The 53,902-nt window shown below is 37.8% G+C and overlaps 1 protein-coding gene across 1 annotated transcript; it reads right to left on the bottom strand.

Annotated features, from left to right (window-relative positions):
- Positions 1-19,241: 19,241 nt before the first annotated feature.
- SLC15A2 (solute carrier family 15 member 2) lies at positions 19,242-53,680 on the bottom strand. The gene is made up of 22 exons (XM_058555883.1): positions 53,381-53,680; positions 51,438-51,525; positions 50,690-50,831; positions 43,061-43,153; positions 41,788-41,887; positions 39,841-39,931; positions 39,491-39,568; positions 36,210-36,292; positions 35,700-35,786; positions 35,437-35,526; positions 35,301-35,345; positions 34,220-34,252; positions 33,385-33,473; positions 32,058-32,139; positions 31,333-31,467; positions 30,217-30,381; positions 30,016-30,062; positions 28,328-28,438; positions 27,487-27,583; positions 22,125-22,271; positions 21,424-21,528; positions 19,242-21,081 (listed from the first exon to the last, which is right to left on the bottom strand). Exons 1-22 carry the CDS (start codon positions 53,516-53,518, stop codon positions 20,905-20,907), a joined length of 2,223 nt encoding a protein of 740 aa, XP_058411866.1. The 5' UTR covers positions 53,519-53,680; the 3' UTR covers positions 19,242-20,904.
- Between the last annotated feature and the right edge of the window lie 222 nt (positions 53,681-53,902).

Genomic DNA, 53,902 nt, shown 5'->3' with positions numbered 1-53,902 from the left:
TCCTCTTGTTGTTCTTTTTTGCCTACATCTAATTTATATTTTCTTATATATTATGTATCCATTAAAATCACTTTAAATCCTTCTTGGGAATGACACAGTATATAAATAAAAAGGAAAGAAATAAAACGTACTGGCCTGAGGATTCTGCCCCAAATAAATATCTACTTTGGTGCACTTGACTGGGTTAAGCTTTCTTCCCTACTAAAGCTCAGAGAAGAGCCAGGAAACTTGGGTAGTTCTGTAGCCATCTCTCTCCTGGCACTGCTCAGCCTTGCAGAGTTAGATTTCCCAAGCAGAAGCATCCAGGCAGGTTTTGGCACTCGGAGAACCCCAGGAGGAGGGGGCTATGCCCTTCCTGTAATCTGCTCTGCTACTCCCTCCCATTTTCCCCAGCCCCTTGGTGGCTTCGTGAATCCATTTGTGCTTGATGTAGAGACCCTCCTTGAGCAGATTGGAAGGAGATGGCCTGAAAGGAGGTGTGTATGTGTTTGTGTTCCTCAACAGTACCTTTATGTGTATGGCCTTAAGTTTAATTTAGATCCTGTTGTGTTGACATAGCCGTTTTTTTCCAAGTCTCATTAATTACATGTGGAGAAAATAGGTTAAATATCTGCATTGGACAAAGGTTTCTTGGGATTTTTGATATCCATAATGTAACTGGGTCTAAATTAGCAAAACAAAAAAAATAAAAAATAAAAATTGTAACAGTTAATGAAGACATAGAATTCAGTAGGTGAGAGACTTGTGGTCTGGACAAGATAGCATGGACCTTTTTTCCTTGCTCTTCCCCACTAAGCACAACTTTATAAACCCTGGAAATGGCACAAGAAATAAGCAAAGAAGAACTCTGAAGGGTGCTAAGAAGAAGGTGAGCTGGTTTTGGAACCCAGGACCAGAGGAACAACACAGAGGCAGGGCATCCTCCAACCAAAAGAAGGTGGCCACTCAGATCTGGCATTTTCCATCTTCTGATCTGGCAACAAAAGTTAGCCCAGTAGCTCATACTTCCCCCTGGATCTAGTGGGAGTCCCTCTGACAACTTCAGGCAAGGGGGACCGACTAGGAGCCCAGCCAAATATAAGTGACCAAAGGAAGCACTCTCCTTCCCTGCTGGGTCAGAGACTCTCTCATGGAGAGATATTGCAGTGGGTGGGAGGAACTATTAAGAGAGACCCAGGTAAAGCAGGTGGCCCAGCTGGGGGAACCTCTTTGTCCCAAATCCAGAAGGCCAGAGACACTAGAGCTGACTGGTATGCCTGGGAAAAAGGACCTGTCACAGCTAGCAGCCCTATAGCCAGCAGCCTAGTCCTGAAAGGCACTTTGTTTCCATGGAACTGAGACTCCTCCCTGGCCCAGAGAAACTTGGGTAGCTGGGGGGGCATCAATAGAAGGATTTCTCCACACCCCTCCCTCACCAAGAGATAGCTGGCAACCCAGCCAGAGGAAATTCCTTCCACTCCCCTCAGGCAGCACCAACAGAGACCAGTGCAAGCCCCAGCAGCACTGAATACATCAAGCAAACCAAAATAACACCACAAAGGCTCTGAAAATTAACCTGCTGTTGGAATTGCAGCCCACAAAAGTAGGCTAAGACACATATGTTAAACCTATAGAGTAACTCCATGTAAAATAAATATTTAAATAGGACCTAGAGTGTCCTAACATGATAGACAAAATGTCTAGGATACAAACCAAAAACCAAGAAAATCACAACTTGAATGAAAAAACAAAATCAATTGGTGCCAACACTGAGATGAATCAGATGTTGGAATTATCAGATGAGAATTTTAAGGCAGAATTTATAAAAATGCTAAGACAATCAATTACAAATTCTTTTAAAACAAATGAAAAAGTAGAAAATCTCAGAAAAGAAAGTATGCAAAAAAGAAACAAAGGGAAATTATAGAACTGAAAAATAAAACAAAAATTCACCAGATGGGCTCAACAGTAGAGTGGAGATGATGGAGAATAGAATCAGTGAACTTGAGGACAGAACAGTAGAATTCACCCAGTTTGAACAATAGAGAGAAAATAGACTGGAAAAAAAATGAACAGAGCCTCAGGGACCTGTGGGACAAAAAAAAAAAAAGTATATCCATTATTCATGTATTTGGAGTCCCAGAAAGTAGAAGAGAAAGAGTGGGGATGAATGAGTATTTGAAGAAATAATGGCTGAAAACTCCCCAAATTTGATGAAGGATACCAACCTAGAGACTGACTGAACCTAGGAGCTGAATGAACCCCATACAGGATAAACCCAAAGAATCCATGCCAAGACACATCTTAATTAAACTTTTCAAAACTAAAGACAAAAAAAAAAAAAAAAAAAAATCCTGAAAGCAGCCAGAAAGAAACAATGCATTCCTTGTCAGGGAACACCAGTTTGAATGGATTTCTCATGTGAAACCATGAAGAAAGAAATGGCAAAATATTATTTTTTAAGTGCTGAAAGAAAAGAACTGTTGACCCATTATTCTGTATCTGGCAAAACTATCTTTCAAGAATAAAAGAAAAATAAAAACATTCATAATAGATGAATGAAAATGAAAAGATTTTGTGACTAGCAGACATACCCTTAAAAGACTGGCTAAAGAAGTTCTTCAAGCAGAAGGAAATGATAAAAGAAGGAAACTTAGAGCATCAGGAATTAAGAAGAAACAACAGAAAGAGCAGAAATATGAGTCCACACAATAGACAATTCTTTTCCTTATGAGTTTTATAAATAATATTTTATGATCGAAACAAAAATTATAATATCATCTAATACTCAAAACAATGATATTTAAAGGTGGGGAAAGTAAAGGAACCTAAATGGAAATGAGGTTTCTATACTTCGTTTGAAGTGGTAAATGTTGATAGCAGTACATGGTTATGAGTAGCACCCAGAGCAACCACTATGAAAACTATATAAAGAGACAAACTCAAAAGTGCTATAAATAAATCAAGACAGAATCCTAAAACATGTTCAAGTAACCTGTAGAAAGGCAAGAAAGAGAAAAAAGAGCAATAAGAAGCAGAGGAAACAAATAGAAAATAAATAGTAAAATAGCATACTCAAGTGCTAACATATCAATACTTACCTTAAATGTAACTAGTCTAAATACACCAATCAAAAGACAGATTGGCAGAGTGGATTTAAAAAAAAAAAACTATATGCTGCATATAAGAAATTCACTTGGAACACCAATTTCAAATTCATACACAGGTAGGTTGAAAGTAAAAGCGTGGAAAAAGATATACCATGTGCACATTAATAATAAAAAAGAAGAGCAGGAGTGGCAACGTTAATATCTCATAAAGTAGGTTTCAAAGCAAAAAAAATTACCAGAGACAAAAGACATCATGTAATGATAAAAGGATCAATCTGCTAGGAAGACACAATATACTAAATGGACACAAACTAAGCCATGGAACCTCAAATATATGAAGCAAAAACTGATAAAGCTGCAAGGAAAAAGAGAAAGATCTATGATTATAGTTGGGAACTTAAACAGCGCTCCTCTCCAGCAACTGATAGAACTATTAGACAAAAAGTCTTAGGGATATCAAAGATCTGAACAACACAATCAAACAGGATCTAATTAACATATATAAAACAGACCACCTAACAACAGCAGAATAAATTGCCCATGGAACATTCACCAAATAGAAAAAAACAAACAAACATAAAACATACTATAAAAGAAACCTTGACGTATGTAAAAGAATTGAAATCATACCAAGTGGGTGCTCTGACTATAAGGGAATCAAACTGAAAAGCTATAACAAAGACAACAGGAAACTCTTGAAACACTTGGAAACTAAGCAAACACACTTCTAAATAATTATAGGTCAAAGTGGAAGTCTCAAAAGAAATAAAGTACACAGAACTAAAAAAAAAAAATGAAAACACAACATATTAAAATATATAAGATGCAACTAAAGCAGTACTGAGAGGAAAATTTATAGCACTAAATGCTTATATTAAAAATGAGGAAAGGTGTCATTTCAATAGTTGAAGTTCTTACTGCAAGAAATTAGAAAGGAGAAAAACCCACAGCAAACAGAAGGAATGAAATAAAGATAAGAACAGAAAATAAAATTAGAAATAGGAAAACATTACAAAAAAACCCCAGGAAACAAGAAGCTGGTTCTTCAAAAACACCAATAAAATTCATAAACCTCCAAACAAGACTGACAAAAATAGAACACAAATTACCAATATCAGGAATGAAATAGGAGACATCATTCCAGATACTGCAGCCATTAAAAATATAACAAGGGAGTACTACACACAACTTTATGCTCATAAATAGCTTAGAAGAAATGGAACAATTCCTTGAGAACCACAAACTGCCAAAATTCAAGTGAATTAGATGAAATAGATAATCTGAAATGCCTTATAACCATTAAGGAAATTGAATTTTTAATTGAAAAGCTCTCTAAAATGAAATCTTCAGGCCCAGATAGTCTCAGTGGAGAATTCTATCAAGGCTTAAAAAGATAATTAACACTAACTTTATACAATTTCTTCCAGAAAATAGAAGAGGAAGAAACACGTCCCAGCTCATTTAGGAGGCCAGTGCAAAGCTGTTACAAAAGACATTAAAAAAAATAAAACTACCAACATCCCTCCTTAACTGAGATGCAAAAATCATTAACAGACTATTACCAAATATTTTAATACATAAAAATAATTATACACCATGAACAAGTGGAATTTATTCCAAGTATGCAAGGCTGATTCCCAGAATAGTCAAAACAATCTTGAAAAATAAAATTGGAGAACTTCAATTTTAAAATATACTATAAAAGCTACAACAAGTAAGACTATAATACTGACATGAGGATAGACATATTTGATCAATGGAATAGAATTGAGAGTCCAGAAATAAATTCTTATATTTACAGTAAATTGATTTTTGATGAAGCTGTTAAGGCAATTCAATAGGGGAAAAGATAGTCTTTTCTACAAATGGTGCTGGGTCATTTGGATAAACAGATACAAAAAGATGGATTTAGATCCTTCATACCATACATGAACAATTAATTCAAAATGGATAATAGACCTAAATACAAGAGTTAAAACTGTAAAACATTTAGGAAGAAAGATAGAAGAAAACCTTTGTGTCCTTGGATTAGGTAAAGAGTTCTTAGATATGATACCAATAGCATAATCCTTAAAAGAAAAAAGTATAAAGTGGACTTCATCAAAATTTAAAACTCTTGCACTTCAAAAGACACCATTAAGGAAATGGAAATACAAGCCACAAACTTGGAGAACATATTCACAAATCATATTTCTGATAAAATACTTCTAACCAGAATATATAAAGAAATCTTACAATTCAGTAAGAAGATAAACAACCCAATTTTTAAGAATAGGGAAGATTTGAATAGAGATTTCACCAAAGAAAACCTAAAGATGGCTAATAAGCACATGAAAAGATGCTCTATATCATATCATTAGCATTAGGAAAATACAAATTAAAACCACAATAAGATACCACTTCACACCCACTAGAATGACAATAATAAAAGAGACAGACAATAATAAGTGGTGGCATAGATGTGGAGAAATGGGAATCCTCATAATTGCTGACAGAAATGTAAAATGATGTGAACACTTTGAAAAGCTTTTTGGGGGGGAAAAAAAAAAACCTTAAGGGGCTGGCCTGGTGGCACAGTGGTTGAGTGCGTGCACTCCACTTCAGTGGCCCGGGGTTTGCAGGTTTGGATCCTGGGTGCCCACTGACACACTGCTTGTCAAGCCATGCTGTGGCAGCGTCTCATATAAAATAGGGGAAGATGGGCACGGATGTTAGCCCAGTGCCAATATTCCTCAGCAAAGAAGAGGAGAATTGGCATCAGATGTTAGCTCAGGGCTGGTCTTCCTCACATACACACAAAAAAACCCTTAAACATAAATTTACCACATAACCCAGCAATTCCACTCCTTGGTATATACTGTAGAGGAGGAAGAACTGTTTCCTCTACCCTCTAGGTCCTTCTGGCTGGTCTAAGAATTACATTGACATGAGAAAGAATAATAGGAGACAATCAAACAAAGTTTAATAACATGTATACATGAGAGAAACTCAGGAAAACTGAGTAACTTGTCAAAATGGCCGAAGCTACCACCTTTTTCAGCTAAAGAGAGGAGGATGTTGGGGGTAGTGGTTTGGGACTTCAGAGGGGAGGAAGGCAGTTTACATGGGGATGGAAAAGCAAATATTTGATAAACAAATGTTTGCTGGGCCATCTATAGACAATGGGACCCAAAAGAGATCTTTTAATAAAATGGCCCTTATTAAATGCCTTCTTGTCTACCACACCTAGAATTACCTATGGTGATAGCTCCTTCCTGGGACAGGCCCTTCTATCTTAAATTCTTTTAGGCAATTAGGGGGAAGGTCAAATATTCCTTCAGAGGTTTTTGTCCTTAAAAATAATCAAGCCAAAGAGACGCATTTTGGGGTGGCCAATTTTGATACCCTACACCACTCAAGAGAAAGAATATATCTACATAAAGACTTGTACATGAATGTTCATAGAACCCTTATTCATAATAACTAAAAAAGTAGAAAAAAATCCAAATTTCCATCAACTGGTGAATGGATGAACAAAATGTGGTATAGCTATACAGTGGAATTCTATTTAGTAATAAAAAAAATTATTGACACACTACAACGTGGATGAACTTCAAAAACATTATGCTAAGTGAAAGAAGCCAGATGCAAAAGACTGCATGTTGTATGATTCCATTTATATGAAATGTCTAGAAAAGGGAAATCTATAGAGACAGAAAATAGATTAGTGGCTGCCTGGGACTGGTGTTGGAGAAGAATTGACTGCAAATGACAAGAAGTTTCTTTTTGGGGTGATGTAAATGTTCTAAAACTGGATTATGGTGATGGTCACACAACTTTGTAAATTTCTAAAAATCATTAAATTGTACACTTATAATGAGTGAATTCTATGATATGTCTCCTGTACCTTATATACATATAAATCTTAATTTTGGTAGATGAACATCATTCCAAAATGTGTTCTTTGCATATATAATGAGGGATAGAAATCCTTTTATAATGTGTTCATATGGATGCTAGTTTTAATTAAAATTTTTTCTACTCTCACAGAAGAAAAGGAAATCGAAGTGAAACTGAAAGAATTGTTAAACTTCAAATCTTTCATTTGAAGAGATTTTATTTTTGAAAAAAGCCCTCCCAGATTATGAAAAAATACAAAGGAAAATGTTGAGCAGTTGGAGTCATTGTGCTTTAAAATCCCAGGTTTCAAATGGACTTCCTGGTATAAAAAGGAGAATGCTAGCCACTCGCATATTTCCTCTAATCTCTCTTTTCCTCATCTCCCACCTTAGTTCTGTTGTCAAAGTAAACAGAGTTCCCAGTTATATTTATTTTAGAAAATCTGAAAAAGACATAATTTTTATTCAAGGTTATTTTCCAACTTCTGCAGAAGGGATACAAAAAATTCTGATGGCCATCTTAAAAATAAAAATCTTCTGGTCTTTTATAATTCTGTAGAATGACACGTTGTGCTTTTGGGGGTGGTAATTCATGGAGGACAGAGTTCATAGAGTTCATTTTAAGTTCAGGACAAGACATGAACTAGCCAGGCCTTCGGACTTCTTTTCATTATCTCAAGCATATTTCACAATTCTTGACAAACATAAAGATTTACATTTCAGATGAGTCATTAGACAGTCTGACGCACAAGAGTCTTAATTTCTTTACCTGGAATAGCAGGAAAATAAAGCAGAGAAATTGTAGGTAAAATAAAGCTTAGTCAAATTTTGTATTACTGGAGACCTCATCTGAACCTGAATTAGTAAATATAACCTTTCTTTAGACACTCAGGTCATAAATATACTGTACCCTCTAGATCCTATTATCAGAAAAAAAGTGATTTACAACATATTGTCTGAATAAAAAAAGTACGTTTAGGACCTGTTATTTTATTCAGTTTCCTTCTAAGTTAAAGTTGATGCCCGGGCCGGCCCAGTGGCTTAGCGGTTAAGTGCGCACGCTGCACTACTGGCGGCCCAGGTTCGGATCCCGGGTGCACACCATCGCACCGCTTCTCCAGCCATACTGAGGCCACGTCCCACATACAACTAGAATGATGTGCAACTATGACATACAACTATCTACTGGGGCTTTGGGGGGAAAAAAAAAAGGAGGAGGATTGGCAATAGATGTTAGCTCAGAGCCGGTCTTCTTCAGCAAAAAGAGGAGGATTAGCATGGATGTTAGCTCAGGATTGATCTTCCTGACGAGAAAAAAAAAAAAGTTGATGCCCTTCTTAAAGGGAGGCTCAAATTTTGGTTTACATATTTTATTCCTTATAGATGAGATATATTATTCTGTTTACATATATATGAGTATATTTTATCAAAGTTTATAATATTTATTATATATTTTACAATCATAATTCTCATAATTCGTCCATATTAATTTTATATTTAATGCAGCTTCTCCATTCCCAAGTTCTTTATTCATCTTTTCTTATCTAGATTTTATCATCACATAGCTTTTGCAAGAGCGGCAATCGTGAGTTTGTTCATGTTTATGAAAGCTGTCAGTTCCCCCAAAATTTCAACCACATCTTGGTATAATTTTTTTCTTTAGAATATTGTAGTAATTGCTCCATTATCTTTTGATATTGAATGTTGATGTGGAAAAGACTGAGGACAGTCTGTGGGGAGTTTTTTTTCTCTTCTCTGTAAATCAGTGGTTCTTAAAGTTTGGTCCCTGGATCAGCAGCAACATCACCTGGGAATTTGTTAAAATGAAAGGTCTCAGGACCCATTTTACAGCTACTGAATTAGGAACTTCAGGTATAGAATCCAGTATCTGTTTTAACAAACCACCCATGTGCTTCTCATGCACATTTAAGTTTGAGAACTGATTAAATATTTACTTTTTCTGCCTGAATACTTGAAGATTTCTTACATTGAAATTTAGTAACTTAATCCAGGATATTTTAGATTTGAGAGCTCTCTATCAAAATTTCCTGGATTCATTCAGTGTGTACTCTGGCTGGTCAAGGATGCATAGCAAACAAATTAGTCACTTGGCTTTTATGACTGGATGACCATACATCTCAGGGTAGTTTTAATTTATGCCTCTTGTCCCAGCATGTTTATTACTAGTGCCTTCTTTCAATCTCAACACTGTCCTAGTTTGGATGATAGATTATATAGTCACTCAATTTATGACCACTGAGTCCAATGGTTTGTAAAATATCTATGACTGATCAAGATACTATATGGACTCTGTGGAAGCCCTGAAAGGAGATTCAGAGTAGAGGCCTATTGGGTTTTGGAGCAAAATCATGCCTGTTTTGAAAAGTAATTACCCTCATTTTGAGAGAGCTCTTCGCTTGCTACTGGGCTGTGGTTAGAGACTGAACACACACTTGTCTGTGGAACACCAGCTGGGGTTTTAGAAAGTAAACTCACAGGAATCACCCTATTTAAAAAAAGTGTACTGCAGTAGAATGACCAAGAAAAACTGAGATTTATAGATTTTATCATTCACATTTAAGAATAGCTTAGAGTTTCTGGTTCTGGCCAAGAGGGAGTGGCCCCATTTTTTCCTAGTCCTCCTTCTCTCTACTAAAAAATCTTGGATTAGCACAACAAACATAAGAAGACTCTGAAAGGTGAGAAGAAAAAGGTGGACTACCTAGGGATCTCGGGATTTGAGGAATGACATGGTGGTGAATTCCCTAGGTTTCCTTTTTTTTCCTTTGGTGAGGAAGATTAGCCCTGAGATAATATCTGTTGCCAATCCTCCTCATTTTGCTGAGGAAGATTGGCCCTGGGCTAACATCCATGCCCATCTGCCTCTACTTTATATGTAGGATGCCTGCCACAGCATGGCTTGATAAGCAGTGCATAGGTCCGCACCCAGGATCTGAACCTGCAAACCCCAGGCCATCGAAGCAGAGTGTGCAAACTTAACCAGTACACCACTGGCTGGCCCCACCTTGGGTTTCCTTTTGTTTCCTATACATTTTGTGTTTTTTATATATTTTGTTTTGTTTTTCCTGTATTTTGTTTCCTGTCCTTTCAGACAGGGTGTTGGAGAAGCCTACAACCTAGAACCACCAAGAGGTGCAGCCAAAAAGGCCTCCATAATGGCTGCTCCCTCTAGCCACAGAACTGGGAAAAGAGTAGTTTAGCAGAACAGAAAACATTTTTGACAATATCCATCCTACTGCAACCAAACAGCAATGGAAAAACTGTCTCCTCCACCATAGTGTCTGTAGGACAGATCAGGGAGCTGAACTTTCATCCCTCTACCAATGATAGCATTCTGATTCCCCTACCAGGGTGGTGGCTGCAAGATCAGACAGTGATAGCAGGCAGAACTGCAATTCCACCACTGGGGTAGTGTCAGCATGACCAAGCAAGGGGCTGACTCAGCTGCTAGAAGGGAAAAGGGAGTGGGCTAATTAGCATTCTTCTTCCTTCCTGACCTGTGTCAGCAGGGCCCAGGGGGGAGCTGAACTTCTGCCTCTACGAGGCAGCAATGAGATGGCATGAGGTGATGCAAATTGGCCCTCCACTTCCTCCACTCTCCCCAACTCCCCATTCCCAATTTAAGTGGAGCTCAGCAGAGAGTTGAACTTCCACACCCACCTAGTAGCAACAAAGTGAAAGAAGGAAGTATGAGGTGGTGCTAGTTGGCACTCTTATCTCCCCTCTGGTATCAGTGGGGTCCAGTAGGGAGCTCAACTTCCACCTAAACCCAGAAGCAATGAGTTGGTGCCAGTTGGTGTCACAGGACCTAGTGTGGTGTCACAAGACCTAGTGGAGAGCTGAACATTCACCCCCACCTGACCTGAGCAGTATATCTAAACAGGGTGACTTCTTGCCAAAAAAAAAAAAGGTTAAATAGCATCCAGAGTCTAACAACATAATACCCAAAAGGTACAAGATACAACTGAAAATAACTCATCATACTAAGAACCAGGACAACCACAACTTGAATGAGAAAAGAAATAGCCGATGCCAACAATGAGATGACTCAGATATTGGAATTATCTGACAGGATTGTAAAGCAGCAATCATAAAAATGTTTCAACTAGCAATTACAAACATTCTTGAAACAAATAAAAAAAGAGAAAGTCTCAGCAAAGAAATAAAGCTATGAAAAAAAGAGAAATTATAAAACTGAAAATTACAATAAATGAAATAAAAGTCACTAGATGTGCTCAGTAGTACATTAGAAATGACAGAGGAAAGAATCAGTAAACTCAAAAACAGATTAATAAAAGCTATCCAATCTGAACAACAACAAATGAACAGAGCCTCAGGGGCATGTGGGACAATAACAAAAGATCTAACAGAGCCTCAGGGGCATGTGGGACAATAACAAAAGATCTAACAGTCATACCATCAGAGTTTCAGGAGCAAAGGAGAAGTAGGGTGGGGCTGAAAAAATACTCAAAGAAATATTCCAAGGCTGAAAAATTTCCAAATTTGATGAGAGGCATAAACTTACAGATTCAAGAAGATTAATGAACCACAAAAAGGATAAACAAAAGGAAAAAAAATCTAAGCCATGACACATCACAAGCAAACTTCGAAAAATCAGAAACAAAAAAAAATCTTCAAAGTAGTGACAGAGAAATGATGCATTGTCTATAACAGAAAAATGGTTCAAATGACAGCAATTTTTTTTAATGTGTTAACTAATTTATTGATTTACAAAGTGATTCTGCCCAGGATGCACAGCTCAAACCCTGCAGCAGTGGCAGCCCCAGCACCCTGGATAGCAAATTTTCATCTGAAACCCTGGAGGCCAGAAGGAAGTGGCACCACATTTTCCAAGTGTTGAAAGAAAAGAACTGTTAACCTTATTTCTATACCCAGGGAAAATCTACTTCAGTAACAAAGGGAAAATGAAGGCATTCTCAGACGAGAGAATGAGAGTTGTGAATGAAAATAACTGCTAATCTAGAAATATGGACCTTCAAAATACACAAAGCAAAAATATCCTTCAAAAATAGAGGAGAAATATTGTGTCAGACTAACAAAAACTAAGAATACATCCCCAGAAGAATTGCACTCAAAGAGCAACTAAAGGGAGTTCTTCAGGAAGAAGGAAAATGATCCCAGATAAAAGCATGGAAATGCAGAAAAGAAGGAAAACAGAAAGAGTAAATATATGAATAAATCTAAATGAATATTGAGGGTATGAAACAATAATAATATCATCTTGTGGGGTCCCAAATATATGTAGAATTAAAATGCATAAAAACAATAACACAAAAAGTAGAAGAGAGTAAATGGAATTACAGTGCTCTAAAGTTCAAGTATTGCCAGAGAAGTGGTTAAATTAATCATATATATTTACTATAGGAACCCCAGAGTATATGTAATAATCCCAAAGACAATCACTAAAGAAAGAAATAAAAGAATATATAACCAGAAAAAGCTAATAATAGAGAAAATGGAACCAAAAATATTTGATTAATAAAAAGAAGCAGAAAAGGAAAGCAAAAGGGATATAAAACAGGCTAGTTGAGGGGCTGGCCCTGTGGCATAGTGGTTAAGTGTGTGCGCTCTGCTGCTGGTGGCCCGGGTTCGGATCCCGGGCATGCACCAATGCACCTTGTCAGGCCATGTTGTGGCAGCGTCCCACATAAAGTGGAGGAAGATAGGCACGGATGTTAGCTCAGGGCCTCAGCAAAAAGAGGTGGATTGGCATGGATGTTAGCTCAGGGCTGATCTTCCTCACCAAAGGAAAAAAAAAACAGGCTAGTTGAATACAAAATAAATAAGATGGTAGATAAAACTTAAATATATCAATAATTGTATTAAATATAAATAGACTAAATATTCTGATTGGAAGATTTACACTGGATATTTTTTTAAAGTATATGGTGCCTATAAGAGACACAACTTAAATATAAAACTAAAGAAAGATGGAAAGTAAAAGGATGGAAAAAAGTACCCCATGCAAAGATTTACCAGAAGAAAACTGATTTAGCTATATTAATATTAGATAAAGTTAATTTTAAGGCAAGAAGCTTTAGTAGAGATAAAGAGGGATATGATACAATAATAAAAGAATCAATTCACCATAGATGATATAACAATTTTAAATCTATATGTACCAAACAACATAGTTTCAAAATACATAAAGCAAAATTAGACAGAAGTAGACAATTCTACAGTCATAACAAGAGCCATTTGTTCTGACTTATATAGAACATGGCATCTGACAATGACAGAATGTATATTTTTTCAAGTTCACATGCACTATTTACCAAAATTGACCTGGATCATATGCTAGTTTATAAAACAAGCTTCAACAAATTTCATAGGATTTTATTCCATTCAGAATATATTCTCTGACTACAGTGGAATTAAGGTGACATCAATAACAAAAGGATAATTTAGACTAACTCCAAATGTTTGAAAATTAAGCAATACATTTCTAAATCACCCATAGGTCAAAGAAGAAATCACAAATGAAATTAGAAAGTATTTTAATCTGGATTATAATGAAAATGCAACATATCAAAACTAATAGGATCCTCAATTGAGCAAAGGAAATGAGACAACATAACATACCTATGCTAAAAGATAGAAAATGATGAATGTCTTTCACCAAATAACAAATAGACCATTACTGAACTTGAGAGGTTGGAGTGATCAGGTGTATCTCATTGGTGGATCAGAAAAGGCCTAATAAAAGTGGTAACATTTGAACAAGATTTTAAAGGATAAATATGATGAAAACAGATAGCTGTAGGATAGAGGTAAAACAAACAAAATAAAATTAATGGTTTGCAGCTCAAGTTGTAATTAGAGGAAATTAATAAAGTTAAAAAACATTACTATCCTAAATACATATATTATAAAAAGAAGAACGAATGAAAAATAATTGATCTAAATATCCAACTCAAGAAATTAGAAAGAGAAAAGCAAATTAAACCCAAAGAAAGTAGAAGGAAGGACATTAAAAAAAAGAGAGATTTGAGGTTTGGAAGACTCATTATGGTAAATATGCCAACTCTCCCCAAACAGATCTATAAATGCAATGAAATCCTGATTAAGATCTCAATAATCTCTTTGTGTGTGGGTGTGTGTAACTTGACAAGGGCTGGTGGCCAGGATGAGCCCAGATAGGTATAATAGACAGAAGGAGACAAATCAACAATCGTAGCAGCAGCCACTTGCTATTATAATAAACTGTATAATAGATGCCAGGTCAGATGGCCTTGTTGAGGAATTGGAAGTTTATCTTTAGAGTGAATAGGGAGCAATGAAGTGTTTTTAAGCATAAAGCAATATGAGTTGCATTGTAAGAAAGATTATATTGTCAGTAATGTGGGGGAAAAAAATGGAGTCATGGAGTGAACTTAAAAAGCTATTGTAATAATCTAGAGACATGATGATGACTTTAACTGGAGTAGTGGCAGTGGGAAAGGAGAGATGTGGGCAGATTTGAAACCTATTAAGTAAGTAGAATCTATAAGACTTGTTGATAGATTGAATCGACAGACTTGTGAACTGGCAGAGGGAGGAGTCATGGATAATGTCTAAGTTCCTAACTTGGAAAATGAGTAGATGGTGTTGAATTTTGAACATTATAATCATAGTCTTGTGACTTTCTCCTGCAGTGCCAGGCAGCCCAGAAACAGGAAAAGAAATAATGGTTAGATTTGCCTACTAGTAGAGATTGGTAGAAATGTTGGAAGGTGAAGAAAGCCAAAAATTCTGAGGTGGTAGCAAATTTATCACTAAAATGCATAGCTAAAATAATTGATCATGAGGCCTAGGCTAGTTTCAAGGCCAGACTAGCCTGTAGTCTGAGAGAACTGAAATGTGTCAATTGGAGGTTACAATGAAGATAAACAATGAGTTCAATGGGAGGAGAAGTTGTAAAAGGACAGATTATATCAGAGAAGATTTCAATATTAGAGATTTTACAGGTAGTATTTTTCAAGATATATTTAAGTTTGAGATATAGTTTAGTCTAAGAATGACTGAGTTAACCTAAAAGGCCATTGGAATTAAAAAGTGATCAAAAACAAAGGAGCTAAGAACATAGAATGGAGAAAGGAAAGTCTGTTCAATAAATGGTGCTGGGAAAACTGGACAGCCACATGCAAAAGAATGAAAGTAGACCGTTATCTTTCACCATACACAAAAATTAACTCAAAATGGATCAACGACTTGAAGGTAAGACCTGAAATTATAAAACTCCTAGAAGAAAATATAAGCGGAACACTCTTTGACATCAGTCTTAGAGGGATCTTTTTGAATTCCATGTCTACTCAAATAAGGGAAACAAAAGAAAAAATAAACAAGTGGGACTTCATCAGACTAAAGAGCTTCCACAAGGCAAAAGAAACCAGGATCAAAATGAAAAGACAACCCACCAGCTGGGAGAAGATATTTGCAAATCATATATCCAACAAGGGCTTAATCTCCATAATATATAAAGAACTCACACAACTGAACAAGAAAAAAACAAATAACTCGATCAAAAAATGGGCAGAAGATATGAACAGACATTTTTCCAAGGAAGATATACAGATGGCCAATGGGCATATGAAAAGATGTTCAACATCACTAATCATCAGGGAAATGCAAATCAAAACTACACTAAGATATTACCTTACACCTGTGAGAATGGCTATAATCACCAAGACAAAAAATAACAAATGTTGGAAAGGATGTGGAGAAAAAGGAATCCTCATTCACTGCTGATGGGAATGCAAACTGGTGCAGCCTCTATGGAAAACAGTAGGGAGATTCCTCAAAAAATTAAAAATAGAAATATCTTATGATCTAGCTGTCCCACTTCTAGGTATTTATCCAAAGAACTTGAAATCAACAGTCCAAAGAAGTGTATGCACCTCTATGTTCATTGCAGCATTATTCACGGTAGCGAAGAAGTGGAAGCAACCCAAGTGTCCCTCGACTGATGATTGGATAAAGAAGATGTGGTATATATATACAATGGAATACTACTCAGCCATAAAAAAGACAAAATCATCCCATTTGCAACAACATGGATGGACCTGGAGGGTATTTTGTTAAGTGAAATAAGCCAGACAGAGAAAGACAAACACTGTATGACTTCACTCATATGTGGAATATAAACTAACACACGGACAGAGAGAACAATTTGGTGGTTACCAGGGAGAAGAGAGTTGGGGGATGGGCACAAGGGGTGAAGGGGTGCATTTATATGGTGACTGACAAATAATACTATACAACTGGAATCTCACAATGATATGAACTATTATGACATCAATAAAAAAAAGAAAAAAGAAGGGGTCCAAAAATTGTGAGCCCTGGGTATTAATGGTTTATATCTATGGATGTGAAAGACTCCAAAATTGATTGCAAAAGATAAGGCAGAATAAGATTGAGAGTGAAATACTACAATTAAGGGCTGGCCCAGTGGTGTAGTGGTTAAGTTCGCGCACTCTGCTCCAATGGCCCAGGGTTCACAGGTTCAGATCCCAGGTGCAGACCGACACACTGCTCATCAAGCCATGCTCTGGTGGTGTCCCACATATGAAATAGAGGAAGATTGGCACAGGCGTTAGCTCAGGGCCAATCTTCCTCACTCACACACACACACACACACACACACACACGAAATACTACAATTAGGAAGACACAAGATTTTTGAAAAAATTTTGAAAACTGAAAAAGTTATGAGTTTACTCATGACAAAAACTGTGTTTCATTCATTTTTGTGTCTTTCGTGTATATAGCACATCTGGAACATAGAAAGTACTCAATAAATATTTGCTGATTGAACTGACTCTGTTGCCCCTTTGTCCTCAGAAATTCATATTTATACATATTATGCTAGATGACTGTTTCAAATTGAGAGGTCAGCTGATGAAGAGGTGATAAATTAACCTAAGAACTGAGTGACAAGAAAAGCCAACCAAGATCATGGGGAAGAGCATTCCAGGCAGCGCAAAGATCTTAAGACAGGAACAAGCCTGACATGTTTGAGAATCAGAGAAAGCTTGAGTAATTGTAGTGTAGTAGTCAAAGGAGCAGAGAATGATAAAGACGAGGTTAGGCAAAGGCCAAACCATGTAGGGCCTTATAGATCAGGGTAAGGAGCTTGGATTTATTCTGATTGGGATGAGAAACCATGGAGGGAGGAAATTACAAATGGGTCAAAATTAGATCCATTTACTCTGATTCATTGCACTAACATATTATTATGTACCTTCTCTAGTCTTCTTTCTCACTACTACTTTGCAAACACTCTTTACTCCAAGCAATTCAAGCTACTCATCATTTCCCCAATGTTTTGTTTTCCTGCCTCTTCACCTTTGCTTGTGATGGACTATCTACCTGGAATGCTCTCTTGTCCCTTGCCTCCATTTCCAAATTCTAGTCATCTTCAAGGTCAAGCCTAAAATGCTATCTATTCCATGCTTACATGAATCCTTCCCTAATTCCCATGGCCGGAAGTAATCTCTCCTTTCTACGAACTTCCATAACTTCCTGTTTCCTAACAGGAATGTGTGCTTCCTTTAGGTCAGCAGAGATATTTTTTAATTTAACTTTTATCTAATTATAATAAAGAGTGAATCATCTGTATTAAATCACATTCCCCTGATTTTTCTCTTACTTCATAAGTCACCCATTCTCATCACCTCTGCTGGATCCTCCTCTTCTAGACCTCCAAGGCTGGAAAACCCAAGGACTAGTCCTTGAACTTCTTCTCTATATACATTCACTTCCTAGGATATCTCACCCAGTCTTGTGGCTTTAAAGACCATTTATATGATGATGACTCTCAAATTTATATTTCAAGCCCCAGCCTCTTAACTGAACTTCAGACTCATGAAACTGCCAGCTCAACATCTCCAGTTGGATACCTAATTGGCATCTGATGCTCAACATGCACAAAAGAAAACTTTTAGTTACTTTACACCCCAAACCTAGTCTTACCCTAGTCTTCTCTACTCCCAGAAAATTGCACCATCATTCATCCTCATTACTCAAGACCCCAAATCTAAAAGAGTCAGCATCGATTTTTTTCTTACAAACCATACTTAAATCATGTCAGTCCTACCTTAAAGTTAAATTCCAGGTCAAACCATTTCTTCCCACCTCCATTGCTACCACCTTGTCCAAATAACAATCATCTTTTGCCTATACTTTTATAAAAGTCTCCTAACTGGACTCCATGCTTCCATTCCTTCCTTCCTACAGACAACTCTCTACTCAATAGCCAGATTGATCTTAAATAGAGAATCAGATTATGTCACTTCCATGTTCTAAACCTGCAACAGTTTCACATCTCACTTAGAGTAACATCAAAATGTCTTACTAAGGTCACAAGGCCCCACACAATCTGGTTCCTAGCTGCCTCTGACTGAATCCTCTACCTCTTTTCACCTTACTTACTCCAGGTCTGTCATACTGACTTTCTTGCTCTTCTTCAATATACCATTACTTCCTCAAGGCCTTTGCATTTTCTAGGATCTTGACAATCAGTAAAGATAAGTGAGGCAACCTTGCACACAGGTATAGTAGACTATTCATCTTTGTTTTTCCAACATCTAAGTTAGTGAGTGGCATATAGTAGAACTCAAAGATGTATTTGGATAAACAATAGCTCTCTTAAAAAAATTGGAGATTTTAGCTAACCATATTGTTAGAATATAAGTCTACATTGTGACGTAGTTGCCAAAAACATCTAACGTTACCCAAGGCTGCATTAACAGAAGAGTATTGTTTTGAGAAAGGCAGGTTCTAGTTCGTCTAGTCAGACCACTTCTGGAAGGTTGTATTTAGCTCCAGGTATCACATATTAAGAGGGATTCTGATCCACTGCTGTAAGAGGAAAAACAAAGTGGTAAAAGGACTGGACTATGTTCTGTGAGTAAACATCAAAGGAACTGAGAATCTTTACCTTGATGAATACTTACTTGATGATTGGGGAGGAGACATGAAAGCTCTCCCCAGATAGCAAAGAGTTGGCCACAGGAAAGAGAGAATTATGTTTATTCTTGTTAGCTATAAAGGAAAGAACCAATGGTAGGAGGTTTCAGAGAGGAAGCTTTCAGTTCAGCTTAAGAAAGAATTGCCTACCACAGTTTTCCAGTGCTCTGCATGTTAGGCTAGCAAAAGTGTCTTGTGTCTTTACTGCAGGATTTCTCAGAACCTTCAATATGCAAATGTTAAGAAGAAGATATAATACCCTCATTTCCAAAATTTATTTGTCCATAGAAACTTTTATTCAAAGAGCACTGTTAACATCTCTTGAAACAATATTTCATAGAACAGATTGAGTTAAAGCTGCTCAAAAATGAACAGAATATCTTCTGAAGGAGTAGGGTCAGGTTCACATCAAGATATCTGAGGAAACTGGGTGGTACTGCTGTCACTTCAGTACTTCTGAAACTTTGGTCACTAAAATATATAATGCTTGGGAAACTGGAGCAACTTCTCTTACTTGTTACGTTTACAATGTGAGACTCAACACAGTTCTAGATGAGAATAATGGAGCAAAACTGATGGAAATGAGGCTCTCTAGTATGGTGGTTCTGAACTTTTTTCCCTAGCAATAAACCATAATGACATTCCCATGTCTGTCCACTGCTTCATTCATTGTGTGCAAGGGAATGTTTCTCACCTTTTCATTAACACAGAAACAAACAAAAAGCCCTTATGTTCTACCACTCTTCCCTCCCCCACAGATTTTGATAGGATCCTCATATGGGTCCATGCCCCTCAACTGAGCATTGCTATTGTAGAAGCTCAAATTTAGAGTATTAATATAACTTTTTTTGAATAAACAGGAAATTCCCAGACCTAAATGAAGAAATGGCATTTAAAGATTATGGAAAAAGTAAAACAAGAAAAATTATCAAAACGAGCAACTACTTTGAGGCTGAAGGGAGTAGTAATAAAAAAAGAAAACTGGATTCATAAAAATATTGTTATTAAAAATTTGCAGCAATAAGCAAGACATGACATAACAATAAGAAAACGGTGGCCCAACACTATTGAAAAGGCAGGGCCAGAAAATTATAATTAGTCCCTATACAACTGTCCACAGGAAGGCATAATCCAAAGCTGAAACATTGTTTCCTAAGAAGAACATGCATTGCTGAGGAAAGGTTCATCAAGATTTCTACAATTTCTACCTGTTCCTGTTTTCCAGAACCATGTTTACCAATGTTTATTATCTTTAATTTGATTTCCAAAGAGCTATCAGTACCGAGAAAGGGGTGTTTGGGTTAGTAGATAAAATATTGTAATTATCAGAAAGATATATCTTCTCCTGTGTGTTAATAAAATGTCATTTTGTCTCCTACCATCTGTACCGAAAAACTTACTCAGGTCTTATCAAACCTGGATATCTTAAAGCCAGCCCCTAGACCAGATCACGCCAGATGTACCAATTCTTGAGGTCCCTGTGACTAGTACAATTACATTGCTTATGAAGAAACTTGAAATACTACTTCTCTGTCATTCTGCAATTTTGCCCCTAAATCAGCACCTCAAAAAGTGGGGTCATCAGTTCTAAACAGCAGGTAAAAGAATTCCCACATAACTTTGCATACCCACAGAGACCAATCTCAACTATACATTTGTGTTTTTCATGGCCATTTGCAGACACTAGGCTAGCTTCTGCAACGCTACACGAGGTTTACTGAGTTCATTGATAGATGGGAAGACATACAGTCTTAGGGGTCTTGCTCTTTAACGTATTGGAAAACCTTGTCCTAGAACTGCCTCTAGCATGGGAGAAAAGTGGAGGAGATCAGCTCAAGATATGATGCTACCTCTCTCTCCTAACCAAATAGGAGAAAAAAATGCTTGAAGATGGGTGATGGCCGAGATCAGAGCCAGGAATTAGAGTCTGGGAAGAGTCCAGGGAGCCATTAGAACCTTGTCTTCTTGGTCTCCAGGTTGATCATGTTCCCTTGGATACGGGGAATCTGCTTATCTGCTGGCTCCTGAATATCCTCTGGCTTTAGAGGAACATAGTAGTAGCCCATGATGGAGAAGATCAGGCAGACCACCAGCAGGAGGCAGGAAAACAAAATGAATTCGGCCCACTGCAGGAAGAAATAAACAGAAGAATATGGAGAAACCTGAAACTAAAGGGATCTTCATATGATGAGGACTGGGGAGCAGATTGATCCAGGGTCACCAGTTTAGGAAGAGGTTTGCTAGAAGAAGACTGGGTTCACTGGCCTCTCCTCACATGGGCCTATGGTGGCCATTATTGCCACTTTGTATGTCTATTTTCCTGGCAAAGTCTATATGTATCTAACTCATCTCATGTGACACATTCAGTGGGGAATGTGGGAGGCAGAGAGATGGGGGAAGAGGGAGAAGAGGAAGTTGGAGGGGAAAGCTTGGATAGACACAAGCTGCTGCTTCCCTCAGATCCATACCTGCACCAGGCCACTGAACTGCGCCACGATAAGCACGATGATATTCCCAAATGCAACTGTCAACAACCAGGCTGCCTGGAGTACAGATTTCATGCTAGAAGGAGCCTAGAGAGGACACAAATTTGTGAGTAGACAAACTCCCTACACCCTCATGCCCCATGCATCTATCCAGAAAACTTATCCCACAAAAGCTTCCAAATTCAAACTTCCCCGACTAAGTTCAGCTACCATGCTGATTCAGGGGGTGGTAATAATGTTAACAGTAATAATAAGATGGAGCTCTTAACTGAATGTTTTAATTCTTATATCATATAATCTTTATTACAACCCTAAGAGATAAGTTCTAATAGTATTCTTATTTTATACATAAAGAAAAATAGCATTAGAGAGATGATAATGCACTTGCTCAAGGTTACAAGTTGTGCAGCCAAAATTTGAACATGGGCAGTTTGACTCCATAGCCCTTACTCTTAATCTGTAAGTATAATTTCCTAGATCCCAAACAGCAGTGTAGGCTACTATGCTGCACTGCCATGATCCTGGGAGTCAAGATGACTCTCTGTTCAGGGTTATATATAAGAAATCTAAGGCCAAAAAATATGGAGGTCTTGGTCAGGGTTAATTTAAGGCAGTGCCAGGATTAAAACTCACCATCCTCTAAGCAATATCTCCACCTTCACTTTCCATTTGCAAAAACCTACCTGAGAATAAGAAAACTCAAGTCCTGTGACAGAGAACATGACTTCTGCAGCTGTAACCAGGGCATATTGTGGTAGCTGCCATGCAATGGACATTTTGTTGGCTGGAATGTCTTCCATCTTCCAGGCCTGAAGACCCTGATTGGTGCGCTTAGTGAGAGAAAGAAGAAAAGGGCTCGTTAGCAGTCTCAAGTATTTCCGACCTATAGCATTTTATGATCTTATATTCATCTGCTCTTTGTATTTTCATTCTTTTTACCTTTAAGAGATTGAGCAATGTCTACACAATTTCAATTTTTTAAATTCCTTTTGGTAACACTTGCTCTCATTTGCCTGGATTCAGCCAATCAGATACCATTACTGACAGAGTCCTTGAAGGGCAGAATATTTTGATAATTAGTTTGGATTCCCATCATTTTGACCTATTGGGTATTTTGACCCTGGCCAACATTTTAAATATGAAATCACATCTGAATTATACAAACACAATGTATTTTCAGAAAGCATGTTCTTGAGAAAAGTTTAACTCCCAGTCCAATTTTCTATGTAAGTGTAATTAAACTGTTTTTAATATTTTCCATTTAAATTTTTATTTTACTAAAATTACTTTTATCAGAAGGAATTATTTTCTTGGTAACTCTTACATTGAAGATTTTGTTGATCAATTTGTTAAAATCCATATCAAATACCCCCTGCTACTTTGAATTCTTTTTACTGGCCATTATTTTTGAACTCAAATCTTACACATTCAAATTTTGTCAAAAATTTGAAATTTTTCTGTAAAATTTTTGTCAAAAAGAATTTTTCCAGAGTCAACTTTTTGTTATTAATGTTACCAAATATACGTGATTCTACAATCTTTTTTTTTTTTTTGTCTAAAATTACTTTTACTGTATGCAGGTTTTTAACTATGGTTGGTTTTATACAGTTTATGTCTACTAATATTCGTTATCATAAATGGAATGAAACTTTTTAAATTGTATATATTTATTATAGTAAAACGATTATTAGTAGGGGTAATATCTGGATATACAGTGAGGTAAAAATGGCAGAGTTAAAACATCAAGGTCGAAAGTCCTTGAAATCAAAAGTCTTTGATGTCTCAATGTTCTTGATTCTCTGAGTCAAAGAACCAGTAGGTTCAAAATAGTAAAGTAAATTTTGCTTTAGTTGATATTGTCAATAATATCTGGGCGTATGTCTGGGTTTTCTCAGCCTAAGAGTAGACCAAGACCTGAGCTGCTAAATCAAGGTCACATACTTAAATATCCACAGGCAGGTAATTAAGTAAACAAAGCAGGCTGAATGGGAATGATGAGGACTGCAGTGAACTGGACAGCACAGGCCACATCTAAAGGGTATAGCCACTATAGCACCAGCCAACTGACATGGTAATACCTGTTACAAAATCTTCCGCTTTTGTTTTAAGACATGCTAGGAATGCAGCTTCTTATATGAAATCTCTTGAATTTTAAATATTGTTAATTAATAATAATAATTACTGTTTTTGTCAACACTGTGCAGGCCAAACAAAACAGGGCTATGGAAGGAACTGGGCCTCCAGGCTTCCAATTTATGATCTTTAATCTAGGTGCTTATTAGATCCTGGCATTCAGAAACAATATGTGTGGCATCTATCTTGAGCAGCATATGAGAGACAGAACAAACAAATAACACCAGGAATACAAGTGTTATAGGTTGAATTGCGTCCCCTACAACTCATATGTTGAAGTCCAAGCCCTCAGTATCTGAGAATGTGATCTTATTTGGAAATAAGGTTGTTCCAGAGATAATTAGTCAAGTTAAATGAGGTCATTCGGGTGGGCCCTAATCCAATATGACTGGTATCCTCATAAAATAGGAGAAATGTGGACATAGACAAGCATACAGGGAGGACTCCATGTGAAGATGAAGGCAGAGATTGGGGTAATTCTTCGACACACCAAGGAACACAAAATATTGCCAGAAACCACTAGAAGCTAGAAGAAAGGCATGGAACAGATTCTTCCTCACAGCCCTCAGAAGGAACCAGCTCCACCAACACCTTGATCTTGGATCTAGTCTTCATGACTGTAAGACAATAAATTTCTGTTGTTTAAGCTACTCAGCTTGTGGTACTTTGTTACAACAGCCCTAGAAATGAATATAGCTGGGTTGGTTTAATATCTGAAAATCAATTTATACCATATCAATAGAATAAAGGACAAGAAGCACATAATTATCTCAATAGGCACAGAAAAATCATTTGACAAAATACAATCCCCCTTCATGGTAAAAAACAAAACAAAACAAACTCAACAAACTAGGAATAAAAGGGAACTTAACCTGATAAATGATATCTATGAATCCTAAAAGAATGCTCTCACCACTTCTATTCAACATTAAATGGGAGGTTCAAGCCACGCAATCAGTCAAGAAAAAGAAATGAAAGGTATCCATATTGAAAAGGAAGAAGTAAAGCTATCTCTATGTAGATGACATGATCTTGTATGTAGAAAGTCCTAAGGGATCGACTTAAAAACTATTAGAACTAATAAATGAGTTCAGTAAGGTTGCAGGATACAAGATCAATATACAAAATCAATTGTCTTTCTGCACACTTGCAATGACCAATCTGAAAATGAAAGTAGAAAAATGATTTCATTAACAATAGCATCATAAAGAATAAAATACTTAGGAATAAATTTAACAAAATACAGGTAAAACCTATACTCTAAAAACCACAAAACATTGTTGAAAAAAATTTAGATCTTAAACAAGACCTGAATAAATGGAAAGACATCTCATTTTGACTGATCAAAAGACTTAATATTGTTAAGATAGCAATACTCCTCAAAATCACCTGCAGATTCAATGCAAGCCCTATCAAAATTCCAGTTGGCTTCTGAGCCTGAGCAGATATGAAAATTCATGGGACCCAGAACAGCCAAACCAATTTTGAAAAGGAATAACAAAGTTGAACGACTCATACTTCCTGATTTTGAAATTTACTACAAACTAACAGTAATCAAGACAGTGTGGTACTGGCACAAGGACAGTCATATGGATCAATGGACTAGAATTGAGAATCCAGAAATAAGCCCTCACATGTATGGTCAATTGATTTTTGATAAGAGTGTCAACACTGTTTAATGGGGAAAGAACAGTCTTTTCTACAAATCGTGCTGGGAAGACTGGATATTCACATACAAAAGAATGAAGTTAATCGCCTATCTCAAACCATATACAAAAATCAATTCAAAATGGATCAAAGACCTAAATATTAGGGCTAAAACTATAAAACTCTTAGAAGAAAACATAGCCAAAAATCCTCATGACCTTATATTAGACAATGGTTTCTTAGATATGACACCAGAAGAATAAGTAACCAAAGAAAAAATAGATAAATTGAACATCATAAAAATTAAAACTTCTGTGCTTCAGTGGACACAATCAAGGAAGTTAAAAAGAAAACCTATTGAATGGGACAAAATATTTGCAAATCACATATTTGATAATGGACTTATATCCAAAATATAGAAAGAATGCTTACAACTCAAAAATAAAACAATAACCCAATTAGAAATTGGGCAAAGGATCTGAATAGACATTTCTCCAAAGAAGATATATAAATAGCCAGTAAGTACATGAAAAGATGCTTAATATCATTAGCCATCAGGAAAATACAAATCAAAAGCACAATAAGATACTATTTAACACCTACTAGGATGACTATAATTAAAAAGACAGAAAAACAAGTGTGCGCGAGGATGTGGAGAAATTGCAACCATTACACACTATTGGTGAGAAGGTAAAATGGTGCATTCATTTTGGAAAAGTCTAGCAGTTCCTCAAATGGTTAAACACAGAGTTACCATGTGACCCAACAATTCTACTCCTAGGTATATACCCAAGAGAAGTGAAAACATATGTCGACACAAAAACTTGTACATAAATGTTCAGAACATTATTTATAATAGTCAAAAGGTGAAAACAACCCAAATGTCCATCAATTGAAGAACAGACAAATAAAATGTGTTATATCCATACAATAGAATATTATTTGGCAATAAAAAGAAATGAAGTACTGATACATGCTACAACATGAATGAATCTTGAAAAATATGCTAAATGAAACAATCCAGACACAAAAGGCCACATATTGTATCATTCCATTTATATGAAATGTCCAGAATAGGCAAATTTATAAAGACAGGAAGTAGACAAGTAGTTGCCTAGGGCTAGAGGGTTTGGAAGCAAATGGGGAGTAATGGCTAAAGGGTATGGAGCTTCTTTTTGGAATGATGAAAATGTTCTAAAATTGCACAACTCTGTGAATATATTAAAAACCATTGAATATATATTATTGAAAATATATTCTATATATAGTGAATATATATCAATATATCTTCAATGTTAATATATTTAAAACAATTACACACTTTAAATGGGTGAATTATTTGGTATAAGGATTGTATCTCAATTAAGCTGTAATAAAAAATGGTGTACCAAAGATATCAGGTTATTAAATTAATTAATTAAAATAAGTGAAACTTTACAGATTATTCTCATCATACCTCTAGAAATGTTCCATCTTTTTCTTATTCACTAGTTTTTATATTTAATACAATGTCAAAAGTAATGAAATAAAATTAGAATCAAGATTGACATCAAAATTAAAATTCAGAGTTACCCTGCCCTAATTGCTGCGACAATTGTTTTTTTTTTTTTTTCCCGAGGAAGATTCACCCTGAGCTTACACCTGTGCCAATCTTCCTCTATTTTGTACGTGGGTCGCTGCCACAGCATGGCCGCCAACATGTGGTGTAGGTCTGCCCCCAGGAACTGAACCTGGAGCTCGCCGAACTTAACCACTAGACCACGAGGCTGGCCCCTGAGACAATTGCTTTTAACGGACCACAGTTAACTGATTCCACAAACTTTACATAGAGATTGACATTTGCTACCAGTCTTGGTATTTCAGACTGTGATATGCTAGAAGACCAATTTCCAGGGAGCTAGGAGACTCGCATGTGGAGTCAATCAAGAAGATATCAATAATCTTTGTTTTCTTGGGGCCATAATGAGACTAGAGCAGACCATGTCACCTCATAGCAATGGCTTAAGATAAATTATGTCTCCCATTCCCCAAGATCCTGTGCCTGCTGCCAATGTTATCTCTTTTAATGTCCCCTATGGAGACCTTAGCAGGCTTTCTAAAGTCACTACAGAATCTATTACCTTACACTAGAAATAAGTATGTGATCCAGTCTTGCCACAGTCTTCTTTGGATCCCAGGATAGGTACAAATACAGATACAGACACTGATATAGATACAGATAGAGACATATGGAAGGAGAGAGTAGGGGTGCCATGAGCTACTTACGTTAGTAATAACAAACAAATAAGCTGCACCAAAGTCTAGTAGACCCAAATTCAATGAAAAGTCCTTATCTTCTGTTCTACAATGCACCACAGAGTATCTGGAATAGGAGGAGTTTAGGTTAGAATAAACATCACAGCTTAGAAAAGCACTCCCATCTCCAGGGGAAAGAGTGATCTCATCTCTCTACTGATGGTAGAGAGAAACAATCCAGACACAAAAAGTCACGTATTGTATCATTCCATTTATATAAAATGTCCAGAATAGGCAAAGCCACCATTTCTCTTTGAAATGTCGAGCAGCAAAGCCACCATTTCTCTTTGAAGAGAGGAGTCTCTAGGAGTGAATTATTTTCATGCCAATTTTTTCTGCCCCTGGTCTGAGCTCTTCATTGCCTGTTGGGTATTTTTTTTAACCTTAAATCTGAATAAAGAAGGCACACATCACCTTCTTTTGTGGACTTCAAGCCTAAGTCTTCTCATCTTAATCTTATGAATTAATGGAAGAGCATAAAACAGTAACCTGAAAGGATAAGCTCAAAGTAATGAGGTGCCAATAGGAGGTACCAAAGGGTAGGAGTGGAAGCCAATAATAGACTTTGCAAACCTCCCAGAGATGGGCCTTGTTAGCTACACAGTATGCCTTCACAGCAATCATGATCTCAATATATCTGTGTGGAAAAAGGTGAGACTGAGGGAAGGAGGCAAGGGTTAAAAACCGCAGGAGTCTATGCACACTCAAAATTAGCTGAGATATACCTAATCCCCCGATCTCTATGCAAAAAAAGGCATTTAAAAAATGATTGTTGAGAAAAGTAAAATGTTCACAAGGGCGATGCTCTTACTCTCCTCTTTGCACAGTTCTGTAAGCAGACACACCATAGTCTTCACCAACATCGAGGGAGATATCTGCACCCAGGGAGATGTTGACCTTTTTATGCAAAGTGTTAACAAACCTAAGGGTAGAGACAGTGTTACAGATCAGATAAACTCTCCCAAACAGGGACATCTGATAAAACAGTAGAGGCCTCTTCTGTTTTGTTCCACTATATCCCCAGTGCCTAGAACAGTGGCTGGCTCATAAAAGGTACGTGATGTACATTGTTGACTGGATGAATGAATGAACTCACATGTAAGACGTAATCAGTAGTCTTAACTGTTCCTAACTTTCTCCTTCCTGAAGTATTAGCTTTCTATCTGCCATACCCTCACCTGATCTCTAGCTGAAATGGACACTATCACGATCACTCATGGCAGTCTGAGTTTCCTCACTAACTCAGCTTAGATGCACCCAATTTCTTTCCCTCTTATAATTGTAAGATTCAGCAACTGAGACTCCATTGAGACAAATGATTATGTATATATAAATATATACCAGTATTTACACAAAACTGACACTTGATCCTCCTATAAATGAAATCTGATTTGACTTATGCAAAACCCAGACTCCTAGCCCACAGTAGGTTGAGTTATCATTGTTTTGGAGTCTGCAGACAATCCTGGACCCTTCCAGAACAATCTTTCTAGTCTTCTGAAACTGGTCCCCTAAATTGTCCCCTCACTATGGGTTTTTGGTACATTTCTATTTGGATAGCTTTTGCCTTGGTCTCTGGCTCATGGGATAAGAAGGGCAGTTCCCTCTAGAATCTTTAATGTTGATTCCTGGACTTTAGATAATCCTGTACAGATTTAGAAATTTCTCCTTTCACCCCTTCTGGAGGTTTCTATGGTTTTCTCTGACCCAAGGAAATCCTATTTCTCACTGTTGTCTTACTTATTTTGAGCTGTTTACTTCTTCCGAAGCATATTCAAAAGGAAATTATTATGACTGTTCCACCCTTCAGCAAAATTCAGACTTTTCATTAAAAATTCTTCTCTAAAGTACAATTCTCAACAGCAACCACCTAATCCTGTTGGTCACAGGCACATGCATCTGTCTATTTTCATGTTAGATTCCTGACACAGAGAGCAGGTGACCTCTTCAATGCTCCACCTCTGTAACTGTCCCAGGCTGTCTGACAAGACCTTCAGCCCATCTGGATTCAAAACCAAGTCTTTTGACTCCAAATGTGTTACCTTTACTATACCATGATGCCTCTATAGATTTAAAATAAAAAGTATACTTTAAAAACACAGTTACAGTAAGAGACATTCAACTAGCAACAATGAAGGGAAGATTATTTGCTCACTTCTAAATTTCTCTCCGGTGATCACAGAGAGGAATGTACTCAGTTACTTTCCTGAGAGCAAGATAAGTGGATAAAATTCAGCAGAAGGGATGTATGCATCAGAGCATAAGGGAGCATACACAGAGACAGGGTCATCTTTGAATACCACATGGGAAAGCAAGCCTATCGGCTTCTCACTGTCCTGGAAAATGCCTTCTGACACCCATGCCCCTGATATTCTAGGAGAGAGAATCTTTGTACAAGATAAGCAGAATGTGAGGCCTCTTCATCTGAAGCCCCACAGACCAGAAGAGACCCAAAATTCAACACAACAGAGTGGCCTGAGGTCTCCTTGACATCCAGACCTCACAGCTGTCATCCCATTGGTTGTTTTGTTGTTTGCATCCTTCACCTACAGTAGAGAAAAGTAAAAATCAGTTACAGCTGACAACAGGGAACTAATAATTAGAAAATTTGATAAGGCATATCCTTGGTAAAATATTGTTATAAGCCAGTCATCATATTCTAAGAAAACAACTTGGAACCTACGCCATTCCTCAACTTACCATCATGCTGGAAACACTTTTCCCATCTTCTCGAATGATCAGACTGTACCAGTTTCTCTCCTCCATAGAATGCTTAGTGTAGACAGAGAAATTGCGAAACTCGAGGTTGAAGCGGAAATCCTGGCTTTTTGTCTTCAGGTGGAGTTTAGAATAGTCAGGCGTTTTCTGTAGAATGAAAAACCTATCACACACCTTCTACCCCATCTTGGACATCATAATCTCACAGCATCCTAGGGCAAACAACCTCATCAGATACTTTCAGCATTATCCTTTAACCTAGTAATTCCATTTCTAGGAATATACTAGGAGTAATCAGAGGCATGCATAAAGATTATGAATAAGGATGTTCATTATAGGATTATATACAATAACAAAAAACCTTAAAAACCTATAATGAAATATTTAAATAAACTATGATATATCCATAGAATGGAATATTATATGTCCATTAAAATCATGTTCTCAAACATTATCTCAAAGCTTAAGGACATGGGAAAATGCTTACAATGCAATAAATGCTAAGAAAAAAGCAAGGTCAATAGAGCATATAGAGTTTGAGCTCTTTCAAAAAAATTAGGTTGTTTATTCATTTATACAAAAATGCTCACTGTGATTATCTCTAGGCGATGGAATTATAGGTGGTTTTTATGTCTTTCTACATACTCTCCAATTTTCAACAATAACTGTATATTACTTTTATTATTAAAAATAATATTTTAAAATATTATTTCAGAATATGTGCAGTAATAGCAGTGAAAATACACAAGACAACCTCTTTCAGAGAATGTGTGATTTGGAGGTAGTTTGAAATAATAATACAAATTATAATCTATTGAGAGCTTACAATGTCCCAGACACTATGGTAAGCATTTTACGTATAACACTTATCCTTACAACAGCTTATGACGTAAAAATTATTACCATTTTACAGATGCTGAAACTGAGGTTTAGAGACAAAACAACTTGTTCAGGGTCTTATAGCAAGGGAGTGGCAGAAGCAGGAATTGGATTGGGGCGGTTTGACTCCACGAATGCATGTTCTTAACCACTACGTTATGCTGCTGCCTTGGTGCATAATCTGAATGTGTTTCTAATTCATTCCAGTCCATACCTCACCTGAAAGGATTTGATGGACTCTGCCAACAGAGAATTGTTTTCATCTCCCAGCACTGTCACCTTCACCTCATCATCTGCCAGATTCAAGACTTGTAGGAAAATCTCTTGGGGACCTGGCTGGGGTGGGGCCATTTCCTTAGGACAGAGAACACATGTGATAATGACCAAAAAATAACCCTTTGGAGACAATGAGAACGCATCTCAGTCCTATGTCTGACAGCCCAGCCCAACTAGTTAGGAGGACACAGTTTGCCCCCTCTGAAGAGCAGTTGGCTTAGAAAATGCGAAAGGAAGGTTGGAGGGGGAAACACTAACTCCGCATAGCAAGCACTGATGCCAAGGAACAAACTCCATGCTTTTTGACTCGGCTGTGGCCTCATACTACATTCCCCAAGAGAAGCTATTCAATCTGCCGAAAAGTATTTATCTTGTATCTGGTAATGTATCGTATAAGCCTGTGTTCCCAAAGAGATGGCTAGACACCTTGGTTATTAGTGTTTGGGAATGCCTTGACAATATACTCTGAATCACTCAGGTAGGAGGTAGGCCTCATTTTACATTGCCACTCTACCCCTGTATCTACTCATTTACCACAAATACTAATTATGCACTTTCTTTAAAAAAGGTACTGTGCTAGGTCCCAGGGAATCAAGATTGAACAAGTCAGAAGAGTGAACAATAGATACAATCCTGCCCTGATGGAACTTAAGATTTATTGAACTCACATTAATTTTTATTTCTACAGCTGCTGCAACTGCAAATGCCAGGCACGCTAGGATCATACCAACAGCCATTTTCCTAAGCGATCTGCAGAGGAAAGGGAGACAATTATATCTAAACTTCAGACTTTAAAGGATAAAAGCTAACCCCCCTAGGTGAAGGCTCTTGCAGGAATTGCAAAGTAATTTTGACTCCTTTTAAGGTGATGACAACTTATTAAGTAAAAACTTGATAAGCCCTCCCCCCGCAAAAAAAAACCTAACCCCCCAAACCTACTATTAAAGACCTTTCCTGATTTGGTCCCAATTACTTTTCAAAGTGTTTCCCAGAACTCCCCTTCACATATCCTTTCTCCCTTTACTTGAGTCATTGAACTGTTCTCTGTAATGCACCACATTTTCCAACCTCTACTTTTGTTTATGATAGTTTTTCTATCCATTATCATAATAACAAAAGAAATTGTAATACAGCCAGATTTATTGAACATTTACCATATGCCAGGCACTATATATTATGACTTCATTTTCCACTTCAGAAGTCTTTCTTGACTCTGGTGGCAGGAAGGACTCACTTCCTTCTTTACAACTCCCTGGCACTTTGCTTCCCTTCTTAGAGCACTTAACATATTTCATCTTGTGTGTGTTCTAGCTCCCTTACTAAACAGTAAACTCCTTGAGGGCAGGATCTGTGCTGTTACATTTGCATGGTACTTGGTGTTAAGCTCAATAATATCTGCTCAATGAATGAGTAAATGACAAAAGGCAATTTGAATATGATAAAGTGTTCATCAAAAGGAAATTGCTAATAAAGCAGGAATTAGAGGAGGCTTGAAACTCTTCTCTGTCAAACTTTACAAAGAATAACACTTCTATTTAGAATGGGGGAAAAGCAGTAATTAGGGACAATTCTATCCCCAGTCTTACCAGGTCCCCCATTTGTTTCATATGAACAATCAGAGATTTAAAGGGATTAGTTGTCATCAAAGGCTTTAGACTTCTTCAAAGAGGCAACATTCAAGAAGAATGCAACAAGTTGATTTAGGAGCCTATTCTCACATACTTTTGACTTTCCATGAAGCTTACACCTACCCTTTCAATATCACACAGTTAAGTCTGCAGGAATGGTTTGGACTCTCTGCAATAAGAATTAATTGGATCTAATTCCCAACCTCCAGTATCAAGAAGTATTTAGTCTAACACAGATAAACAGTAGCAGAAAAATGATAAATCAAAACAAATCATCACTAAGTAGAAAAGTGCTGACACGGAATCTTTACCAAACTGGGCAAAGATGGAGCCAGTTTGGAGCAACACACGCATAGTAAGCACTTACGAGAAGTTAATTCCACACTTGGAGACCAGACGATAAATGACAAGGTCAAACAATGGGATGAAGATAAGAACCAGAAAGGGATTTAGTACCTGAAACACCATGGTAAAAAGGATTAGTTACAAGAGTTCTTCTATCATGAGTGTGAGCATGCGCTCTCATTTGCTTGTGTGCACTCACTCTCACATCGAAACACTTCCATCATAATAAGTACAGAATGATTCCACGCCTCTCGGTCCCTTTACACCCAAGACTCTATTTCCCTTGCATAGCACCTTAGCTTCCAAATATCCCAAGGAACCAGTGTTACTTGAAACCTGTTTTTCTGTCACTCTGAACCTGTTTTTCTGTCAATCAGTTGGGAGCTCTTCCCTCCCATTTTCACTTATCTTCTCCAGTTCCACAGCCCAAGGAAAAATGTCATGGCCAGGAGAAAGAAAGGAGAGAAGGAAGAATTGGGGATTGTTGAACAAGGGGTTAAAAAAACTGGGAGTCACCAATAAACAGAGATTCTGACTTCGCTGTTCACACAACAAAGCCTTACACTTTCTTTGACAATATTTCCATGGTACTACCTTGACATGGAAAAAAATCCAGTGCTCATATTTTTCATGTGAGCTCAAAACTCATTCTCCCTGGAGATGGGCAAGAGCTATGTACTTAACATAGAATGTAAAAGAGAAGTGTGGGGCTTAAGGAGAATATTTTCATCCCTATCCTTTGCCCTCCTCAGCATACAAGGAAAAAAGCATCAAATTATGTTTGGTAACCCTAATACTATAGGTAGAGGTATAGACGAGGAAAGAAATAAATCCCCATGATTATAGAGGTCTCCTACCTGCATCTGGTCAGGCTGAAGCACAAAAAATCCCTGAAATATTATAACAAATTACATTTAGATGGTGGCTAAAGACAAGAAAAGCCTAGATCAACAATCTTGCTAATTAGCAGGTAAGAAGCATAAGATAAAATCCATCAGGTCTTTAGTTCAGGGTACCTATCGTGCATGTAAGGGTATGTGGTGGAACAGACTGGGAATGGCTTCAGGCTATGTTTGCTGAAGGCAAGTGAGCCTAAGGGAGAATATGCTTTTCTGTGTACTATGCTTTCCTTAACTTGAGAGAGAATGGAGTCAGTGTGTTTTTATTAATATCAGTAACTGTAGTCGTAGGTGGTAATAATGTGAAGGCCAAGACATCATGGTTGGGGTGAAGATTCCCACTGACACACAGTGTGTCCAAAGTTGTTCTCCAGGGAGTCAACAAGACTCAACTATGGTAAGTCTTGGACAATCAGAGGAAGGGAAAAGGTAAAATGATATTTGGCAGGCTCCAAACAGACTGGCTAACAAGACCTTGGCATCAATCTACCCTGCCCTCTTCACAACTGAGACAGTAGAAAAACAGTACAATAATCTAGGAAGTGGAACAACTGAGGGCAGAGGTGGAACTTTATTTGAGTTCGCCAAAGAATGGAGCTTGGAAAAAGAGAAAATAATATTTACAACTTTCTCATTTTTTCCATATCCATTTACAAAATATTGCACTTCCAGGTCCTCTGCTGTGATCCCTGCCTGAGAGATGGGGCCAATTGTGTAGCAGCACCAATCAAATCTGTCCTTGCTGTGCCCCAGGCAGGCTTAGATGGCAGAAAACAATCAATATCCTAGGTCTATATCACTTCCTTTGCCATCCTCTCAGTACTTCCTTGTATACATTTAAACCTTTCCCACCTTATGTTCTTAGGTTCTGTTTTTTATTTCTAGACCAGCTTTCTTTGCTTTGCCTACTCAGTACCTTCATGCTAAAGACACCTCTCATGATCTTAAGTCAGTTTTCAGGCAAAAATACAAAGAAATGAGTTTTTCTATGGATTATAAAGAAAATAATAGATTTCTCTGGAAAATCTCTTCTACTCACCAAATTCCCATTCATCCTGGTGGCTTGCAAGGTCCATCGTGAGCCCTAGGGCAGACAGATGCTATTATGATAAATCCGTTTCTGCGAGAGGGAAGGGGCTGGAAGAAGGGGTAGCTTTCAAAAGAACTATTCTTACCTGCTGATCCAAAAGAGCCCAGAACATGGGCAATGGGATATAAAGGAATAGCACTCTGGTTAGTGCCTTCACATCCATAATGAGCTGCTTCTGCAAGAAGGGGGAAGAAGGAATAGGCTGAATTGCTAGACATGGTTTCCTTGCTTAAAGTAGAAGTACCCCAGAACAGTAAGAGAAGAGGTCAAATGCAACAGGAGGGAATCAGTTTGCACATTAGGAAAGATGCCATGGAGGCATAAGATGTTTCCGCAGTTCCAACTTACTGGGTACTTCTCAGCTGCCCAGTCCAGCCAGTGCTGTCGCTTTGGAATGTCCCCAGAACGGTTCTTGAAACGGTTGGAAATAGCAAACTAGGGCAGAGCATAGATATCAGAGGAGAGACAAGAAGAAACTATCCCCTGTCTTTTCCAATTCATTATCCCTTCCCTTAAAAACACATACTTGAAGCAACTTACCCTTTGATTTCATCAAACATTGAATTTCAGAATATTTCAGATATAATTTTATCTATCCTTATTTTCTGCTGGCAACATATATAACTACATTTCAAAATATGTTTGCCAATTTTAAAAAGTGGTTACATTACTTTTTTTTTACCTAATGGTTAAGTAGAGGCACAGAGGAAGACCAATTAATCTCAGTTTGCCAAAAGACACAAAAGTAGAACAGAGGTCATTGAGAAAAATGTATACCCATGTTTGAAGGCTTATATGCTCAGCATAGCACCTCCTTCCCTTTGATACAAAAGGCAGGTAAACAATTCATGGACTTACCCAGATGCATTTGACAACTTGAGTCACTATGTTTCCTTCAGGAGGTGGTTTTCTGTATATTCTGCTTCCCATTGCAAACACAACTGCAGTTGATACACAAAGTTCTTAACTTCTCATTTAGCACATTCAGTATGTCAATGCTAACGACAGACTGCTGAAGTGTAGGAGTGTCTGGTAAATCTCATAAATGAAGGGAACTGACTTCACTTCCTGACTTCAGAGTTATAAAAATTATGGGAGCCAAGAGAAGAATGAAATGGTCATAAGAGAGATAGCTGCTGAGACTTTCCTGTAATCACAGAAATGGAAGTCGTCTCTGAATTCTTACTCTTCTTTCTCCATCTCTACATCTGATATATTACCAACTCTCATTGATCCTTTCTTCAACGTGTTTCCTATCTGCCCCCTCTTTTGTATTGCCACTGCTATGGCTCTTGTTCAGGTACTCACAACTCCTACCCTGGAATATTAAAATGGCCACCAACTAGTTCCTCAATCCCCGGTCTCTTCCTTTGTTTATCTGATGCCAAACTAAAACCTTCTTTCCAGGACCTACCTAATAGTCCAAACTCTTGACATGAAACACCTTCCCAAATTCATTATTACCCTGATGGTTATTATTATCACTAACCATCTATTAAAGGTTTATTATTATATATGAAGTGTTAAGCATTTTATGTACATGAACTGATTAAACCTGACAAAATATGTACTACTCTCTCCATTTTACAAAGGAAGAAATTGAAGATTAAAGAAATTAAGCAATTTGTACAAGGTTACATAGCTAGAAAGTGCCAGAAACTGCATTTTTGACCTGAAGCCTGTCTGACTCAAAAATCTATGCTCTACCAGGGCCAGGACTGGGGTGAGCTGAGTGAGGCACTCCCCTTGAGCACAAACTTTAAGGGAGTGCCAAAAATTCAGTAACCAGGATAAATAGTATCCTTGCCTCACTTTTAAGCTATCCCTTCTCCACCTTACAATCAGAGACACCACTGAAAAATAAAAATCTAACAATCATTCTTCTGTTCAAAATCCTTTTTTTTTTTTTGTGAGGAAGATCAGCCCTGAGCTAACATCCATGCTAATCCTCCTCTTTTTGCTGAGGAAGACAGACTCTGAGCTAACATCTATTGCCAATCCTCCTCCTTTTTTCCCCCCAAAGCCCCAGTATGTAATTGTATGCCATAGTTGCACGTCCTGCTAGTGGCTGTATGTGGGACGTGGCCTCAGCATGGCAGGACAAGCGGTGCCTCGGTACGTGCCCGGGATCTGAACCCGGGCCGCCAGTAGCGGAGCGCGTGCGCTTAACCGCTAAGCCATGGGGGCCGACCCTCAAAATCCTTTTGTAGTTCCCCACTGTCCGCCTGATAAAATTCTAATTCCTTAGTGACTTAAAAGGCCCTTCATTATCTGGTTTCTGTCAATTTCTCCTTTTTATCTTTCTCATTTATGCTCCAGGCAATCTGGATTCCTTTAAGGCCTTTGGATATGTGATACTCTTTCACCTTCTTGTCTTACAGATACCATGTCCTATAGCTGTTTCACTTCCAATCTCTTCCTTGATTAAGTGCAGTTAATCCTTTAGGTCTCACCTTAGATATCATTTCTTTAGGCATACCTTTTCTGAGGTCTCAAAGTCTTAGTCAGACATCCCTCCTATGTGTTCCTATAGCTTTCTCTGTACTTCCCTAGTTGTGATACTGATCATCTTGTATCATAAATTTCTGTTTACTTGTTTGGACTATATAAGTTTTTGAAAGCATGAATTCTGTGGCTGTCTAATTCAGCCCAATCCCTAGCACAGAATTCCCAATTCAACGTGACCCCAAATCCTAGCACAGTATTTGACACATATTACGTTCATTAAATAAATGTTTGTTGAATGAATGAATGAAAAAAAATAAATGAATAAATTAAATTACAGTGAAAGGCCAGAGGATTGAGTTATTTATTAGTATCCAGAAAACTGAAGCAGCTGACTAATAATGACAGCTAACACTTGTTTAGCATTTTGTAATTTATAAACCATTTCACTTACAGCATCTCTTTTGATCTTCATAACTACTCTGATAGGTAAATATTATTATTGTGTAATGATTCAGAGAAGGAGACATAATACTAATCAGTGGAAAACCAGGAAAATATTTGGGGAAATGTTTGGCTTCGAAGGGAGAAGAAAGCAGGGAATGTATTATCACAGCTCTCCTGGAACACATACATTTCCTTGGAATTGGCATTGGAATCTAAGTATTACTATTAGCAACCCCGGGAGAGAATAATCAGACTGAATATTGTGTCTCTGGGCTCTTTTTCCTCAATTGAGCTCTTTATGTGTTTGGACTGGATATCTTCCAGGGGGGTGTCACCCAAAGGCTCAGAGTGAGAACAGGTTTCCAGGTCAATGATTAGAAACAATCATGTCCAAGTTTCCCCTTAGACTGTGCAAACTAAGTAAGATACACATCCCCCTTCCTCTTCCATTACTGGGTTCCTGGTGGTAAAGAGAATGCCACTTGATCAAAGTTGCATCAGTTTCCACCTACTTATCCACCTCCTCCTATTCTCTTTTCTCAAGAACAAAGCTACTTTAAAAGGCTCAAAGGATTAAAAATGTCTTCCAATGGCCAGATAAATAATTATCAGATGAAATAAGCTAGCTTAAGAGAAAGGATTATTTTCTGTGCTTCCTTACATATTGTAGTGTAGAGCAGTGGATTTCAACCTTGACTACACATTAGAATCACCTAGACATTTAAAAAATTATAGGGCCTGGCTCCATGGCTGAGTGGTTAAAGTTCCGTGTGCTCTGCTTCGGTGGCCCAGGTTCACGGGTTCGGATCCCAGGCGCAGACCTACTCCACTCACCAGCCATGCTGTGGCAGTGTCCCACATACAAAAAAATAGAGGAAGACTGGCACGGATGTTAGCTCAGGGCAAATCTTCCTCAGTGGAAAAAAAAAATTATAGATGCTTAGGCCCTATCCTGCAGATATCCTGAGTTAATTGGTCCTACACAGGGCCCTGGGATCAGTCATTTTTAAAGCTCTCCAGGAAACTTCTTATTAGTTATGTAACCATGGGCATTTTTTTTTTTAAGGTTTCTGACTTCATTCAGTTACTTTATCGCCAATGTCTAGGGAAAACCCCTACAATAACACTTACCTAATAGGGTTAGTGTGAGAGGATTGAATGAAACAGTTTGTGTGATGCACTTACACGATGCTTTACATGTAGCAGGCATCAGTGGTTACTAGTTTCCTCTGCCCCACTGCACTTACCAAGAGCTATCACCATAAGCAATCCTGGAACTCCAAAAGCCAATGCGTAGCAGTCTTCCCCAAAACACTTCACATCTCCTAAAGAAAAAAAAAAGTAATCCTGAATCTTGAGTCTTTGATGTTCTATTCCACAAACTCAGGTTTTTGAGGTTGTAGACACAGCCATCCTCTTTCCTCCCATCACCTAATCCATAATCCTTCTTTTGGGCAAGACAAATCAAGATTAAAAGACATTCTCTCAGACTTTCAAGCCTTTATAAAAGGAGAGGATGGATAGCAGGAAGCCTTGAACAGATTTTTGGCTGGCCAGAGTAAAGCCTTAAAAAGGGCCCCTCAGAAAAGATCCTAACCTCTCAGCATGGGTGTGACAAAAGTAGAAATCAAGCTCCCCGCATTGATGGAGAGGTAGAAGACTGAGAAGTATCTAGTCCGTTCTTCTGCCTGAAACAAACAGGACAAATCATCAGTGCAATGTGCCTCATAGCTCCATCCCCACCCTATATTCAGTCTAAGCTGGAGGTACATACACAGAGACAGATTCAGATACTGCCTCCAGGGCATCTGAATATCCTACTAGATATTTTAACACATACCTGGCTGACCCCAAACAACACTTACCCATCTTTCAATACATCTCCAATACAAGCATCTTTAACATTCTTTACCCCTTTACCTGGGCAAAAATGATCATCCTATATACTACACCACTACTGTGTCCTATACATATCTATTCTAATATTAATTTCTTTGCATTAAATGTCTGTTTCTTTCAATAGGTTGAGAGTTCCTTTAGGGCAGAAATCATATCTTATTCATTGCTATAATTCCCACTACCTAGCATAGCATCTGACATATATTACAGACTCAATAAATGTTTATTGATTGAATTAATTAAGTGATTGACTGAGTTAAATAACAGACATTGTGGAACATATGGTAGGAATAGGACTAGAACATAGGACAGTGGAGTAAACTGTTGATCAGGCAGGATAGTTCCCCTAGTGCTTACAGGAAGTCTGCCAGAGAGTATAAAAGGAAGCCTGTGGGCTTAGAAGTGGTTGGTTGAAACTTGGAGGTGGGTTTGTCCCATTACTGAAATATCTTTATGGGGCAGTTACCAAGTAAAGTAATTTTCAAATAAAGTTGCTGATGCTTCATTCATTGAAAACTACTGTGCTTCATTCTGGCACCCCAGATCTTTTCCTAACACATTACAGTCTGTCCTTCCCCATTTTCTATTTATAGTATTTTGCTTCCTCTTCTTAGCGCTATTTAAACCTTATTCCACTCATCTATTTGTATAGTTCATTGTGCACAGAATCACACTTGCCTAAGTTTGCTTATTTCTCCAAAGTCAGCAAGCAGTTATTATTTATGGACTGCCACACAGTTAAAGAATATAAAATGATAACTCAAAAGGTCTGAAGGGTAAGAGAAACACAGGAAGCCAGAACAGAGAGAGAAAAACCAGAAACATGATAAATAGCTATAGAAGAGGGAATAGATACATGAAGACAGACAAAAAAGAAAACTGAGAGCAAAAAGGAAACCAGGAATGCTGGCTGATCTCACAATAGACTATTTCCCTTGCCTATTTGTCACTGCATCCTCATATGAGCCCATTTTTACCTTATTCATACTGGTTTTTGTTGTTGTTGTTGCTTTTCCCCATTCACAGTGGAAAATGTTTAGGAAAAGAGGGAACGAATATCCAGACAAGTTTATCTATCGAAACTCATTCTGTTTTATTTCAAATGGTCATTTTCCACTTTCACAGAATCTCAAAGCTAGAGATGCTTAAATCATCTCTACACTACTCATCACCTCCCATTCCCAAAGTGCTTACCACATTTCTTCTTAAATACCTCAAGTGAGAATAAACCCACTACCCTCAAACTCTGATTATTTGAAGTGTTTCCTTCCATCAAGCAGAAAGCTAATTTCCTGTAGCTTTTACTCATGGTCTCCAGTTTAATTACTGATGTCCTTCCAATATCTATAGACAGCTATAATACTCTGTTTAATTCTTATCTCATCTAAGCTAAACATCTCCATCTCCTTCAACCTTTCATCATAAGATGTGTCTTTTAGTCCATTCACCACCCTGGTCACTTTCCTTTGAACATGTTTCAGTTTTTCTCTTTTTTATCAATGACCAGTACCCAGCATTGAACACAACTCCTCAGACATGGTCTGACCAGTGGATTACTTCAATCTTGGCAAATGGTTACCTGCCAGATACCTCTTTTAATGCCTGCTCTACATTTTTGAAAATACAGAAATAACAGGACTCTTACATGTTTTTCTTCAAACTGGTCTCCACCAAAAGCTGCCACGCAAGGTTTGATACCTCCTGTCCCCAAAGCTATTAGACTCAGGCCGACCAATGACAGAACTCTGAAATGGAGAGGTGAGGATACTAAACATTTTCATACTAAGAACAACTGTAGAAACTAAATACAGAGCTACAGGAGAAAAAAAAATGTGTAAGAGGGCACCCCCCACACCCTTGTCCCCCCCACTCCACCCCGCCCCCTCCCGCTGGCCCCAGCCCTCTCGCATTTCTACCCTGCAGGCACTTTCCACCTGCCTTCATTCCTAGGAGAGACTCAGGAACACTTACAATCTTTATGACCCTTGAGCCTGTGCCAGAAAGTATGCATTGCATGGAAGATTTTGTGCCTGATGGTTCTATTCACCCCTTGTACGCAACAGATACAAACAGAAACTGAAGGAACTTCAAAGTTAAAGCACTAATTCTCAATCTTATCTTAGTCAAAGGGACACTTCAATAGAAAGACCTTATGAACTCTTTTCCTATATATCCTTACTAACCACAAAACAAAATTTTAAAATTCATCTTCATTAATAGGAGAAGTGTCACTGATTTTTGGTTGGACACCAATAAGGAGGTATCTTATGTTTATTAAATTTCAAACAAAATTCTTAACTCAAAGGATAAATATATGTATAGGCACATTATAAACATGAATATGTATGACCTGCTTCTTGAACAACTGTAATCCTCTCTACTGACTGAACAGACAGACATCAGAATCTATCAAATGTCTCCGGCCCCATAAACATCAATAGCCTAAGTAAAGAGAGATAGAGCAATTGGAATACATGGAACTACACATAAATGGAAATAATCCAAGCTTTGAGTATAACTTCTACAATGTATTTATAAGGAAATATTATAGATGGTTTTTTAACCCCAGTAAAGTACAGATGCATGGATGGGTGAATAGATGAGGGAATGTGGGGGGCATATAAGTTTTAATGATTGTTTTCAAGCATATGAAGAGTTTTTATGAAGAGGATACTAACTAGCCTTTCTATAAGTCCCTAAATGTTTAATAAAAACAAGTAAGCTCAGATAAAGTAGGAAAGAGTTCAACTGGTCATAAAAAATTTTTGTTCTTAACCAATTTGGTAATAAAACAGTAGGTTGGAAAATAAAGGGACATCTTTGGTAAGAAAATAGAAAATCATCTGTACTGAAAGCATGAGACGTTTACCTGTCTAATAGAAGAAAAATCATTCAGTTTATTCCATGATTTTACTCACGTGTGTACCATGTGTCCCCCCAGTATTGGTAAGGCACCCAAGGACTTGATCACATGGCCAAGCACATACACCAAGGAGAGATAGATGATTGTCCTGTTGAGAGAGTTAAATCGGTCAGTCTACAAACAGAATTCAGAAACTTGAGTAATACAGACTCAGAGTTCCTACTGTTCTCAGTGCCAGGATAAATGGAGTATGAGGAAGAAGGGGTGGAGGAGGAAAGCATTACCTGAGAAATGCAAATAGAAATAATAATGGTGAACGAAGTAGACAGACTAGATAAAAAGAAAGCAACTCTTTACCCTGTAGTGTCAGAGGTAATGGACATTCCCTTCAAGATCCTTTCTCATATCTGACCTCTCCTTTACCCCCATTTACCCTACACATACACAGAGCATCCCGGCTCTTGTAGAGATATGACAAGACCAGGATGGATTTGTAGTGACTGGTGATGTTTTAAATTAGGAGAAACAGAAGAACAGGATGCTTTGACTTGAGGTGTTTTTCTCAAGGAATGTCTTTGGCTCTAGAAATTGATAGGGGTCAAAGAACAACTCTAAGTAAACAGGAAAAAAGAATGGTTAACACAAAGAACTTTCTCTAAACCCAACCATTGGGATATATAGAGAGGCAAAGGGCTCTCAGTTCAGCATGGTCACTTGAACACTTGGGTTAACTGTAATCTCCACCACAGTTTCCTCATGGACAAGTTACCCAAGGGTAAGAAAGGAGCCAAGGACTTTGAATAGACTGTCCAGTAATAAAGATCGTGCAGTTGGTCAGAACTTCCTGTTGTGTTGTTTTTTTCCAAGAAATATGAATGGCAAATAGGTAGTAGGAAAGTGAAGAAATCCAATAAGAACATATGTAGTGATATACATTATGACTGAAGGTTATCAGAGAAAGGATGGAGATGCAAGAAATCTCAGGATGTAGATTTCTAATTCTAAATGCCTAATCTTCCTAGCTTGGCTCTCCAGGGGAGGAATCTTAGATGGTTTATAATGGCAAGTAGGGGATTAGAAGTTGGGCAACTATGGGCCAGCCCTGGTGGCCTAGGGGTTAAGTTTGGTGCACTCTGCTTTGGCAGCCCAGGTTTGGTTCCCGGGTGTGGACCTACACCACTTGTTTGTCAGTGGCTATGCTGTGGCAGCAGCTCACATACAAAATAGAGGAAGAGTGGGAACAGATGTTAACTCAGGGTGAATCTTCCTCAGCAAAAAAAAAAAGTTGGGTGACTAATCCAGGGCTAATTAACATCAGGGGGAGGGGGCAGGCTTTCCCAAAAGGCCTTGTAGTGTCTTCTAGAGAAAAGTTCTCTTTGTTGGAATAAAAAGAACACAGAAAGAAGAGAACAAAAAGGGACTGAAAAAAATCAAGCTATCATGAACCCACAAGAGACGATCTATGCTAGATCACCAGAGAGAAAAAACAAAAGGAGTCTGAGATGGAGTGATAGAGTCTAAGTAGAGATCAGAGCAATATCAGATTGTTGTACTAAATGAATGAGAGAGTCTAAGTGGCTTAGAAGGAAAATAGGCAACCTTCTAGGTGAAAGACTCAGGGAATTAGTCTAGGATATAAAGAATATAACAGAGGATGCTAATGGCAGGAAACTTTAACAGAAGGAGAAAGAAGTCAAGAGAGACTTCGAAATTCTGCATTTGAAATAGGGTCATTGGGGTCATTGTAATCCCAAGGATAGGACACAGAACTGTTTTAGATAGACTTGATCAATCTTCCATTTGCAAATGAGGAAAGTGAAATCCAGAGAGGTGAAAGGTAATTCCTAAAGTGACATTCTAATTAGTATTAGAGTTAGGTCTAGAACTTCTACTTTCTAACTCATAGCCCAGTGTTCCTTCAGTTTTATCATGAACAAGTTAATGTGGAAAAAGGAAAGGGAAGGGTAAGAAGCTTTAAATTTTATTTCACCACCAGAGCCACTTTTAATTAGAGTTTAGGAACTGAGGAGTATGTAGAGTGATGGCAGAAGAAGAGACTTAGCATGAAGAGGGTCAGCACTTACCTGACAAAAAAGATAGGAGGGGGAAAGGACATGCTACAGACCCACTCAGAGAAAGAGAAGGAAGAAATGTAGAGAGAACAGCCAAAAGCATATTTGGCAATAAACATATTTAAGAGAGTGGTTGTAAGGGATTGCCTAGGTCAAGAGTCCAGACTGATAGGCATGGGTCACAGGGTATAAAAACCAACACTAGGGACTATAACTCTAGTTTTCTCTACTGGACATTCTTGAAAGGGAGTAAGTATGACAATAAGAGCAGAAAGGTAAGTTAGGATGAGATTAGTAGACAATGGGTTAGTCAGCAGAAATTTTTGAGCAGAATAGTAATGTGAACAGGGATTTCTTTTAGGAAGATGAATTGGGCAGTAGTGTATAGACTCAATTGTAAGAAAAGGATAGAAGAAGGAGTGAAAACATTTTAAGTGTCCACTTCAATAGCTCAATTTAGAGGCAATGAAGACCAAAACTAGGGTAATGGCAATTAGTGGCAGTGGGATTCAGTGTTGAAGAGGGGTAAATGTGAGCGATATTATAGAAATAGAATTAGTAGAATTTAATAACTGATTGGACGTGGGGGTATAAGGATGCCAGGAGAAGGAACAGGTTTGGGGAGTGAGGATAAGGTGGAACATCCAGGAGATGAATGCCTATATGCAGTTATAACGCATACTGGAGCTTGAGTGAGAGGTTAGGATGACAGAGTTTGAGGAGCTATATGTATGTAGTTAATATTGACACCATTGGGCTTGCTAAGGGAGAATCTGGAGCAAGAGAAGAGAGTAAAAGATATACCCTAGGGAAATGCCTTCATTCAAGAAAGAGTGAAGTAAACAAAAGGCAAAAGAGAAGCCAAATAAGAAATAATCCAAAAAAGCAAAAGGAAAAGAACCAGAAAATACAATGTTAGAGAAGCCTAGGAAGTTTCAACAGTATAGGAGTAATAAACAGACTGAAATGTTAAAGCAAGTTCAAAGTGAATAAGAATTTAGAAAAGACCACTGGAATTTGTTAACAAAGAGATCATTATCAGTGACCTTGGAAGAGAGGAATTTCAACAGGATAAAAAGATGATTTAGACTATATTTTATTGTACTTACCACAGTCTGCTCTATATCAAAGCTAGCTGAACATGAAGAATGTGAAGCAGGTATTTAGGTCTTATTTATCTCTTTATCCCCTATACTTCTTTGGACAAATAGAAGGTGCTTGATAAACATTTACTGAATTAAACTCAATCAGATTAAACTGAATTTAATTGGATTATATTGCACTGCATTACATTATTCTGCCCTAAGGAGTGATAATGAAGAGTGAGAAAGGAAGGCAACAAATATAGATTATTCTTTTTAAAATTTGGAGATAATGGTAATAAGACAAAGAACATAGGACAAGGAGGGTTAACAATTGTTTTGTTTGTTTATTTAAAGCTATCAGAGATGTGCACCTGCTTCTAGGTGCAGGGTAAGATTGTCTCAGGGAGAATTTGAAGGCAAGAGAGGGGAATATTAAGGGTACAAAGACCCTAGGGACAGCGATCTAGATGATGGAGATACATATGTAAAAATTCATTAAGCTATGTACTTGGATTTGTGTACTTTGCTTTATGTAAGTTATATCTCAATAAAAATAAATTTTAAAAAATTAAAAATACCTCAAAAAGGATTGAGATTGGGGGCACAAGTGGAAGTTGTTAAATTTCCTCTGAAATGGGCAGGAAGCTACCGTTCACCAAATCCCAGAAACTACGCTTCTCCAATTTTAAAGAAAGTCATTTAAAAAACAAATGAACGTACTATGTTTTGTATGTGAATCTTCTATTCCATAACTGAATGAAGACCATGGCTCACACTTTTTATTTTGCACATGGTGTCAACCCCCATCTGGGTGGACTTGGCAACTGATACTACATAAATAGCAAATGCAGATAGATCTCAGCCACCCACTCACCACCCCTCTCTCAAGTCAAGAAACCGTGTTTAGTACTGTGGTGTGGTTGTAGCTATATACTAGGTGCTGATTGACCACTTTAGAACAATGAATATATATAGGCCAAAGAGAGATATAAACCAGCGTTTACTAAAGAAGATTCCTTGGAACATTAGATCCACAAGATATCCTGAAAAAATATTCCATGGTCAAACAAGTTTGGGAAACACTACTTACCATAACATTTTCTTAGAGATTTTACAGTGTGTATTAGCATGTTAAAGGCTAAGAAGTCATGCAGTAAAACTAAAAGTGATTTCCCTAAGAACAGGAACAAGACAAGGATGCCCACTCTCGCCACTCTTATTCAGCATAGTGTTGGAAGTCCTGACCAGAGCAATTAGGCAAGAAAAAGAAATAAAAGTGACCCAAATTGGAAAGACAGAAGTAAAACTGTCACTGTTTGTGGATGACAAGATTTTTTATATAGAAAACTCTAAAGAATCCACCAAAAAAGTATCAGAAATAATAAAAAAATACAGTAAAGTTGCAGGGTATAAAATCAACAAAAATCAGTCCCATTTCTATACACTAACAATGAAATAGCAGAAAGAGAAATCAAGAGTACAATCCCAGGGGCTGGCCAGGTGGCGCAAGTGGTTAAGTGCGCGCCCTCCGCTGCAGCGGCCTGGGGTTCGCTGGTTCGGATCCCGGGCACGCAACGACGCACCGCTTGGCAAGCCATGCTGTGACGGCGTCCTATATAAAGTGGAGGAAGATGGGCATGGATGTTAGCCCAGGGCCAGTCTTCCTCAGCAAAAAAGAGGAGGATTGGGAGATGTTAGGTTAGGGGTGATCTTCCTCACAAAAAAAAAAAAAAAAGAGTACAATCCCATTTACAATTGCAACAAAGGAATAAAATACCTAGGAATAAACTTAACCAAGGAGGTAGAAGACCTGTACACTGAAAACTATAAGGCATTGTTGAAAGAAATTGAAGAAGGCACAAAGAAATGGAAAGATATTCTGTGCTCATGAATTTGAAGAATTAACATAGTTAAAATGTCCATACTACCTAAAGCAATCTACAGATTCAATACAATCCCTATCAAAATCCCAACAACATTTTTCACAGAAATAGAACAAAGAATCCTAAAATTTATATGGAACAACAAAAGACTCCAAATAGCCAAAGCAATTCTGAGAAAAAAGAACAAAGCTGGAGGTATCACACTTCCTGATTTCAAAATATACTACAAAGCTATGATGATCAAACAGCACGCATGGTACTGGCACAAAAACAGACACACAGATCAATGGAACAGAATTGAGAGCCCAGAAATAAACCCACACATTTATGGGCAGCTAATTTTTGACAAAGGAGTCAAGAACATACAATAGAGAAAGGAAAGTCTCTTCAATAAATGGTGTTGGGAAAACTAGACAGCCACATGCAAAAGAATGAAAGTAGACCGCTATCTTACACCATACACAAAAATTAACTCAAAATGGATCAAAGACTTGAATGTAAGACTTGAAAACATAAAACTCCTAGAAGAAAACATTGGCAGTATGCTCTTTTGACATCAATCCTCGGAGCATCTTTTTGAATATGTCTCCTTAGGTAAGGGAAACAAAAGAAAAAATAAACAAATGGGACTACACCAAACTAAAAAGCACAGCACAGCAAAGGAAACCATCAATAAAACACAAAGACAACCATCCATCTGCAAATCATATATCCAATAAGGGGTTAACGTCCAAAATATATAAAGAATTCAAACATCTCAACAACAAAAAAACAACCTGATTAAAAAATAGGCAGAGGATGTGAACAGACATTTTTCCAAAAAAGATATACAGATGGCCAAGAGGCACATGAAAAGATGTCCAGTATCACTAATTATTAGGGAAATGCAAATCAAAACCACAATGAGATATCACCTTACACCTGTCAGAATGGCTATAATTAACAAGACAAGAAATAACAAGTGTTGGAAAGGATGTGGAGCAAAGGGAACCCTCATACACTGCTGGTGGGAATGTAAATTGGTGCAGTCTCTAAGGAAAATAGTATGGAGACTCCTCAAAAAAATTAAAAATAAAACTACCATATGATCCAGCTATTCCACTGCTGGGTATTTATCCAAAGAACATGAAAACACTAGTTAGAAAAGATATATGCAACCTTATGTTCCTTGCAGCATTATTCACAATAGCCAAGACTTGGAAACAACCTAAGCGCCCATTGATGGATGATTGGATAAAGAAGATGTGGTATATACATACAATGGTATACTACTCAGTCATAAAAAAGATGAAATCTTGCCATTTGTGACAATACGCATGGACCTTGTGGGTATTATGCTAAGAGAAATAAGTCAGACAGAGAAAGCCAAATACCGTATGATTTCACTCATGCGGAAAATAGACAAATATATAGATACAGAGAACAAGACTGGTAGTTACCAGAGGGAAAGGTGGTTGGGGGGAGAGCAAAAGGGGTAAAGGGGCACATGGATATGGTGACAGACGGTAACTAGACTTTAGGTGGGGAACATGATGTTTACATAAAATGATGTACACTTGAAATTTATACAATGTTATAAATCAATATCACCTCAATAAATAAATATGAATTAAAAAAAAGGTCATGCAGGGCCGGCCCCGTGGCTTAGCGGTTAAGTGCTTGAGCTCCGCTGCTGGCGTCCCGGGTTCGGATCCCTGGCCCGCACTGACGCACCGCTTCTCTGGCCATGCTGAGGCCGTGTCCCACATACAGCAACTAGAAGGATGTGCAGCTATGACATACAACTATCTACTGGGGCTTTGGGGGAAAAATAAATAAAAAAATTAAAAAACAAAAAAGGTCATGCAGTAAAGAAACCTTTTTAGCTTTGTTCAGTCTAGCATTCCCAAACCTATTTGACCATGAGAGCTTTATTTTCCTACATAACACTCATCATATCCTATACAACCAATTTTCAACAGAACACGCTCTGAGAAATGCTAATTTAGACAAATCCATAGATGACAAGTCTACGAAAAATAACTGGGTGATGAATATCCAAGATCTACCTTTAGCCTAAAAAATAATGTTAAAGGGGACAACGATAACATTATCCCATAAATGTTTCTTGGTGCTATTTTCAGGGACTTGATACTGAACTGAATAGACCATTAGTCTAACTCATGAAAATATTTACTATATTCTTAACAAGGAAACTATAGAAAGAGGTTAGAGAAGAGAAACAGAGATGGTAAGAGAACTGAAAAGAGGGACTCAAGAAGATACTAAAGGAGTTGGGATGACTCAATCTGGAGAAGAGATGGAGAGCACATCAAATTACTACTCTGAAGTCTCTAAAATTATAAACTATCTGGTGGGTAGCAATCTCTATTGCCCTTAAGATCAGAACAGGAATTGGTCTTAAACTACAGAATGGAAGATTAAAATTAGATTTAAGGAAAAAAAAAAACACAAAAAAACTCCTGACTGAAAAGGATGTAAGAATACCGGAAAAACTAATAAGGAAGAGACATAGCCTTTCTGTGTTGTCAGTCTTAGATTCTTGTTTGTCATGGATGACATAAGAATGTTCCTCCTTGGAAGCAAGAGGCTAGAAGTGATAACCTCTGCACAATTAATCTGCGAAGCTTCCCATCTTCCTTACTTGAATTTTCCCAACCATGAGTCAGCAATGGCTGCTCCCAGGATGGGAGTGAAATAACAGAGGCTGCTGAAGGCGTGGTATACAGATGTGGAGGTGTCTTCATTCCAGTGCAGGAAATACAGGAAATACAGGGTCAATACAGCTGAGGCGAAAAAAGGGAGACAAAAAAAAAAAAAAAAAAGGCATTAAAGTGACTTATGGAGAAGTACATTTGATCTCTGGTCTTTGAAGGTGATCTTGACCTTCAATACTCCCATCGGTGAAGTGACTGAGGGTTGGCTGCCAGGCAGTAGAAGCAGGGCCCATGGGAGTTGTGGGAGTGAATGGGGCTATGCTTAATGTACAAATGCAATACTCCTCCTTTTAGTCTATTTGTACCCATAGCATCATTTAGCCCATTCATGAAGATAACATGGTGCTTCCAATATCCCTTTCTTCTCCTTCCCAGCAACAATATAGTTGATAGATCTCAGGAACAGATATGAAGAGCGGAACTCAGATGATGAGAGTTTTCCCACTTATATTCTCACAGACTGTGTTCTGGTTTCTGGTAGGCCTTTCTGTTCTTGGCCTGTATGAGTTACTAGGTGAAATCCCATGAGGCATTCATTGGCAGTCTTGGCCAAAGGAAAGGATCAATTTGGATGAGGGCAGAAAGAGTGGATAAGGGAAATAAGTGTAAACAGGTTGTTACAAACATGAGGTGAGGGTGAGCAGAGAAAAGTAGGACCCTGGGACACAAAATTACCTTTCATGCCATAATAGGAAAAGCGCTCACAGAATTCATTCACCACAATGAAGGCAATGCTCAGTGGATAGTTGGAGCCACAGATTTTCTGTGAAACAAAAAGGTTTAAGAGTGAGCTGTTTTTCCCTATTTAAACCAGTAGATTGCTCCACAACAGAAAAAATCATTTATTTTAAATCACCATGATAGGTAACGTGAAGCAATGGACCCTACTCTTCATGAAACAGCTATTATCACACTAAAAGTGCTTTCATTGCTGATTTAGGAGTAATAGAAGCTATTTTGAATATAACTTTGTTCCTCATTTATTTAACATGGAACTGCTCAGACATTCCTTGATTGGAGATACCAGGACCTGCTCATCTTCCCACAACTACTAATGAAAAGCCTGGGGCTCTCGGCAAGAGAATAATCATACTTATTTCTAGGAACAGAAAAAAGAGTTGGCCTCTGGAGAACTTGATGTCCAAGCAGTTACATTCAGATGCCGGTATCCTGCTTAGCTTCACTGTGCGGACTAACCTCTCTTGTCCCCATCTGCCCTGTTCACCATGCTGGGAAGAATCCTGGCAATACGATGGCTTCCCATTCAGAGGATGCTGGAGCGGGCAGAGAGCCCACTATAGGTTCCGAAAGGGAAGCTAATTGATCACCTTGACCTTGGGCAGAGAGTTCTTAAATCTTGTAAAATTAAATGTCCACTCTTCCTATGAAAGAGATTCTATAACATTTTCATGCTAATTATATTGGACATTAAAAGGACTATGCTATTTCACACACTATATCAGTCAGAATATAAGGAATATCATGTTTTATTTCAAATTTCTACCCATTACGATAGCCCAACTAACATGAGAGAAGGATGGAGATATCTGTCTTTGGGACAGTCAAATCTTATCATGAGATTTTTATTGCCTCTTATTCAAAAGAAGTATATACACCTTTGTAAGCAGCCTTAAATTCTTTGAGACCAGAAGAGATATAAATAAATGAATAGATAAATAAAGAGAAGCAATAAATTAATGTATTCATTCTTTTCCCCATACGGATATATATATAAAACCTTCTTAAATATTAATATATATTAATGTATGATAAAAACTTGCTTGAAAGACACAATGAACTGAGCTTTCTACCTTCCCAGCTCACAGCTTGAGAACCATGCAACCTGGAGTTTAGTTAGCACACTTTCATTAGTTATGTAACACTATCACTGGCTGTGTTAACATACTGACCCTGGCCATGTCACTACACCTGTCTTTAAGTTTCAGTTCTGTTATTCCAAAGAAACTGCTATCTATAGAATACTACCACCTCTTTGCCCATAGTAAGAACTTGGTAAATACTGGCTATTGTTACTATATCCTCTCCACTTACAGGATTTTGACACAAGGATTAAATGAGACAATGAATTTGGAAGTGCTTTAACAAGTATATAATGTAAAACATTATTATTTCTTCTTTGCTTCTCTGTCCTGTCTCCCGCTGTAAATTGGGACACATAGTAACAGAAACTGGATCTATGCTAAAACTTCTCTTGGTATCCAGCATATACTCTGTGCACAGGGGGAACTAAGGGCTGAGTTTTTATATTGGTAAAGAAAGCACAATCACACACAGTTCTCCAGACAGGAGCGCTTGCCAAGTTTCCCTGGACATTCAAATTGCTTTTTTTTTCACCCCAGAGAAACTCAGAATATACAATGAAATACAGCAAAGTCCTGGATCCGAACTGAAGAACTCTGACTACCTCTTCCTGCTGCTTCCTCTCCTAAGTAAAGGAAACTTCTATTCAGATTTTGTTTTCAGGTTAATCCTAACTCCAAGTAAGAATAGTTTTTAACACCCTTATACAGCTCAGCCTGAAGCTCCAGAGGCCAAGGAGGAGAACCAGAAGAGCAATTCTGTTCCTGTCAGAGGCAGAACTGAATCTGAGGACTCACCGGAGGTGGCTTCTTTGGAAGGCTAGGGGGTCGAGGTGGTACCTCTTCAGTGGAGACAGGTGAAAAAAGAGTTTCTTTGGACTCATTTTTCTGGAAAGGATTCATGGCTGGCTCCTTACTCTCTCTCTCCTCAAGCATTTGGCTTCGGTAGGCAGTTGGGACAGCTGCCAGCCTACTGTGAAAAGGGGGACAGGGAGGGGAAGAGGGGGTGGCTTCAGCAATTAGGTTTAACCCTGTGGGTGTCGGGCTTCAGCAGCTGCGCAGCCCAGAGCAAAGCAGAAAGCTATAGGAAAAGAAAGGGTTCCGTCTCAGAGACTAGTTCAAAAGAATGATTATGTAAAAGGTAGAGCATGGGGAAGTGAGAACAACACATCACAAGGTGGGACCAGTAAATGCTGGAGGATTGCAAGTGAGCACAACATATTTAAGAATACAATGCCTGGAGCATAGATTAAAAAATTGATTTCAGGGTAACAATAGCAGCCAATTATTGAACACCTATTATGGGCAAGTTAATATTTA

This window comes from Diceros bicornis, chromosome 15, assembly GCF_020826845.1.
Source record: "Diceros bicornis minor isolate mBicDic1 chromosome 15, mDicBic1.mat.cur, whole genome shotgun sequence".
Taxonomy (NCBI): Eukaryota; Metazoa; Chordata; class Mammalia; order Perissodactyla; family Rhinocerotidae; genus Diceros; species Diceros bicornis.
The sequence above is the reverse complement of the archived record's forward strand: the minus strand, read 5'-3'. Positions and strand labels throughout refer to the sequence as shown.

What these genes read in the sequence shown, in the direction of transcription:
- SLC15A2 (XM_058555883.1), bottom strand. Translation starts at nt 53,518, where the DNA reads ATGCTTGAGGAGAGAGAGAGTAAGGAGCCAGCCATGAATCCTTTCCAG. An exon ending in TTCCTATTATGGCATGAAAG is followed by an intron (nt 50,832 to 51,437) that starts GTAATTTTGTGT and finishes TTTTCGCCTCAG; the next exon opens with CTGTATTGACCCTGTATTTC. An exon ending in GGGCTCTTTTGGATCAGCAG is followed by an intron (nt 35,346 to 35,436) that starts GTAAGAATAGTT and finishes TGTCTGCCCTAG; the next exon opens with GGCTCACGATGGACCTTGCA.